This window comes from Carex rostrata, chromosome 15 (genome assembly GCF_964058835.1).
Source record: "Carex rostrata chromosome 15, lpCarRost1.2, whole genome shotgun sequence".
Taxonomy (NCBI): Eukaryota; Viridiplantae; Streptophyta; class Magnoliopsida; order Poales; family Cyperaceae; genus Carex; species Carex rostrata.
In genome coordinates this window covers 559,190-615,988 of record NC_135932.1, presented here as the reverse complement: position 1 = coordinate 615,988, position 56,799 = coordinate 559,190, and the positions used below count along the sequence as shown (strand labels likewise).

General features: G+C 33.2%; 5 protein-coding genes, 2 long non-coding RNA genes and 1 other non-coding gene across 8 annotated transcripts; 3 read left to right on the top strand and 5 right to left on the bottom strand.

The window, feature by feature from the left end:
• Window positions 1-2,669: 2,669 nt before the first annotated feature.
• EMB2453 (Tetratricopeptide repeat (TPR)-like superfamily protein) lies at window positions 2,670-4,839 on the bottom strand. The gene is made up of 2 exons (XM_078316355.1): window positions 4,480-4,839; window positions 2,670-4,061 (listed from the first exon to the last, which is right to left on the bottom strand). Exons 1-2 carry the CDS (start codon window positions 4,789-4,791, stop codon window positions 2,895-2,897), a joined length of 1,479 nt encoding a protein of 492 aa, XP_078172481.1. The 5' UTR covers window positions 4,792-4,839; the 3' UTR covers window positions 2,670-2,894.
• Window positions 4,840-5,082: 243 nt separating this feature from the next.
• TRNAW-CCA (transfer RNA tryptophan (anticodon CCA)) lies at window positions 5,083-5,154 on the bottom strand. The gene has a single exon. It is a non-coding gene; the product is annotated as a tRNA-Trp (tRNA).
• Window positions 5,155-6,200: 1,046 nt separating this feature from the next.
• Window positions 6,201-8,429, bottom strand: ATPD (F-type H+-transporting ATPase subunit delta). The gene is made up of 3 exons (XM_078316074.1): window positions 7,767-8,429; window positions 6,782-7,049; window positions 6,201-6,344 (listed from the first exon to the last, which is right to left on the bottom strand). The coding sequence occupies exons 1-2, from the start codon at window positions 8,229-8,231 to the stop codon at window positions 6,795-6,797; spliced, it is 720 nt and encodes a 239-aa protein (XP_078172200.1). The 5' UTR covers window positions 8,232-8,429; the 3' UTR covers window positions 6,201-6,344; window positions 6,782-6,794.
• Window positions 8,430-11,709: 3,280 nt separating this feature from the next.
• Window positions 11,710-13,874, top strand: LOC144566750 (uncharacterized). Its single transcript, XM_078316770.1, has 2 exons — window positions 11,710-13,363; window positions 13,400-13,874. The coding sequence occupies exon 1, from the start codon at window positions 11,762-11,764 to the stop codon at window positions 13,337-13,339; it is 1,578 nt and encodes a 525-aa protein (XP_078172896.1). The 5' UTR covers window positions 11,710-11,761; the 3' UTR covers window positions 13,340-13,363; window positions 13,400-13,874.
• Window positions 13,875-14,773: 899 nt separating this feature from the next.
• Window positions 14,774-15,819, bottom strand: LOC144566531 (uncharacterized). The gene is made up of 3 exons (XR_013515214.1): window positions 15,798-15,819; window positions 15,426-15,765; window positions 14,774-15,090 (listed from the first exon to the last, which is right to left on the bottom strand). It is a non-coding gene; the product is annotated as an uncharacterized LOC144566531 (long non-coding RNA).
• Window positions 15,820-19,628: 3,809 nt separating this feature from the next.
• On the top strand, window positions 19,629-28,347 carry SEC6. The gene is made up of 25 exons (XM_078316772.1): window positions 19,629-19,892; window positions 20,792-20,830; window positions 21,113-21,201; window positions 21,312-21,402; window positions 21,487-21,576; window positions 22,113-22,192; window positions 22,446-22,538; window positions 22,665-22,691; window positions 22,800-22,907; window positions 23,186-23,321; window positions 23,412-23,456; window positions 23,543-23,598; window positions 23,960-24,068; window positions 24,146-24,286; window positions 24,471-24,650; window positions 24,736-24,819; window positions 24,910-24,996; window positions 25,480-25,524; window positions 25,665-25,743; window positions 26,820-26,889; window positions 27,125-27,212; window positions 27,329-27,418; window positions 27,530-27,646; window positions 27,765-27,827; window positions 27,948-28,347. The coding sequence occupies exons 1-25, from the start codon at window positions 19,767-19,769 to the stop codon at window positions 28,074-28,076; spliced, it is 2,262 nt and encodes a 753-aa protein (XP_078172898.1). The 5' UTR covers window positions 19,629-19,766; the 3' UTR covers window positions 28,077-28,347.
• Window positions 28,348-29,831: 1,484 nt separating this feature from the next.
• On the top strand, window positions 29,832-30,493 carry LOC144566079 (uncharacterized). The gene is made up of 2 exons (XR_013515111.1): window positions 29,832-29,986; window positions 30,234-30,493. It is a non-coding gene; the product is annotated as an uncharacterized LOC144566079 (long non-coding RNA).
• A 10,107-nt stretch (window positions 30,494-40,600) lies between these two features.
• On the bottom strand, window positions 40,601-43,296 carry LOC144566502 (putative laccase-9). Its single transcript, XM_078316535.1, has 4 exons — window positions 43,104-43,296; window positions 42,261-42,412; window positions 41,802-42,175; window positions 40,601-41,697 (listed from the first exon to the last, which is right to left on the bottom strand). Exons 1-4 carry the CDS (start codon window positions 43,206-43,208, stop codon window positions 40,601-40,603), a joined length of 1,728 nt encoding a protein of 575 aa, XP_078172661.1. The 5' UTR covers window positions 43,209-43,296.
• Between the last annotated feature and the right edge of the window lie 13,503 nt (window positions 43,297-56,799).

Genomic DNA, 56,799 nt, shown 5'->3' with positions numbered 1-56,799 from the left:
ATTATGTAGAAAATATTTAAATAAGTGTGAATCATGTTTAAATAAGAGTTTTTCATTTATTTGAATATTTTGTACATAATTTATATGTGTGACAAAATTATCAGTGGGTGTGGAATGAAAGGTTCTGAATGATTGTTAATTTTCAGATCAAATGAATCTGACTATAATTTTTTAGTATAACAGCAGAAAACTTGAAAGTGTATTAATTGTTGATTAATTCTACTTAGGGACTTGGGGTCCAGCAAAAATTGGTTTTTCATTTGGGGCCGGAATATTACTGGGCTTAACTAATTCACAGGTGATTTCAGCACAAACGATATTATATTGTGTGGACTTGGTCAAAACTCAAAAACAAAAACAAAAACATCCAGAGAGTACTTAGTTAACTTCTTCATTTTTGAGAAATTGGTTCAAGTAGAGTTACCGAGTGAGTTAACTTTTGTCGCTGTAAACATGATAAGGACCTATTGGAAAAGATATCTAATTTTTTTTCTAAGGGTGTGTTTCAAAATATCCAAAGTTTTTTCCTCCTTTTTTTCGGATAGTTTTGTCTATTAATTTAAGGTAAATTTCGCTGGAGGTCACTAAACTTTGTTATTTGTCACGAATTGGTCACTCAATTTTGATTTGTCCCTTTTGAGTCACTCAACTTTGTTATTTGTCCCAATCAAGTCACTCAACGTTTTCCATCCAAATTTTTAACGGAATATTCCTATTCCGTCCAAAAAATTAACGGAATATACCCATTCCTTCCAAAATTTTAACGGAATTAGCATATTCCATTCAAAAAACTAACGGAATTAGCATATTCCGTTAAAAATTTGGATGGAAAACGTTGAGTGACTTGATTGGAACAAATAACAAAGTTGAGTGACTCAAAAGGGACAAATCAAAGTTGAGTGACCAATTCGTGACAAATAACAAAGTTTAGTGACCTCCAGCGAAATTTACCCATTAATTTATTTTTATTTTTATTTCAAATTCATTTATCCAAAGATTTCATTCCACTTACATGGATTGGTCAAAGAAGTCTGAATTTAATTTCATGGAGGTGGCTTAATTTCCAAGACTCTTTGAACTGGTCACATCATGACCTGCGTACGTAATAACGAACGACAATCGACATCATGCGTTGTTAATTAGATTACTCTCCAGATGCACTAAATGGATACTTCCATTTATTCCTCTTGGTCTATTGCACCCGGAATTTTTTATTTATAGAAATTATATAAAAATAATGGATATATATTAGATGCATTGTATTGATATTTCGATTTCATCAAAAGAACTAAAATATTCGGTTCTTTTTAAAATCCTAAATGAACCGGAAAAAGAATTCAACTTAGGGGTGTAAACGGATAGGATATTATCCGATCCGTCCGGGTCCGAATCTGAAAAGTTATCTAAATTATCCCGATCCGTATTCATATCTGTATCCAAAAAATTATAACGGATAAAGATACGGTAAAACTTTTAACTATCTGTATCCAACCATTTACACTTTTAAATCACAATAAGTGTGCTATATGTTCTTAAATTGATTTATTAAATTGCATATTGTACTAATAATTTATTAAATTACAAATAATATATATTTTGATGAATAATATAACACTATGACATAATTAATGACTAATATTTTAATAATATAATAGATGTTTTATAATCAACAAGCTAATTATGAAAAATATATGTATCCGTCCAATATCTGATCTGTATCCGTAACGTGTAATATCTGATCCGTATCCGACACTATCCGTATCCGAAAAATTATAACGGATACAGATATGGTAAGACCACTATCCGATCCGTATCTGACCGTTTACACCCCTAATTCAACTCCTTTTAGAACACTTTTTTGGCGTTTACACAATAGGCCGTATGGGCGTATGAGCCGCGGTGAAAATAGAGCGGATACGGAGCAGATAGTGGTAAATCATATCCATTTTTTTTTATTTTTTTGGATACGGATAAGGATTTGGATCAAATTGAATATTTATTAAAATAATATAAAAATATGAATGCAATTCATGTAAAACCCTAAATTATTTTTATATAATTTCTAAACATAAAGATTCTGCATTGCGACCACAAATCCCGTCAGAACTTTTCCATTTCCTAGGGAAAATTGGATAAAATGCAAAAGAGTTGAAATATTGGAATGGAAAAAGAGAGCCATAGCACGTCCTCTGCGGTTTATATGGGATTTAAAAGCGGTTGTATAGGGAAAAAATATATTAACAAAAAAAATAAAAGGGACGAAGAATTCGGACGCATTCGTCTGTCTAATTTAACTATCCAAGAACCAACAAATTTGACCAAACAGGAATAAAAATGGATTACCAAAAAGAGGTAACTGAAGAAAAAGAAAATACTATTTAGAAGATATCCAAAAGAAGCTACTACTAACTCTTTCCAAGTTTAATAAGACCTTTCAAGTTTCAACATCTTCTAATAAAGTAACAATACCAGATGGAGTTTAAAAACCACATTATATACTACAGAAATATGACAGAAATAACTTCAACAGTTAATCAAAATGAGAGTTCACTAGTTCAGGACATAACGAAAAGATGTAAAACCTTGATTACTATATAAATTCAAGGGAAACAATGCTGGGACCTCAATACTGTTGCTCATCATTGTTATTCTCATAGCAATTTCCATGATTAAATCCTAGCTCAAAATAAAATTTATTTTTACACACGAAAGCAGCCCAAACATTCATATTACAAGCCAGGGGTAATACCGCAGAGAAACTCTATAAAACAAGTAATGAACTGATGGCAGATGTAAAAGGTTTCACATCAAAAGACTTGGAAACAAAATCTGAACCTAAATACCAAGTAAAAGCTACATTGAGCAACAAATTTTAATAGCCTCTTATAAGTTATTTAGCCCCAACCCCAATTAAGCCCACCAACCTTTCCACTACCTCGAGGTTTTCTTGAACTATCCTTTACATTGCTAGATTTTGGTACCACCTGAGACGAATCCGAACTTGAACCTCGAGCTGAACCATATGCTTCCAATGCATTCAAAAAGAACTTTTTATTTGGAACAATACCTTGTTCGTCCATCTGCTTCAACAAAGCATCAACCAGGTCCTTTCTTGCGGCCTTGGTAAATGCCTTGTAAAGTAATTTATACGTCGAAGAATTTGGTACAACTAACCCCTTTCTTATCACGTCATTTAAAAGTGTGTAGGCTTCAGATGGTACACCATTCGTGCAATACGCATCAAGCATGGCATTCAAGGAAGAAACATGGATATCCCTCTGGCCACTTGCCAAAATTTCATCGAACACATCTCGTGCTTTCGTAACGTTACCACAATAACCATACATCATTATGAGACACTCACGTGTTACATAACTCGGCTTCAACCCCAAATCAGCCATCTTTTTAACAACAAGTTCAGCTTTTTCTCTCAGCCGAGCCTTCCCATAATTAGTTATCATGCAATGGAAAGTCGGTAAGGTTGGCGATTCCTTTGACCGCAAGAGACTTTTAAAGACCTGCTCCATTTTATCAAAAGCTTGCTTCCTCCCATATGCATCAATAAGCGTGTTGAAGGTAATCACATCAGGTTTGACCCTGTTAATTTTCATACGCATCAACACGGATTCCATTTCTTTAAGCATGCCATTTTTACCATACGCATCAATGACACCATTATACGTGTAAACATCAGCATTGATAGTGCTCTCTTCTAGGTCCCTGAACAAAATTTCAACCTGTTCTATGTCACTGGCCTGAGAAAAGGCTCTTAAGAGAATGTTATATGTGACTACAGTTGGTTGACATCGCTCTATGGTTTTCATTTTATCAAAATAGCCACGAGCTTTTGCCAGTGCCTTGATTTTGTCACGCGAGTGGAGATGCGCAGTGATTAGAGAGTTGTAAACTGATGTGTCAGGCCGGCAACCGCTGTTTCGCATCTGAGAAAAGAGCCACATGGCCATGCGTACCTGGCCTTTCTTCCCCATAACTGAAATAAGCTTTGAGAAAATGCCGTTGTCTGCCACGTACCATCGCTGCATCTGCATCCATCTGAATACCTGAAAAATTAGAGAGAATATATTAAAAAAAAAACTATCAGGAATTAGTATGATATTCAAACTGGGGAACCATTCAATTATTTGAAATTTCAACGTCAGTGTATAGAATGAAGTTACAATTTTAATTTAGCAAATTACATATGGAAGATGTCCATCATTGGATAAGTCAGCAAATACTCCCTCGATTTTGTGACCATTTCTGATTACTTGTTCTCTAGTTTAATTGAATATAGGTTTGTAATTGTAGTTAATCAGCCAATTCAAACCACAGGCATTGCAATTCCATCCCAAAAAAGAAAGATATGATTAGGTGTAGACCATTAAAATCGCCCTTGTCCTCCTCTAAAATCGAAATCCAATGCAACACTAAAACACCGTAAAATTTACAGAATTAAATAGGGAGAAAAGGAATAAGCACCTCTAGGCATTGAAGCCAATTCTCTTTCTTGCCAAGCTCTTCGAACAGAAGGAAACAGTGATCCTGCCGTACAACCTTCACATTCTTGTTCAAAACCGAGACAATCGTCTCCTTCCCACCTCCTGTTCTTCTCAGAAGCTGTCGCACTACCGCCGCCGCCTCTGCCTCCGACGCCGAATCTCCGCCTTTTACCGCGGATCTCCGCTTCTTCTTTTGAGGAGGCGCAGGTATTCCCTGGGCTATGATTGGAAGAGCCTTGGAGCGGTGAAAGGGAAAGGGAGACGAGAGGCGAAGATGAGAAGATGAAAGCATTGGATATACTATTAAGAGTGAGGGAATCAGGAATACAAGAAGTTAGTCTGAGCAGCTCAGAAGCTTAGTGGGTAAGAAGTATTGGACGGTCGAGATTGATTGATAGATTTTCCGGATTGCAAATTTATGGGTTGGATGGTTACCGAGGAGGTTAAACAAACACACTCGCGAGAGTAATTATGGGAAAATATAAGAAGTTTGATTGTAAATTTATAATTGTAGCAGGAATTCCCTGGGAATCAGACTCGCCACCGGTACAAAAAAAATTGATCCGGGATGAGATCGGGGTTTTGAACCCGACGTGAATCGAACACGCAACCTTCTGATCTGGAGTCAGACGCGCTACCATTGCGCCACGGATCCCTTTAGGTATTAACTTATAATTTATATTATAAGATAAGTACCAGTAACTGGGCTGAAAAAAAAAGGGGATAATCAAATTGGGCGATAAACTCTTTCCGAATGATTGTTAAAATATCATCGTGGAACGGCCCGTTGGAATTTCTAGAGTCTGCTCGTACCGTGTTACACTGTTACCTAGCTTGCGGTTGGAAAGGTAACGTTTCTTTCAATCGAATATTGTTTACGATTTAGGATCGTGATTATTTCTGTCTCAACAATTACTTTAAAACCAATTCCATTTTACCAGTCTTTCCAACTAGCGTTAAAATAAAGAGGACGTTCTCTTTATATTATTTGTATATTGAGACAGTTTAATAGTAGTACCTTTTCATTTAATGAGTCCAACACTCCAACTCAGGGCTGTTCGTTTGCCAGCTAGTATAATGCTATTCATATTTAGTTATTTACTAAATTTTCTAAACTTCTAATTAGTATTTAATATTTGCACTGGCTTAGAAAATTAGAATAATCCCCCAATTGATGGACAAATTTACAAGTAATTTTCTGCTGCTCCCATATCATGAGTAATATTCTTGCAAGAAGTCAATTCACAGGTTTTGGCTAATATGCTACGGGTAGCTAAGAGGCCTCCGTGCTACGGCTCGGATTTCGAGTTTTCAAAATCCTAACGGTCGATCCGAACCGTTCATCTTGTTCTCCATATTAATATGTGCTTGGAGACCAAATTTTATATTTTTATGAATTTTTTTTACTATTTATTAAGCCACTTTGAAAACCGCTGATCCAACGGTAGTTTCTGGTTTTACTGTTGGGTTAAGCCACCGTTGGATCAGGGGTTTTCAAAGTGGCTTAATAAATAGTAAAAAAATTCATAAAAATGTAAAATTTGGTCTCCAAGCACATATTAATATGGAGAACAAGATGAACGGTTCGGATCGACCGTTAGGATTTTGAAAACTCAAAATCCGAGCCGTAGCACGGAGGTCTCTTAGCTAACCATAGCACCGTAGCCACGTCCCAATTCACATTCAAATGATGAAACTTGATGTCTCAAAATAATCATCAATTATAACGCAGGAAAAAAAAAGGATACATATAACATCAATAGTTATACAGAATTTATGAACATCATTCTACATATTTTAATTGCATGCAATCTTTCTGTACCCGTATGGTCTCTCCATCTGTACCTGCAATTTTTAAACAAAATCACACTTGTTCTGTTACAGACGAAAAGCACTCATGTAACAAGTAATAAAGAACTGAATCAATGTTGTGTAATTGAGAAATTATATGGGCGAAATTACAAATCCTTTCCTTTAGTCAAACTCAGACCTGGTACAGTTCATTTGTTTAATTATTGAACAAAACACCAAATTCTTATACATTCCTGCTGCTGCAACAACAACAACAACAACAACAATCAAGCCTTTAGTCCCAAACAAAACAAGTTGTGAAATTTCTGCTGCAATTTGTGAAATTTCATTGAACTCAACAAAGAGTTTATATATGTACCTCAAAAGCTAAAAAGAACAAAGCTTCATCAAAAACTAATCTATATATCTACGCGAGATTATATTTTTCTTTGTCAAATCAACCGGGAGACAGTGTTGTAACCAAATCTTACCGAGGGAAGAAATTTAGATAGGTTCCATAGGGAGAGAGACTGTTGGTAACTCAAGGTTAGAAGCAATCTCCTCCAACTGCTTCTTGATGCTCATGTCAATCACTTTCGACCCGCCCTCGCCGTACCGAATCGTGAAACCGGCCACCAGCGAAGGATCGATCAATGTCTTGATGCGCACATTCTTTGCGCCTGTTAGCCCTTGCACTGCCTGTGCAATCTGTGCCAGGTCTTGTGATTCAAGCCTCACCACTGATGACACCACTGCCACCTGTCAGTCACATCCTCTAGTTTAGGTAATTTATTCCATGGTTTAACTGTACTGATCAATTAATAAGGCGCGCTTGACAAATTTCTTAAGCTCAAATAATAGTCAGTTATTTTATTAACCAGTTTCTTCAACTGAATACCTTGATTTTATCAGTGTAATACCAGTAAAATGGTTGAATAGTGTGCTTCAGCTTAAATCCACTAAACTTTATTGTATAATACACCTGAGTGAGGCTATGGTGCAAAGCACAGATTGACCCGTACTATGGATTCATATTTTTTGTTTAAAGTTCAAATAGTCGATGTGAACCGCTCAACTTGATCTCCATATAAAATATTAGTTGGAGACTGGATTTTACATTTTTAAGAATTTTTTTAGCTATATTTTTAGATAGGTTGAAAATCATACTTTGTGGTCCAAATTTTTTAAATTATTTGATTTTGTACTTAATTTAAAAAATAGTAAAAAAAATTCTAAAAAATGCAAAATTTAATCTCCAAGTAAATGTCATATAAATATCATGTTAAATGGTTCGAATTGACTGTTTGGACTTTGGACTTCGAAAACAAAAGTATGAATTCATAGTATGGATAAATGTGCGCTTTGCAAAGTACCATAGCCGCAATCTGATTCACCTTGATATATCACCTTAAATTGAGAAATCTAAAGGCAATAACTTAACAAATAAAAAAATTCCTAATTATTAACAAAACAAACCTCAGTGTTAGTCAAACGATTGTAGTATCTCTCATACTCCATAACAATCTCAGGTATGATATCGATGCGGTCGGAATCGAGCAAAACTCCGAGGAAGCTGGCGGTTTGCGGTTGCAACTCAGACGACTTCGCTATTTCTTCTACCACCTCCTTCTTCTTCTCCGGTAGGATAGTGGGGTTAGTGAAAAAGTAAACCACGGCGGGATCAGAAAACACCTTCTCGATCTTCTCTATGTCGGACATGGTGGTTTCTAGAGTTCCCGTAGACTGCGCCAAGTCAGAAAGAGCATACGCGTAGCTGTCGGCGGCGATTGCTGACATCCTCACGGTAAAGATGCCGCCGGTACGACGGCCGGAGCTGCCGCGGCCAAAGGAGATCCGCACAGCGGAGGATCGGCGGCGGAGAAAAGAGGATGGAGAGGTTTTTGGGCTGACTGTCACCGGAGATAGGCGGAGCGTTGTCATCTCTTACAATTTTTTTAAAAAATATATTTTATTTTCAGTGAGTGGTGAATGGTGAAGCCGTGAAGGGTTGTTTTGTTGGTCGGAACTGGGAAGTGAGAAAAAGTGGAAGAGACGGGTGGGAAGATATGGTGCTGATTTGGAGGGATGAGATTATGCGATCAAGAACATCCGACGGTCAAGGAGACCTCTCTTATCTTCAGTTGGGTTTGATGCAGTGGGGGACGAATGAATGGTGGCCTCATGTCATGTGTAGTTGGAGGCTTGGAGCAGGATATGATCATATGAGAGAAAAAGTAACAGATGAGAGGCCGAGATTTAATCTTCTAGTATTGGACGAAATTCAAACGGGCTAGTATTATGGGCTTACTGTTCTCGCCTAATACGGCTGATTAATTTATTACGCATTTTCTACTCACTACTCACAACACAAGGCATAGCACAACTCAAATACTCAAATTCAAACTTCTTAACTTTCACTAATATATTTACAATTTGCTCTATGCATTCTAATATTTTTTTTATCAACAGTTAACTCATTTTAAGTGACTAAATAAATAAAACTAACCGTACTTTTAAATATAACTTTATATGTGTGTACTAACATGTATCAAAACAACATTACAAGTATAATGTATTTTTACAGCTTGTATACATACTAGGTATTCTTTATTTCTGAACTTGTTTTAAGAGATTTTATCAACCAAACCGGCAGTTTTACTTTAGATATAGTCTGATACATGTACAAATATTTGTTATATCAATTAATGAAACGAGATATACAACTTTTTATCAAAAAAAAAAAAAAAGTGTAATGCTAGATTGCTTAAAGCACGTTACGTGCATCCGGTGATGTTTTTTCATCAATTCAGCTCAATTTCACGTCGTAGAATAAAATGTATAAACCGTGATATTACGACTTGGTTCGACAAACTAATCTGTCCAAACCGCGATATTTCGTGTAATGTTTCTGCTCATTTCAACTCGTGATTTTATGGTATTCATTTTCGTTACACATGTTCCGGTGTTAATTGGTTGTAAATTGGTTGAAATTGCAAAACCGGGCAAGGCAGGATGTGGGGTTAGCTTTGGGAGAGTAGTGTCTTTCTTTCTTGTGATTTCTGATTTGTTTGGATCAAGGAAAAGCATATAATTTAATGTCAAATTTTATAATCGAAGATTCATAATCTATAAGGGCCTGTTCGATTGTTAAGTAGGAACGAAAATGGACTTGAATTTGAATCCATTTTGAATGACTGAAACAATGTGTCTGTGGGAAAAAAAAATTCACTCTAAGCAATTTTTTTTTCCACGAACACAATGGCAGCTGAATAGATCATGAATACAGTTGACTTTTTATCTTATTAATTAATGTCATACCACATTTCTTTTATCTGAATAATTCAATTTTTTTTCTCTGTTAAGTTGTACAATTTAATGATTTTTTATTTTGAAAAATGATGGGATTAATATTTTTGCGCTCTTCCATCAATCTTGATTGTCTAATGTGAGTTCCACGCAATTAATACTGTTAGATCTTGATTGAGGATTGAATTTTAAATAAATTAACTTAATTACAAAAGAGAAAAAAATTGTAACAAAACATAATTAGTTATGTTAGAACACGACATCTGTAATTATAACTAATATATTGTAACCATCTCTTTAAATTTAATCACGACACTCCGTAATTCAAATTACGTTACATCACAAATTTATATTCTATCCGCCGAATGTCAATCCAACTTGAGTTCAGATCAAGTAAGCTAACCTTATAGATTAAATTTGACATGTTAATTTGAATTTTGCACGAATAATAAAGCAAATTTCTGTATTTCAAATAAGTTCGATAAACCTTTTAATTCATTTTGACTAAGTTGACGCCGTCAGATACCGTCGGATATTCTTCCATCAAACTCTCCCCTCCCCGCTCCTAGCGTCCGGATCCCCTTAATTTTTGGGTTTTGCGTCCGGAACTTCCGGTACGAATCTATCGTTCGGAATTGCTTTAGAATTTGAATTCGTTGCTTGAGATGTATGTGTTTCATTTCGGAATGGATTATTGCCAATTTGAATCAGACAGCCCCGATCTAAAACCCAAAAATTGAGTTACTTCACTGGATCTGAATTCTCGCTTCTAGAGGTGTCATTAACATTCTTTTAATGGTTTATTTAATCCATACATTTTCAATAAGTGGGTATGGATAAGATTTTTTTTAATTTATCAGATATGATATAGATAAGAAGAAAATTCTGTTAACATATTGAATATGAATATAAGTAAGAACTATTTCGTATCTGTTACACTATAAGTTAATTAATATATATGATAATGATTTTTTTATTTAAACATATAACTATATATTTGTTATTATAAATAGATTGATTTATATTATATTTCATATATTTTTTTATTTAGTAATTTATGTTAAAATTAATTTATTAAGTGTTTAAATAGTTTTTGAATTAGTAATTATGACAATTATATTTTATCATTTCATTTAATCGATAGTTTGTATTTTTAAAATAATAGAATACAAAATTATAATGAGATAAAAATATTATATCTTGTGATATTAAGTATATTATGTATTTAATATATTTATTTATGTGTTCTATTTTAGATGAAATTATATGTACTATCAATTTATTCATTAATTACTTACTGTTATTTGTTTTGTTACATATTGGTTTAGTAAATAATAATAAAATATTAATAAACTAAGAGTAGAATTAGGTTTTCTTAAGTTCACCAAGTTCTTTATGAACTCAACTTTAAAACTTATAGAATTTGTTTCAAATGACGAATTCAAACTATAGAAATCCATCTACCTTACGAGTGATGCATCAAATGCGAAAGTTTTAAACTTTCAAATTAATTTAGTATAAAGTCAAGTTACCAAAACTAGAAAATATATAAATTAATTTTAATGCATTCATTTTTTGAACTTTTTTTTTACCACTTAACTCTATAAAAAAATAGTTTAAAATTTTAAATTTTTTGAATGTTGGCTCATCACTCGTAAGATAGATGAATTTCAATAATTCGAATTTTGCATCTGAAGCTAATCTAATAAATTTTAAAGTTAATTTTACATAATTACTTGGTGAACTTAAAAATAAAAATACTTTTACTCATAAATTAATAATTAATGAACAAGGATAAGATACCTTGGTGAACATAAAAGCATCCTAATTTAACTCATAAACTAATATTTAATAAAGAAGAATAAGATACTAGCAAGATTAATTTATATCAGTGTTGTAAATAATAGTTTGTGGTCGTCAGACGGACAAAATACAGTCAAGCGATTAATAAAAAATAATTGGTTAGAAAAATCTATAAGTGTTTGATCACTGATTAATGGGCCAATTAATAGATCTAATCGGACGTTTGTCACAAAACTGGTTTATATATCTTATCCGTACCGTTACTACCGTACCTGTTGAGACTGTTGAGACGGTGACACCCTATCCGCTCCGTCGAGAAAAAAAAGAAAGGAGCGCAAGCAGTGTAGGCCTGTAGGGTACTGATGCCGCAGCTTCTTCGCAGTAAACTCTTTTGTGCTTACCACAGCGCTGTTCCCCTACAATGCACATTTGTATCCCCAATCGTTCGTCTCCTCTCAACTCTCAACCTTCGCTTCCCTTCGCCTCTTTCAAAGCGCGCGGTTCTGGAGCAATACCTGGTGAAATCTTGCGAATTTTCCCTGGCGGAGGCGACCAGAGCGGCCAAACAGATCCCTTGCCACACTACCGTGTCCAAGCCCAAATCTGTCGTTGCATTTCTCAAACAAAACGGCCTGGATGTTGCACACATCAGAACCGCTGTGTTGCGGGACCCACGGCTCCTTGTGCTTGATGTGGAGAGAACATTAAAGCCGACAGTGAATTCGCTCGAGCGATTAGGTTTCTCTCTTTCTGACATAGCTCGTCTCTTCTATGTCTACCCTTTGGCCTTTAGATGCAGCTCTTTAGAACAAAAGATCAAATTGTGGATGCCCATAGTCGGATCCGTTGAGAAACTATTCGAGCTCTTCAAGAAGAACCGGTTTGTTCTCACTACCGATCCAGATAAGGTGGTTGCTCCTAACTTAGATTTCTTGCAAAATAAATGTGGCCTCTCCGGTTCACAGATTGTGAAAATGTCACAGTCAAGGCTACTCACAGGAAATACGGAAAATGTGAAGGAAATCATCAAGAGGGCAATGAAATTCGGTATACCGAGCTGTTCGCCTCTTTTCAAAGATATCCTATTAGCTTCTGCTCAGGAACCACAGAAAATTAAATCCAAAATCAAAACTTTAATGAGTTTGGGGTGGTTGGAATCAGAGGTTTTATCAATGATTAGAAAGAAACCGAGCTTGCTTCGAAATTCCGGGAAAATTCTAAAGATCAAAGCAAATTTTCTGATAAAAGATGTCGGCATGGATCTGGTTTCTGTTGCACGCAACCCGATCCTTCTGATGCTGAGCATGAATAAGCGGCTTGTACCAAGGCACCATGTTCTGATGAAACTTAAGGCGGCTCATTTGCCTGATGGAAAGAGAAGCTTTTATTGCATTTCAACTCTTTCAGAGCAAAAATTTCTGGACAAGTTTGTTTTCCCAAATTTAGGTAGTATTCCCGATCTCTATAGTACCTACACTGCTAATGCTGTTGTGAAAGTGCCGGCAAAAAGAGGTTTGAATGATCAGGCTGAGGTTTTGAGAGCACTTAAATTCTCTGAATCTCAGGTTTTAGATATAATAACAAAGGAGTCAAAGTTAGGCACAAAATCCGAGGAGCAGATGCGGGCCACAGTTGACTTTCTAATTACACATGTTGGTTTTGATCGGTCGTATATAGCGAATCACCCACAAATTCTTACTTACAGCCTGAAGCGGCGGCTTATCCCTCGGTATTATGTCACACAATGCCTTGAGTTAAAAGGTTTGGGGCGAAAATATAGTTTTCTGAATGTTATGAATATAAACGATACAGATTTTGTGGAGCAGTTTATCAGTTCGTATGAAGGTATTATTCCTTGTTTGGCTGAGAATTATGATTCAGCTCGTGCAGGAAGGCCTTTAAAATCTCTACCTGAAGACGTGCTGCAAGAAGCTCAATGAATTGCTCGCTTAAATAAGTGTATGGTACCTTTTCTGTGCTTTGATTTGGTCATTCAAAAGGAATAGAGTGTGTTCCAAAGCACTTTTGGTAACCTTTTATATCTTTAGCTGTCTTTTTTTTTTATCTCTCTACTGAAAAGAACATTCGGCTAACTGTTAGTTTTTTTATGAAGGAATTTGGTTTCGATCTCCAGGTTATTGCACGGGAACCATACCTGATCAAATTGAGCGTGGATAAGAGGTTGTCCCATAGGTCTAAAATTGTTAAATCTCTCTAGAAAAAGCGTCTATTAAAGGCAAGCCTTGAGATGTAAGGAGGGAGACCCAAATCTAGTAAGATCTCAATTTCAAAAGAAGGAATGAAAAGTGTATTGTATTAGACATGTAAGTAGAAAAAAAAAATCTAGATTTCAGTTGTTAGTAACTGGAAATAATTTTTTTAAGTGCCACTGAAGGATAAAAGAATTCTATATTGCAGCTTTTTAGTGTCTGGAATAATGTAGAAAAGTATGTTAGTAACCTTAATAAATCTGTGTTATGGTACTATGCATAGCGCAAATTGGTCTGTACTATGGATCAGTATCTTTATCTTCAAAGTTTAAATGTCGATATGAACCGTTTAAGATAATTTTCATATGATAAAACTAATCAACCTCAAATTACACTATCCTTTGTGATAAAACTATTGTTTCTGACTAATCAACCTCAATCACAATGAATTCAGATCCAGTGCAATACCTGACCATGAAGAATGAGATCCAAATCGTCCAAAAACGAATCTTAAAACCAGATCCCCTCTAGGCTCTATATTTTAAATAAACACCGAATTGATTTACGACACTGCTTCAGCGACACAAAAAGATAGAGAGCTGTACATTGCCTCTTTTTGAAGCAGGTTCTGACTAGGATCACGTACGATTGATCTGTATAACAACTCTATTTTATATTATTGCGCGGGTCCGACCCATTTCAGATTATAAATATAAATATAATACCCTCTCTCTCGCGACTCGTAAAAGTGCTGTGTAGTGGTTAATAAGTGATCCTAATCAGTGACTTGAGTCCTTGGTTTGAGGGATACTTTTGAAGTTTATTAATCAACTTATGTTTGACTACAAGATATATATGCATGTAATTCTGCCGTGTCAATCTTTTAAAATTGCTTTCAGATCTATCTAGTTACCAGTGTCAACTTAATTAATTATGTTCCACTCTTGCATGCCTTGAAGAAATGTACGTAGTATCTCTTCCGCCTTCAAGCATGCTAGCTATATGAAGTAGCTAGAGTCCAGACCTTTTGAGGTAACTCAATTTTGAGTTTAGATTCCAACCTTCTGATCGAAATTCGGACAAATCCGGCCCGAGGTGGAATAAACATAACCTTTTAATATTCATGTCAAAACAAATCCAACGATCCAAATCTAAAACTCAAAATTTGAGTTAACGTGATGTGAATTCATATCCAGTATACACTATTAAATATTTAACTATTAACAGACAAGAAGGGCTGGAGGGGTAAAAATATCATACAACATCATTCTGATATATTGCCTGCTATAACCAAAAGCAAGCTAATCATGTAATTAATGCACACAAGATTACACACAAATTAAAACCGTGGTTGTCCCTTTCTATGTATCATACGTAACACGTCCCTAGTTGATCTGGCCTCCGCGCCCTTCACTCGGCGGTGGCGGTACCTGTCGCTGCCTTCGTCTGACAGCAGCCTGTGTAGCTGCTGGATCATCCTCCTGCCAATAAAAAAAAAGTTACATAAAACATTTGAACAGCATAAGACTAAAATAATTGACCATAACAAAATATCGAAGTTAAAAAAAATTAATTGAACAAAACACAAGTAATTTTCATATGTTCATCAACCATCTATATCTTGATTATTTTTTTTTTCATTTGTTAAAAAATCTTAAAAGTTTACAAATTAATACTCTCATCTCATACTTAAAATTTTTGATTGCCGAACGAGCTCTAAGTGAAGGTACCATCACACTCAGTGTAATATACACAAATATTGTAAGAGAGATTTTGGCCAATGCGAAATTTTTCACGAGAGAGGATATATATATACCGTAGGTTGGTCTGTTGACTCTGTTCCATCAGCTCCTTGTTCTTGATAAGGTTCTCTGGGCTGGCATAAGGAGGTGCACATACTCCAGAAGCAAGCAATTGCATTTTGTAATTGCTCAATCAAAGAGTCACATGGATTCCCAGTAGATACCCGAGAGGGGGAACCTTCCTCCGCCATTTCTCTTCTATATATCTCTCTCTCTACCTCTACCTCTACCTATCTATATTTATCCTGGGAAGTGGTAAGCGATCAATGTGAGTTTTCCTTTGACGTACAATCAGGTCACCTGTTAACCTTTCTTTTCTTTCTTTTTCCTCTCTGTTATGCAAATTAGGTTCACCTTCTGGATAAAAGAGAAAAAAAAAGGTTCACCTTCTATTTGTTCTGTTGCTAAATGTCAATGGAAGAAAGTGGAAATAAATCTGCTGCGATTCTAAGGAATCACAGGACCCTGTGATTCCACATCCAAACCCTTCAGCTGTTTTGAGATCTGTGCAGAGAAAACAATTATTGTTGAGATTAGTGTATTCTAAAATATTAAGGGTGAGATCTGGAATTTCAGGGAGCCTGCGACAGATTTATTTCCGAAGAAAGTGGCATGTACTATGTTTTGGTGCAGGGTGATTTCAACAAGGTTCATAATTAAGTAGTTTACTGGGGGCTGATATGTAAAAGAAAGTTTCGTTTGCAATAAAGAGGTACCTGCTCCCTGCTCCCGAGGTAAAGACTTTCGAATTGAATGGTTTCAGTCGGTCAAAACAAAAAAACAAGGGAAAGACAAACACTAATTATAAATACGCCTCTGCAACCTCAACTGCCGCATTCAAATTTCAAACCAAACAAATAGAAATAGAAAGGAATTGCAATCAGCGGTCCAGTCGGAGACACTTCCGATTCCGAATCCATATCTTCTGCATTAACGCAACTTTTGAGTTTAAGGAAGTTAATTTTTTTTATAAATCATAAATAATTAAATGAATTTTACGGAACTAACATGATTTTTTTTTTTTTTTTGAAAAATCATAAGCACCGAACGGACCGTTTGGTCTCAATTTTTTTTTTTTTAATAAAACAGAAAAATTTTAATTTTTTTTTATTTTTTGTATTGAAATATTAGAAATGTTGAATATATTTCTTTACAAATAGATGGAATACAATATAATTTGATTTATTAGAAAGACTGTAACAAATAACCCGGATCAATATTTTTCAGGCCGGATTTTTCGCGGCTGTAAGAAAAATTAATATATTTCTTTATGTGTTATTGGAAAAAAAATAAAAATGCTTAGATTCTGAGTTATTGATCCCGGTTCAAAAGTCACTTCTAGGTAATCCAGAAAATATTGTGATCCTTCTAGGACATTAAATCACTTCCATCTATTTTTAAAGAAATATATTCAACATTTCTAATATTTCAATACAAAAAATTAAAAAAATTAAAAATTTTCTGTTTAAAAAACAAAAACACAACTTTAAAAAAAAAAAAAAAAAGTGGACTGCCCACCCCTGGGACGGTTTGGTAATGGCATGAAGCGCCCCCATACTGGGTGGTTTGCTAAAATTTCGGCCCGCCCCGTATCCAGGCGGCCAGGGCATATATATAAAAAAAAACGAAGGTTATTTATATTTATATATATATTTTGGGTATTAAAAAAATGGCCGCGTCTAGTTCCAGTCTTTTAATGAGAAGGAAAAAAAGGTTAACAATCTTTACCACTAAATAATCGAGCACGAGTAACTAGATTTCTGTAGCTTGTGTCGTCCATCAATTATATATATTTGTCATTGTTTTGTTGATTCGATCGGTAGTTCATATATGAAAATATCCTCTTAATCCAATTTATTAACATTTTGTAACAAGGTCTGCATAATTAAACCACAAATTAAATACAGCAAGGAGGATCACTTAATAATTATTTATCTTAACCATCTTGACAATATTCAAATATAAAGTTTAAAATTTGAAATTCGGTATTGCATGTATGAACTGTATATATCATGAAAATAAAAATAATAAAATTTGATGTCTATTTATTAACCTTTTATCATGTGATTCGAAATTAACGGTTTTTGATATATTATCAAACAATACTCAAGTTACACAAAACTTAATTATTATGCTAACTGTATGTCAAATTAATAATGTAATATATATAATGTTTTAATTTTCAACGTTATTTATATTTACTTAGAATTTGTTAATATTATTATAAAAGGAGGGATCTACTTACATCCTATATTTTCAAAGTTCAAATAGTCAATCCAAACCGTTCAATATAATGGATATATTAAAACGTGCTTACATATCAAATTTTATATTTTTTGAATTTCTTTACTATTTATTAAGATTGATTTGGATCGACTGTTTGGACTTCAAATTTTAAAAAAAATATAGAATGTAATTTGATGTCACCCAAAAATGATGTAATTGCATCCCTCCTCTTATTAAAATTACTATTATCAAGTAATTACTGTGCATTAAAAATTTGGCAATGAAGTTGAATTTGTGACCAAACCCAGGCTTGAATTAATTTATTTAGGAAAAAGGCCGTAGGCAACCCAGGCTTGACTTTGTCCAAGGCGAACAGTATGGGCCTCCAGCTACTTCAACATCGAAAATAAAAACGATTTTTTACAGCGTTGAACTTGTTGGACCAAAAAAATAATTTTATAACCTGAAATTTAATTATTTCTTGGTCTTCTATCAATTTCTGGTGCAATACTCTTAATGATAATTATATTCTTTCTTTATTTTTAATCTTGCCTTTGCATATTAATAATTTTGATCATTTAGGAATTACAACCTTTAATGTAGGTGAGTAGGTAGAGGAAGAGAAAGGGGAAACCACCCTGCTCGTACAAAGAGATTTAACCCTTATGCTTGGTATAACTCTGGTATATATTCTGCTGATGCTTAGTAGTTAATGGTGCTTCATCTAGATTAACGTTTTTAGTTTGATATTTTGTGATGTATTTTGGTTATTCTCATTTACTAGTATATATACCAGTTCTTTTGTATATGCTTTTTACTCTAGCTATTTGAAACTTCAAAGTATTTCTCTAATCAAATCGGTGGATTTCACCCACTTTATAAAAAAAAAAAACTCTGAAATTTAATGTAAATATTAATAAAAAGTGAAATTATTGTTATTTAAAATGGCAACATGCAACTTAAGATGAGTCTTAGCCGTCCTGTATAAAAATAAGGAAAATCAGAATTACTAGCGTTGGTATTCGTCAAGTGCACCAAAAATGATACTCTATACAATTTAAATTTGTACAAGGATTTGTTATTTTTTTTTGACGCATTAAAATTTTCGGCACATCAAGAAGCATATTACACTTTTTAACTATTTTTTTAATCAAGATAAGTATACACAGAAGCAGAGTCAAACTTTTAAATTATAGAAATCAAATACATATAAGAATCAAGCAAGAATTAATTTTACAATACTGTATTAATTTATTCTAAATTATATAAAAAAAAAATAGAAGTCATGGATTCTCTTTGAACCTTCTTCAATCCGCCCCCTGAGTGTACACTTTATACAAAACTTGATTATACTAAAAATAGTAAATCATGTACTAAATATTCACGCGCACAAACACTCAATTTTTATACACACATTAGACATTCGCTTCTTGAACAGTACTAAGCAATCCTCTAAAAATAATAAATGAGATAAATAATCACAAATACTTCGGAATTAATCTGTTTGAAATTACGATAATTGCAGATGGAGGCATGCAGCGCATCATTGCAGAATTTGATGCTCTTTCAGCAGTCAAAAGCAAAATAGTAAATCTCAACACGCCACTGAATGAAGAGTTCATAATTCCTAATAGGTAACAAAATATTTCTGTTTAGATCTGGACCGTCCAATCAAAATCTGAATCAATTCGATTTTAGATGGAATGAATGGAGCCCTTTAATATTTGTGCTGATTCTGATCGGACGGTCCTGATCTAATCAGAATATGTTATGTTCTGGTACCTTTTATTGATCTGAATTCAATTCACTGAATTACAATCCACGGCCTAGTCAACAAGTAATTTTGACCGATCTCTCTTCAATCTTCATCGCTCATCAGCAAATCTAGAAAAACACAAGTAATTTGTATTTCAAAAAAAAAAAAAAAAACACAAGTAACAAACAATAATTGTCCCGTTACCTGACATTAAAGCATAACTATACTTCTTTCTTAAATACAATCAAATAAATAAAAAAAACTTCTTATTTTTATTTATTTTTAACTGCTTCAATTCCCTCGCTCTCCTTCGTCTCTCCGTTCGTTCTCCCTCGACAAGTTCCATCTCCAGATTCGCGATTTGGAGAAAAAAATGATGGAAGATCTGGGCATCGAAGCAAAAGAGTCGGCGGTGCGGGAGGTGGCAAAGCTGCTGCCTTTACCGGAGATGCTTGCCTCCATTGCATCCGTCAAGGCTGACTATCTCTCCCGTCAACAGGTTTCTAATTAACCCCTTATTCCTTGTAGATTTCGTTTTGGAACCCTCATATTGTCTATGTAGTTTGGGTTTAGGGATCTGGAGTAGAGCGTGATCTGCTCTTGATGATGCCTTGCATCGGGGGCAGCTCCGTGTTTAAAGTTAGTTAAGAGGTTGAATTGAGATTATTTTGGATGAAGTGCGGTTTTGAGACTAGAGTAAACCCTTGGTACATGTCTGAATTGGAGTCCGGTTATGTGTAATAGTGATTTCTTAACCAGTTGCAAATGTTTTTGGACAGGAATGGTTGTGGTATCTCTAAAATATGATTGCAGGAAGATTTGAGATAGGGATGATCAAGTAGATTATGTTTTTGTATCTCATTTTCTCATTTTCTGGTTTTTATTGAAAAATCTGATATTTTAAGCAATTTCGTTGATTTCTTTTGGATTTCCGGATCTCAAATTCTTCATACAATTTGTCTCTGTCATCTAGATGCATACTGGACTCTAGGAACCGCAAAGAACCAGTAGAAGTGAAAGAAAACAGATATAAGGACTTTTAGGGGTAAAATTGGCAAAAACACAATAAAACCCTAATAAATAAATGGCATAGAATCTTAATTTGAGATTTCTACAGCTGATAAAGGAAAATTAAATATACTTAATCATGAAATTTGCACAAATTTTGGATCAACAGATTGAGGGGAAAAGACAAATCAATCTGAATCTGGAAAATAAAAGGAAAAGACAAATCATCACTATGTTTCCTCACTTGAAAGGAGAGATTTGTTCGGTGCTAATTGTTTAGATAGTATAAGAGTTTTGCCATTTTCTGGGTATATCTTCCCTATTTATAAAATGTCAGACTATTTCCTGATAATACTGAGAATTGACTATGTTTTTGTTGGTTGTCTCCAGACTAATGATGCACAACTGAGCACCATGGTTGCTGAGCAGGTATTTTATTTTTCAAGTGTTGATTGTTAAATTACAATTTCTTTGTCTTGCATGTAAATAGTTTCTAACTTTGGATACCCTTTAGAAGAGAAAAATAACTCATAAATGAAAAATACGCTAAGCACCCTTCATGTTATAGTAAAATACAACAAATCTGTAAAAAGTATTTTAAATAAGTACAACAATAAAATTATTGACAAACTACTAAGCATTTCAAAATTATTCTTTTTCCCAAATAACCATTAGCACTGATTTTTTTTTATAATATTATCTTTATTACAGGTTGAGCAGGCTCATGCTGGTATAAATGCCTTGGCATTGTCACAGAAAACAATAAATATGCTACGTGAAAATTTTGTAGCTATTGAAAAGTATGCCCTTATTTTTTTTCTTTCTGTGTATACAATTTAGTGCTACTTAATAGTCATTTGTGCCCTCGTTCTCTTGTTATTATTAGAAAATTTTCATATTTTTGAAACAGGCTGTGCAATGAGTGCCAAACTTTAATTGAGAATCATGACAAGATAAAGCTTCTTAGCAATGCTAGGAACAACTTGAACACCACTTTAAAGGTCTGATGATCCTTCTTTATTAAACTCGTTTAGATAAAGTTTATAATTCTTATGGCAATTTTTTTTTTCTGATTTACTTAACAGGATATAGGAGGCATGATGTCTATTTCTGTAGAAGCAGTCGCAGCACATGATTCCTTGAGTGATGATAAGGAACTGATCCACACTTATGAGGTTTTTTGTTTCTTCATTTCTTATGATTAGGATCTTGAGTGAGGCTATGGTACTATGCATAGCGCGTCTTGGTCTGTACTATGGATCAATATCGCAGTTTTCAAAGTCCAAGCAGTCGATCCGAATCGTTCAACATGATAACCATATGAAAATGTACTTGTAAATCAAATTTTACATTTTTTAGAATTTTTTTACTATTTTTTCAGATAGGTAGAGATCACTTGATTTAAAGATTCTAGATCAGTCAAAAGTAATGATTTTCTACATATCTAAAAATATAGCAAAAACAAAATGCTAAAAAATATAAAATTTAAGCTGCAAGTATGTTTTCCTATGGAGATCATGTTGAACAGTTTAGATCGACTGTTTGGACTTTAAAAACGAAGATATTGATCCATATTACAGACCAATCCGCGTTATGCATAGTACCATAGCCTCAGTCTTAGGATCTTTAATATTTTCCCCATCATTATCCGTGTTTCTTTATGCCATGTTTTGATTTATTTCATACTTGTGTTAACCATGCTTGGAAATAGAGGCTAACAGCGTTGGATGGCAAGAGAAGATTTGCTCTGGCAGCTGCTGGTTCTCACAAGGAAGAGGTTGGCCGGCTCAGGTGGTTCACATATTTTAATATTTTTTTTTTCTAATTTGCCTGGCACACAGTTAAGTGTCTTATTTTTTTTTTTTCTTTTGAACTGTATAATGAAGCACCATATTTTTGGTTTTCTTTTCTTATTTACTGTTGAGTTGGTCTTTTGTAATATGAAAAACGTAGGAAAAATTTGGTCTATTGTAATAGCAAATTTTAAATATTTGGACATGAGATCCTTTAGAAAACTATATTAACATCTCATTTTTGTTTGTAGAGAATATTTTGAAGATGTCGACAGAACTTGGGAGACATTTGAGAAAAAGTTGTGGGATCACATTTACAACTTCTATAAGCTCTCCAAAGAGAGGTAGGTTTGCTTCCCTCAAATAATACTTGTAATTTGTAAAGAAACAGATTAATATTTTCCTTTTCTGAATTTTTTTTGTTGTGCACTGTTTCTAACCTCTTTCACTTTCTTTGCTCCAACATGTAGCCCACAGACGCTAGTGCGAGCTATTAAGTAAGATTTTTTTTTTGGGTCATGCTTTCATTTGCTCAATGTTTTAAGCCAAAAATACTCTTTTGTGGCAGCAATGACATGCATCGTTTTTTTTTTCGCTTCTTATAGGGTAATAGAAATGCAAGAGATCTTAGATCAGCAGCTTGCTGAGGAGGCAGCTGAAGCTGAAGGTGGCGGTGCCATGGCAACAATTACAAATCCACGTAGATCTGCCAAGTAAACAATTATATTTTCTTTGTTTTTGTTAGTTCATGCAAGGTCTGCTAAAGTACGGTACCATGCTTCATGTAAGGGGAACAAGATTGGTTCAAAATCAGGGAGAGCATTTGTTTTGTATTGATTTCATGATTTGGTTACAATTCCAAATCTTGTGTCAATTTTTGGAAGAATTGTGCATATTTCAAGACTAGGCCAAAATGATTTCAAGTGCATGATGAATTGCTGTTTTGCAAGGTAAAGTGCTGACATGTATTTTACGTTTGCTCTAAATTTAGCAAAAAAGGTGTTGGAGCAACACCTTCACCCAAAGCTGGGACCCAAGATAAATCAAAGGGAAAAGCCTACAAGGACAAGTGTTACGAATGCATCAGAAAATCTGTTGAAGCCCGATTTGATAAGTTGCTTAGTCAGGTGCTTGAAATTTGCTTATTGACTAAATTTATTTTCTCTCTCCAAAGTATTATTCTTATGTCCTCTCTCTTGTATTTTTTTATCTTTTAGTTTGTGTTTGAGGATTTAAAAGCAGCTTTAGAGGAAGCGAAAGCGGTATGTACAGTATAATTATCAAGCTTTTATCTGTCTATCCATGCTCTGTATTATTTGTTTTTATGATTTTTTAACTAATGGTGTAGATTGGTGATGAGCTGGCTGACATATATGACTACGTGGCTCCTTGTTTCCCACCTAGGTATGTAAAATAATAATTCAAATTTTCCATTCTCTGATTTATTTTATGAAGAAGAATTATTGAGGTTTGTAAACACATTTTCTGTTCTCGTCAGATTTACTACTTGTTTATGTCTACTCTACAAAGATCAAAATTCGATAATTTTTGTCATTTTTGGGTTGCATGCATGTCGTTCCTGCAAAGCAAAGGTAGTTCAACTAAAAAGTACTACCAGGTTCTGTGCTTTTGCAAACTAGAGCATTAGACATGTAATAAATTAAACCTTATAGAGAGTACCAACCAGATTAGAAATGCATCTCTTATAGTTGAGAATCTGTACATTGTACTAACTCAAGTTACTAATTTGGTGATTATTCTACAGATATGAGATTTTCCAGCTTATGGTGAATCTCTACACCGAGAGATTTATCCAAATGCTCAGATTGCTCAGCGACAGAGCAACTGCTTTGACCAATATAGAAATTCTGAAGGTAAATAAAGCTCATAATGAAAACTTAAAAATTAGTGTGCTAATTTTGTAAATTTATGAAGTTGTTGCTCACTGTAGGTAACTGGTTGGGTAGTGGAATATCAAGAGAATCTTATTGGACTAGGTGTTGATGAGTCATTAGCCCAAGTTTGCTCTGAGAGTGGCGCAATGGACCCCCTCATGAATGCATATGTTGAGAGAATGCAAGCAACAACCAAGGTTTGTGTTTAATGTGCACCATGGATTGCAATCTTATGCGGAATTCTGAAATTTTAGCAGTTAAAGACCTGACCATACATTCTAATAAAAAGTCACTTTTTTGTTGAAATCATGGAGTTTGACAAAGGGACGACATTCTTAACCTTCCATTAAAGGAAATAATAAATGATTGTTGCTTATGTAGAAATGGTACATGAATATTCTGGAGGCTGATAAAACACAACCTCCGAAAAAGACCGAAGATGGAAGGCTATATACACCTGCTCCCGTGGAAGTATTCAGGATCTTGACTGAGCAAGTGCAGATTGTCAGGGAAAACAGCACTGAAGTCATGTTGTACCGAATTGCACTCGCAATCATTCAGGCAAGCATCTCACTCTTATATTTTGGAGTCAATACAAAGAGCATTTTACCCCCCTTCATTATTTATAATGGATTTGCCTATATAGGTGATGATTGAATTCCAATCAGCCGAAAGGAAGAGGCTTGAGGAACCAGCGTCTGAAGTTGGTTTGGAGCCCCTTTGTGCGATGGTCAGTAATACCTTACAAGCATCAAACATTGATGATATATTTTTATCGTTTGTTACTTCAATTACATTCAGCATTGTTTGATTTGGCCAGATAAACAACAACCTCCGTTGCTATGAGCTTTCTACAGAGCTCAGTAATAGTACAATGGAATCTCTCCCACCAAACTACGCTGAACAGGTTTTTTTTTCTAATTTTTTTAGTTGCTTCACTTATTGTTTATTAGCTATGATTAATGATGCTTGTTGTAAGTATATCATCTAACATATTGTCCCTCCTTTTTTTTGTATTGCACCCAGAGGCGGAGGGACTAAGAGGAAATGGGGGTCAATTGACCCCCATATTTTTTTTTTTTTTTTTTTTTTTTTTTTTGTATTTAGATATGATTTTCTATATAATTTAGAGTGAAATGGCTTGATATTATAGAATTGGCCCCCATTCTCCATAGAATAATTGTATATGATTGACCCCCATAGTTCTTAAGTCTGGCTCCGCCTCTGATTGCACCTACCACTTCTCTTGCATCTAATCTTTGTTTTTTCTTTTTTATTGAACCTGTCACTTCTCTTGTTTCATGTATATTTTTGTAGTTGGTACTATACACCTTTTTTTTTTTTTTTTTTGCCAAACTGTATCTTCTGATTTATTTTTGTAATATTTCAGGTTAACTTTGAAGACACGTGCAAAGGCTTTCTTGAAATTGCCAAGGTTTGGCCTCTAATACTAACATCCACAAAATCAGTTTCTTTTCTATATACCAACAAGATATCTTGTACTTGCTTGACAACTGACTTGAGGAATAAATTTGATTAACATTTTGTTAAATTTATTTCAATTTTTTACTGCAGGAGGCGGTTATTCAAACTGTCACAGTTATCTTTGAAGACCCTGGTGTGCTGGAACTTATTGCCAAAATTTACCAAAAAGGTACTGTCCCCTCCTCCAAACCTTACAAAAAATGTACTCTCTTTTCTTTTAACTTTTTGGTGTCTCGTAATATTGACTTTTAACTCAGGAATTAATAATCTATTTGCAGTTGCCAAAGGAAGGTTGTGTAATTAATAATTGGTAGTGTCATATTAATGGGCTTCTCTCTTGTTGCATCTTCTGTTACGTCTATGTTGCATGGCTACATATATTGCAAATGTCATATCTGATAAGATTCGTATGTGGAGAATTGGAAACTTTCCAAATTCAAAGATACATGCACAGAGTATATATCTTACAACAAAACAATGATAGTATTTTTCTTTTGAAAGATAAGAATAGAAATGTTTAATAATTATGCAATGTGGAATTTTTATTTTCAGAAAAGTGGGATGTCATATGTAGATCTGTAATACCCCAAACCTAAAATATCATGGGTGGCCGGGCAAACTTACCAAAATGTCCTGTATGTTCTTAAGGCTGGTAAAATAACATCAATGCTGTTATCATTTGCTGCCAGGCTTTGCTAGTTTAATCAATGTCAGTGTTACTTTTGCATGAAATTTTTTTAAATACTCAGTTATTTCTGCATAACAGAGAGAGATATGTAATGCAATTTTGGAATTATAATAACTTCAACGCATGCTGATTGGAATGATGCTGCTATGGGCATATATAATATTTTGATTGTTCTGCTGGGATATCTATGATATTTGACATTTTGTGGGGTGTATATATTGTTTGACGTTTTGTTGTGGCACGTATGAAGTTCCACCTTTGTAAAATGCGTCATAAAATTCAAAGGGATAGATGTGAGAGAGTAATAGGAAATATATGGTAACATAAGAAAACTGTAGAAGTTCTTGGATTTTAAGGTAGTAACTCCCAACATTCTTATTTATAGTGTCAGGTGGCATATCTACATATGTGATGCATGCTTATTACATAAAGATATGGTACAGATATAATACTGCAGTTGCAGTATCGATGCATCATTTGGACTGTTTTGATACACCGTATATTTTTAGATTCTATACTGATAACTAATCCTCTTCTACTTTCTTTCATCATCCCAGATTGGAATGATGGTGGCGTTACTGAATATCTTGTTGCTACATATGCGGATTATTTTGCAGATATAAAAGTGTAAGTTATCCTTTCCACTATATTTTGAGCTAGGCTATTCAATGTTTTAAATTACATAAAAATTCTTGGAAGTATATTATTTTCTTTCCAAACTTCTCTTTGTTATTTTAAATTACATAAAAATTCTTGGAAGTATATTATTTGCTTTCCAAACTTCTCTTTGTTATTTTCTTATTAGTTTCACTCGAGCTATATAGAGGAGAGAGTGATTGCTTTATTGTTGATTTTGCTTTAGCTATATTGAGGAGAGGTCGTTTAGAAGATTTGTGGAAGCTTGTCTTGAGGAAACAATTGTTAATTATGTGGAGCACCTCCTTACACAGGTGAGTACCAACTCTAGTTGCAACAATTACCATCTCATAAATCACAATACAGTTGCTTATTTTTATTTTTTATATTTATGCAAGTGCATTTTAATGCTGAGCTCTCATATTTGCAGAAAAACTACATCAGAGAGGAAACAATTGAGCGAATGAGGCTTGACGAAGAAGTGCTTATGGATTTCTTTAGAGAGCATATAAATGTGACAGTAAGTACTCTAGTGTAAACTTTTTATTTCCAATAATATTATTTTTTCTCGAGTTCAGACAACTGCATCTGATTCTCTCTGTTTTTTTTTTTTGAATTATTTTCATTGCAGAAAGTAGAAAATAGAATGAGGATATTGGCAGATCTAAGGGAGCTTGCGTCAGCAGAGAGCCTTGACAGCTTCACTCTTGTTTACACAAACATTCTTGAACACCAACCTGATTGCCCCGTAATATATTTATATATTTGTTTTGAAGTCTTTGCTAATCTTTTTTTCATGCATAATTTTCTGTTCTTATAAAGGATTTACGGGTACAAGAGTATTGACACTGTTTTATTCTCTTTAGCCTGAGGTTGTTGAGAAACTCGTAGCTCTGCGTGAGGGTATACCACGAAAGGAAGCAAAAGAGGTAATGATTATTCTGTTCTTAGTCTTTAACAAATAAGAGAATTATTAACTCAAAATCAATTTGTAATTAGAATTCACAGAGTTATAATTAGTAATGAACCTTTTATTTTTTCTGGGTTAGGTGGTACATGAATGCAAAGATATCTATGAGAATTCTCTTGTGGATGGCAACCCTGCAAAGGCTGGATTCCTGTTTGGAAGAGTAAAGTGCCTTGCTGCGCCGAAAGGACTTTGGAGAAAGCTGGGTTAATTTACATAGTCATTTAAAATTCGAGATATAAACCTTGGAATTTTGCTTGCTTCGAATGCATTCTTTTGTTAATTTCTTTACTTGTCTAGCGTTACATATTTGTTTTGTTGCATGGAGAGAAAAAAGAGAGCTCTTAACAGTTCTCTATAACAGTAGATGTAAAGCGAAGACTCGCAGAGGGATTTTTAGAAATTTGTGTGAAAAGCACTTTGTAAGTAACTGGTGTCATGTCCTGTAATAGTTTTATGACCATCTTGGTGCTTGTATAAAACCTTATTTTTCTCAACATATTCCATATATCGAAATTCTTTTGCTAATTGTTGGACGCGTTTTTGAAATAATCGATTTTCCTCACTAAAATTCTTAAATTCACCGAAATACAAATATCTAATCCAATACTCATTAATGTTGATTAGTCCATAAGGAAATGGACTATGAATTCAAAGAGATGGGCAAATAGCCTAATATACATTACGAATTAAAATTCCTCTTTTAATTCGCGTTAATATTTCCTATTTTAAAGTGTCCTTTAAGACCAAATTTTATATTAATCGTTGTTTTTCATAATCTGAACCATAAAAAAATAATGATTTTGTACTATCTAAAATATTTAGATAGTAAAAAGTAATTAGTTTTTAAAAAAATATAAAATATAGTTTTCAGGTATATTTTAATATGGAGATCATGTGAGCAGTTTGAATTAGTTGTTTGAATCTTGTAATCACAAATCGCAAAATATGAGCCCATCTCTGAATTCAAATGTATTGAACTTGGATACAGTGAATAACGAGTAAAAAAAAAGAAAAAAAAAAGAAGAAGATTATTCTGGTATGGGCTATGGTTTTGAAGGATCTCGTGAGCATTGAACAAACGAACTCTCTGGATACGATACGACATGTCGCAGCATGTTTTCACCTGTTTGAATAATAGAGTTTGCACCATGCATGAGCAGATGAGCTCATACATCCCTCCTTAATTGCTCTGACATCATCCTGTCTGTTCCTTCCCAATATAATTAAGTATATAATTCACCGTGTCTCAGTCAGAGAGTCTTTGGGTAGATTTTCAGGAGATCATTAAAATACTTAGTACAACAAAGTAAAATACTGCTATCAACGTTGAAAAAATGCTAACATTCACGCTTTGTAAATTTTTTTGGGCACAAATTTACTAAATGACATTATAAAAAATACTAAAAATAAGAGAAAAATAATGAATAAGTGATCTATGATCAAATATGTCCAAAGATGATTATTTATTCCACACAAGTACTTGCCATTACCTAACATTTTATTTGTGTTTTGTTTTCCGTATTACGGTATTACCTCACCAAAGTTCCATTACGTCAAATCTACTTTTTTAGCAACCAACGACCCCACTTTATGAGGGAACTATTCATGGACCAAAAATCAAAAGACAATAAATAACACGCCTTAACAATTAATGATAATAAAGAAAAAAACTGTACCAAATTAAAGGACAAGAACACCCCTTGAATAGTTGAATATCTTCTTCCCTATCTGGTAGTCTGCTACTCTGTATCGCTTTTATAAAGGCACCGTACCTCTTGATTATTCTTTGATAGAACTAGTTCCGTTTAATTACTTTCTTTCTTTCCCAGTTGCCAGACAGAGAGAGAGAGAGAGAGTTTTTAAATTGGTTAAAATTCCTCAAATTCAGTGCACTGTTATATGGAACCCCATACCATTACCAGATATATTGATTTCAAGAGGAAAAATTAATGGCTCTTAAAGAAAAGAAGAAGTCATGGTCCGTACTCAGCCACACAATTCTAGTTGATCTATTATATATAAAACCTAACATAAAACCCTTCCAAAGAGCAACGCTCCTCCTATCACCAAAAAGAGATATATACTATGCAAATAGATTTAGGTTGCTGCCAAGCCAAGGTAACGGTCGGCTAGCTGCTCATCTCTCTCTTTTTCTTTCTCTAAACTATTTTGAACTTTAAAGACTAATTAATTTGTCAGACTCCCATTATTTGGATCTTTTTCTTAGATGAAGGTAAGGTATATATATATATATATATATGTTCATGCAGCTGGCCTGGTGTTCATTTACCACACTGATATATACTATTTGATTTCATGCATGTGAAACTAACTAAAGGTCTGCGTGCAAATTTCTTTTATTCAGGAATCAGCATATGGAGAAAGAAGCCGAGTACCAGTCCGGCTAAACCGCCTGATATGTCGTCCTCGACATAACTAAAGAAGATCGGATTAAAAACCGATCATAGGTCATGTTGCTAGCAGCTTCTTCAATTTCTTCTCTCTTATCTTAATTAATTTCTCCTTGTCATGCTTTTCTTTTCTGTTACGTTATATATGGATCATATATGGATGCTTGGGAAATGATGGTCTCTTATTATTAATTAACAAACTAGTTTAATTTTATTGGACTTCTTTATTAAAGCCTAAAAAAATTTATTAGACTTCTATCTTTCCTTCTTTTTCCCCTTAATGGTTAGTGTTGCTATGATTTCTACCTCAGAAAAATTACCATCATTTTAGGTTAACTCTTCAATGATGCTATAAGGTTAACTCTAATCATAAACACTACAAATTTAACTGGAACCTCATTTTTTTGCTGTTTCGCAAGCATTATCTCTTTTTGTTGTCGATTACAAGTTTTTGGCTAAAACTCATGAGTTAAATCCGATGATCATCGTTATTATTATAATAGTCATTATAATAACATTAAAACTGATGTCCTTGTGATTTTAATCAACATGATGTGCAATGAATACCGAGTAGAACTAAGGTGTTCTTTAAGTTTACCAAGAAATCAAACTTGGTGAACTCAAGTCTAAAACCCGTTAAATTGACTTCAAATTACAAATCCGAATTGTTGAGATCCGTCTATCTTACGAGTGATGCATTCATTTTTATTTGGTATAAAGTCAAGCAGTCAAAATTAGAAGCTTAATAAATTAGTTTTGATGCATTCATTTTTTGAATGTTTTTTAACCGCTTGACTTTATACTAAATTAATTTGAATGTTTAAAATTTTCACATGTAGATGCATCACTCGTAAGGTAGATGAATTTCAACGGTTTGGATTTATCATTTGAAGCCGATTTGATGAGTTTTAGATTTAAGTTCATCAAACCTGTTGGTGAACTTAAGAACACCCTAGTTCTACTCATGAATACCCACAATTTTCTCAAATTTCATTGGATTGAATTCGGATAATATTTTATTTTAATTTACATACGAATTTATTAAAATTTTACAATATTCATAAGCAAATTCATATTCAATAAAATTTAAAGGATTCAAATACAAATCCATAGTCCTTGTTGTAGCGGATTTCGGATCATATTGAATATTTTAATTAGAATGCCTATAATATTAAAATTCATACATAACAGGCATAAAGATAACTATTTTAATTATATTATGAATGCATAGATGTCAGATGAAGAGGAGTAATAACTTAACGAAATGATTAAACATGGAGGATGCATGATATATGTCAATGAAAGGCAATGTGATAGGATCATAGGATAGAGAATAGGTACATGCATATAAAATTCTTTCTATATCATATTCTACTTTAAAATAAAAGTGCTCGTGTCATGTCTGAGTACGCCAGTTCGGTAAGATTTTGTGATACGCCTACAGTGCAATGTAATATACATGTGGTACAAGACAAGACATGATGTAAAAAAGGAAGGCGTACCCTATAATTTTTTTCTGAGCCTTGACGGCAATCGATCTTCAAAATCAAATTCGGTTATTATTTTCATGAATGAATATATTTCTCAGATAAATTATTCTGAGATTGCACCTTTATCATTGAATAAGTAAAAAACATAATAACTTCGAAGATTTTAGTTCTAATATTGTACGGTGTAAATACTTGTCATTGGTCTAAACCGTGAAATAAAAGGTTTATACCTCACATAAGCTAATGCAAGTCTAATTTTAGGCTGGCTTAACTTAAGCCACCCTAGTTGGCTAACTTTATTTTGTATGTCGCACTCTGTCAGTGACTATTTTTTTTTTCTTCTCTGTCATGTTTAACTTTTTTTTTTTAAAGAATTTTTAAAATCAGAAAGCTAGTTTAAAAGTGGGATCCCCTGATTACCTAGCAAAAAAACATATTTTGAACGTATAACTTAAAATTTTTAATCCATTTATTTGTCAGTGACATAATTGTTTTTATTAGTTGCAACGAAAACTTGTCAATAATTACTTGATTACATTAGCGACAAAACATTATCCTTTTAGTAAAAGGAATTTAGTTTGAACCATAAACTTTTAATGTGGTAATTTTCTTTCCTGAAAGTAATTAGTAGGTATATATTAACAGTGCTAAAGTCAAATTAAAAAGAAACGTATAAACTGAAATGACATTAATAAAGTGCGAAAAGTACAACCAAAATTAAAGTTATTATATATTTTCGACTGAATTTTTTAATTAAAAATATAATTATTTTTCTTCTCCAATATCATACTCTATAGCTCCATTCTCAAAAGCTAAACTCTTTTCTTAAAAACAATTTTTTTTTTAAAAAGTTAAAAGAGATTAATTAATTCAGTTCAACACATATTTTTTAATCACAATATTAAAAGTTGAGCCTATTACAAGAAGAAAACGGTCTTAATTTATGAAGTTAGACGCATGCACATGCAGCTCACAATTAATTATCATCATCATCGTTAGAATGCTGTGGTTTCAAATATATAACGAGTTTATAACATTTCGACCCTTTGAGTAATTAAATCAATTTGGACATCATTTGATTTGATTAGTTGATTAAAAAATGAAAGAAGTTGTAGTGTCTTTACTGGGGACTATAATTGGGTGCTAACTGCTAATTGAAGCAAAAAATAATAATTATAATTGGATGCTATTTTTTTTTTAATTAAATCGATGACATGATAAATTAAATTATGTACAAAGTTTTTATTTACGAAATAGGTAACATGTAGGATGAATATGATAGTATATAGTAGTGTTTTGAAATATGGTCTCATGAACTGTATATGCAGTTACAAATGCGTATGCGGTGGTTTTCTGCATACAATAATTTCATACAATCAAGTTCATGCATTTTTGAATATGCGGACCACATATGTGGTCCACATGGATTCGAAAAAAACTCAAAAATTATTTTGCATTGAAGAAGATTAGAACCTATGACCTTTAAAATATGATAAAGAGCACAAACTACTAAATTAGAAAACTCTTATGATATAAATTAATTTAATTTAATTTATATTACTTTATCAATGTGTAATAAAACAACATATATATTTCTACATACAAATCTATATATAGCCGGTATTCAATAAACTTATAAATGTGCGAACAAAATTGCATTTTAAACACTGATATATAGAATAGGAGGAGGGTTCCAATGCCTTATGTTTTCATACCTTATCATATCTCATATTTTATATCTTCGTTTACAAAGTCCAAATTATCGATCCGAACCGTTCAACATTATATATATATACTAAGATATGGTTAGGGATGAAATTTTTTTACTATTTTTTAAGATGGGTAGAAAATTACTGTTTTTTGAATGGTTAAAAAACAGTGATTTTGTACCTATCTTAAAAAATAGTAATTTTTTTTTCAAAAATATAAAATTTTATCTCTAACCATATTTTAGTATAAATATTATGTTGAACGGTTCGAACCGATAATTTGAATTTCGAAAATGAAAATATAAAATATGAGATATGATGAAATATGAAAAAGACGAGGCATTTGAAGTATCCGCATATAATAGATATATGCATATAAATAAAAGAGTTAGGCTGGGGTGGTATGGATAGCATAGTGGCCTCTATGCTACGGCTCAATATTCGAGTTTTCAAAATCCAAACGGTCGATCCGAACCGTTCATCTTATTCTCCATATTAATATCTGCTTGGAGACCAAATTTTATAATTTTCTGAATTTTTTTACTATTTATTAAGCCACTTTGAAAATCGCTAATCCAACGGTTTTACTGTTTTGTGCAGCCACCGTTGGATCAACAATTTTGTAAAATACTTAATAAATAGTAAAAAAATTAAAAAAAATGTAAAATTTGATCTCCAAGCAGATATTAATATGGAGAATAAGATGAACGGTTCGAATCGACCGTTTAAATTTTGAAAACTCGAATATTAAGCCGTAGCATGAAGGCCACTATGCTATCCATAGCACCCAGCCTAACTCTAAATAAAATTCTTTGTATACCATATTCTACATGGAAATAAAAGTGCTGGCGTCATGCCCGTCATGTGTGAGGTCGCCAATTCGGTAAATCCAGAGTAGGATTTTTGTGATACGCCTGCAGTGCATTGTAATATATGTGTGGTACAAAAAGAGACAAGATGGGAAAAGGTGTACCATGTTCTGAGCCTTGAATCTTGATGGCAATCTTCAACAAACTCAATCATTATTTTATTTTTATTTAGATAAACGAATAGATGACCTAATGGCTAATGAACATATAAAATAACTTCTTCAGTACCTATCTTTTTCTGATAAATTAGTTTAGTACCTGCCTATTTTTTTATTTAAAATTAAAATATTATTTTCAGTTGGAAATGAAATGAAAGGTTTTGGAAAAACAGATAAGTATAAATATTTTGTTATTAAGTATTACTATTTAAAAAAAAGTATATAAATATGGCTTCTTCACTGCTTTTCTTTTTGCTCTTCTACTTTTTTTTTTTTCCTATGGGGCTGGCTCTCTATTGATTAGGTTCCGAATTCTCGTCAGACAAATCGGAATTAAAGACGGACATATAGTTCAATCAATTTTTTAAAAAATGAATAATTATATGAAACCCCCCACTCCCATCCCCCCATTTTTTCCGCACTCTCTCTCTTCCTTAACTGCCATATATCCCCCCACTAATTTCGTTAAAAGTTTGCTTTTATCCCCGCATTAAATTAGACTGTCATTTAATACCAATCCCCGCATTAATTATGCCTTCATCTAATAACAATTCCTGCATTAATTATTCCTTTAAAAACAATTTTCGCATTAATTATACTGTTATCTAATAACAATCCCCGTTAATAAATGCTTATTTGTTAATTGATATTCAAAAAAATATTTATCATTATTTCTGAGAAGTATTTATCCTTATAACATAGAGTATTTATCCATGTAGCATAGAGTATTTATCATTATGTCTGAGAGTATTTATCATTGATGTTTTACTGAAAGTTGCAAGTATGCCTGAAAAGTATTTATCCATGTAACATAAAGTATTTATCCATATAATGTAAAATATTTACCTATGTAACATAAAATATTTATCATTATATCTCAGAGTATTTATCATGTGAGATGATTGTTTATTTAATGGTCTCCAGTTGTGCGGGGACGATTAAAAAAAAAAAAAATTTTGTGCGGGGACAATTAATGGATTGATTTATTCTTTCATAAATAGAGATCATTGCATAGGGTTTAATACCTGACAAATTCAAGTTAAATACTTTGATGCTTCAAGTTAAATACCCGCAGTTTTTTAAACGCTCATTAATGATTGAGCGGTCTCCCCATGTTTAATGGTCCCCAGTTGTGCGGGAACGATTAAAAAAAAAAAATTGTGCGGGGACAATTAATGGATTGATTTATTCTTACATAAATAGAGATCATTGCAGAGGGTTTAATACCTGACAAATTCAAGGTAAATACTTTGATGCTTCAAGTTAAATACCCGCAGTTTTTTAAACGCTCATTAATGATTGAGCGGTCCCCCCATGTTTTTTTTGGCAGTATCTGCGGGGATAAATGCAGGGTGGAGGCTGTGGGGATTGTTATCAGCGACCTAAAAAAATATGATATGACAATTAGTATGGTTAACTCTCTTTATTGCTTTTCTATGATAAAACAATTTTATTAATAGTTCATTAGTGAATGCAATGCAACATCATAATATTTGTTTGGAAGAACATGGTGATTTTCAATTTAAAAGGGACATTCGGTTTTGAAATGGATATCATACATAATTTTTCAGTTATATATTTCATCGGCAGCAGTCCTAAATTTTGGATCCGAGTAAACTACTTAACGAGATTGACGAATAATTTACTAATTAGTTGTAAATTAGTTGTTTTCAGTATCTCTTTAAAGAATAGATGAATTAAACAAAATCTGGAATTATTTGTGAAATTTACAAATTATTCAAGAATTATTCCAGATTTATTTCCAAATCATCCACTCAATTTAGTTTTCTTAAATTATTCGTTTTCAATATCCTCAAGAGATTAGATGATTAAATGAATTTTTAAATTATTAGCAAATTTTATGAATTATTTATATTTTGATATATATTAGAATAATTATTTCAATCCCCACACTCCAGTACCCGCATTATACCCCCATCTCTTAAACAGATTTTAACTTTTCATAAACTAACTTAACTAACTAGTTTAATTAAATTTATTCAAAACACTACTATAAATACTGGGAAGATAATAAATTAATACTTATAAATTAAGATATTAATACTTGCATGTCTAACTTGATATAACTATATGGAGGGACCACTCAAACTACATGGGGAGAAGAATCATACATGTTTTTAGAGGTGAGTTTTTTTTTTCTTTTTTTCAATACCTTCCACATTTCTCACGTTCTATGAGGAATTTTGCGAATCTAAAACCACGAATGTATTCTACGCAATTTTATCTTTCAAATGAGATCCATGATGACGTACTTTCGGATTCATCGTCACACAAGTATTTATACCTCATTTTGCAAGTATTTATACCTCCTCGAGCAAGTATTTATACCTATAATTGTAAGTATTTATCCCCAATCGTGGCTCCTGCATCTCCGCATCACATTTCCCTAATCGTCCCCGCGTCAATCTTTCTCTAACAAAAATAGTTGACCACATAGGTATAAATATTTCAGTACATAGGTATAAATACTTGTAATACTTGATATTAATACTTGTAAATGTCAGCAGTGTCATATGTGAAAAATACTAGGTATAAATACTTGTGTGATGACAAGCTCGAAAGTATGTCATCATGGATCTCATTTGAAAGATAAAATTGCGTAGAAGACGTTCGTGGTTTTAGATTCGCAAAATTCCTTATAGATCATGAGAAATGTGAATGAGATTGAACAAATAAAATTGAGGAGATAATGGAGGTATGAGAGTGCGGATACTCATATCACATCCCTATATATTAATAGGAAAATAATTTATTTGTAAATTATATCCGCATTGTTTCCAAATGAAACATATAGATCTTGTGAAATTATTTCCGAATCGCGCATAGTTCTTTTTAATTTTGCTTATATTTCTCTAATATTGCACATAAATATTGGTCCTTAAACTTCACAAAAACAATTACAAAAATTATGCTAGTTCCTCAATTATTCAATTTATGAAGGTCAACACTATCCCATCCTAGATTCAAATCTGCTCATTTTCTTAAGAAAAGGAGCACCCTCCTATTCTTTCATCTGAATCGTTCAAAATCGATCAAACGGCTTCAATTTCTTTTTTCTTTTATATCAATATAATGTATTAAAACAAATCAGATGTAATTGAAGCCATGTGATCGATTTTGAACGGTTCAGATGAAAGAATAGGAGGGTGCTCCTTTTCTTAAGAAAATGAGCAGATTTGATTTCATCCGACCCCCTATACTCTATTTGTATGTAAATCAGACGGTCTCGATCATCCAATCCAAGGCATGAGGATTCATTACCAATACCATAGATGACATATATTATCGTCCGTACAGGTACAAAGATTTGGACTAGCAGGAGCATAGTACCACTGCACTTTACATACCCCGGTACATCCGGTAATACCCTTTTTGTATGAACAGTCGACAATGGGACCACGAGTTGGTTTCTGTCACGGGCAATTTTGAATTCTTTTGGGTTTTCATCATGGATACCTCCCTTTTTGTGTAATTTTGAATCTTAGGTAACAATTATATATCTAGCACATACCTCATATTACTTATACAAGTTAAAATCAAAATTATTTAGACAAACGCGTATTGAGTCAATTTAAAATTTAATTATTTTTTATGATAAAACCATTAAATCTAATTTTTCAAAATTATTTGATGAAAAACTAAATGTCTATTGAATTGTCACACTCCCGATCCGGAGGTGCAACGAACCTACCGCGTCTATTTACCATTCAATATATGTAATATAAGACATGGATCTTTTTATGCATTGCCAATAACATCTATTATATTTTTGCCACATTCCAAATTATTAACAAGAATTATCTGACATTTATAGTGGATGATGCTAGAAAAATATTCTCTGCACCCTGTCAGATAAAATAACCTCAAATTCCATATCTTTATGTGACCCTGCTGTCAATTATAACCCGGAAGCGTTTCTCTGACTTCGCATAATGAACCTGTAACCCACAAGGGGAAACGAGTGAAAAATAATAAATTATTTCTTAGTGCTGATTGCCACTCAGATTATTGGATTCGAAGGAAAACCATATTCAGAATGAAATCATCGCACGAGAAATAAACATTTCATTTCAGAACTCTAAGAATCTTATCAGAATAAATGGTTTGGCTCAAAATATTTTAATCTTTTAAGTCGGGTAACGTTTGGGACCTAATCTTTACGACCACTAAGTCTGGTAACGTTTGGTTTCTTAACTTTACAATTTCTAATCTGGTAACACTCATAGATACAATAACATGTATCTATCATGTCAGAGCTTATACTATTCTAACTATTTGTTAATAGAAACAATACGAAATAAATATAACAATACTGTCATTATCGGAAATAAAATCAATGATAAGATAGTAACCACAGTTCATTAGTCTCATAGTCACAATTCACAATTTATTCAATATCCCATATCCAACCGGTACTGGATTCAGTTGGGGCCATTCACCATATGCGCTTAAGGGTCTTGGAGTAAAGTCTAGTAGCTAACTAGACTTTACGATATATTAATCCTTTTTCTCCACTATATGGAGATTCAAGGATTACAGTATTTCATATTGAATCAATTCAATCACTGTGGTCTCAATCAATCATTTACAATAAGAATCAACCAATCGATAAACAATATCAACATGACAATCAACAGACTTACCTGTAATTCAGTTTCAATTATATTGAGCTATGCACATGATGCAACAGTTCAATCAATGCAGTCAATCAAATATTCAAAATGCACAGCGAGTTATGAATCTCAGACTAATCCAACAACCTTGCACCTGATATCATAGGACAAATAGAGCTATCAATCATTGCATATTAATTGTTCCTGACAATCCATCAAGTCTTGCTTCACATTATCAATGCCTATAGCAAGATAACAATTTCTTACTATTACTTGCACAATTATCATTTTAAAACAATTTACATATAACATTAATTAATCCAAGTGCGTTTTTGTTATTCATTATTAGTCAATACCATAACTTGTCATATATTTTATGGTTCCTTAATCATTAAACTGAACTACTTTATAATTTTAGTTCAATTCAGATTTAGCAGACTCATCTACATTGTTAACCTTTCACTCCAATCATTAAGTAGAAATAATTAAGATTCTAATCTATCAGTCCGAATCAAGTTCATATGTCAAACCAATTAAGGGCTAAACTCATTAATTTTCGGGCAGTCCATTGTATATACTATTTTTCAATTTTACATTTTCCTGTACCTAACCCGAAGATCAAGTCCAATTATTCAAAGATTTACTTCTTTTATTCCTATTTTATTTCTCCTTATTCATTCAAAAACCTAAAAGCCTAAAACTTATTTAGATTTCATTCTTCAAACTTTGAGCTGAGGTTTATAAAATTATAAGTTCCTCTTTTGTAATTTAACACCTCTAAAAAGGAGAAATTTCCCAATTGGAAAATTTATAGATTACCCACCTTCCTTTCTTTTAATATGCACAAATTGATCCTTATAACTAAAACAGAGACTTGATCGGTACTAGGGTCAGAATTACGTCCTCCATATCATAAGAACAACAGAACACTTGTAGTTGGTGTCTATATTAGATTTTTGATACAAACTCACTAAGAAAAATAGTGGTATCTAGCAAATCTTTTAGCACAACCAAAATTTACGGTTTCCAGTTCAGTTACCACAAGATTGACTTGTATACTTAAAAATATTTAGTACTTCTCTAAAAAGAAAAAAAATCTGCTCACATTTGCTCTACTGATATTTTTTGTGTCCTTGTGTATGTATATTAAGCTTCCAAATTTTGACCTCTTACTTTATACTAAATTAATTTGAATGTTTAAAATTTTCACACGTAGACACATTACTCGTAAGATAAGCGGCTCTCAATAGTTCGAATTCGTAATTTAAAATCGATTTGACGGATTTTAGACTTGAGTTCACCAAGAAACTTGGTGAACTTAAGAACACCCTAGTTCTACTCTAAACAAAAATCAATAGATTACACATCATAAAAGATTTTATTCTGAGTCAACGTAGATTTTATTCTAATTTAATTTTTAAGTACATTAATAAAATTTGAAATATGAAGCCATTTGGTATTTTAGCAGTGTGGCATGTCATAAGGCCGAGGTAACATTTTAGCGTCCTCAAAGTCACCGTCCTTCGTTATGAAAACCATGTCCATTCCAAAGACTTGGTGGGAGTCAAAATGGCAGTGCATGAGCCAAACACCAGGATTCTTTGCCGTAAAACGAATCGCAGCCCAACCATTCTTCGGCACACCAATTGTGTTCTCATAAGGTGGATCGACCAAGTTGTAAGACAATGGATCTTTCTTGTTAAAAACACCAAATCCTTTGCCAACAACATAGAAGCTGTGACCATGCAAATGCATCGGATGGTTCTCAGCAGACCCGAGAACATTAGTCCCCTGAAACACAATCTCCACTGTTGTATTGTATTCTAAAACCTTCACTTTTGTCGACTTTTGTGTATACCAAAGCTTTGTTGGAATATTGTTATCAGTAAAGTTAAAGAAAACTGGCGGTTTGTTCGGAAAATTTGGTGTGTAGACATTAGGAATAGAGTAATAGTATGCATCCAACACGTCAATTGGAGGGTTTTGGAAACTAGCATTGTTTAGGCTAGCAGCAGTAATCCCGCCTAATGGTCCGGAGCAGTTTGATTTCCCAGTGCAAGGAACAACATTCAGTGCTACTGTGATATAGATGTGTTCGTCAATTATTTTTGGTACATCAACTGGGTGGTCCCAGCTTGCCAGTGAGCGTAGCCCATCAGTAAATGCAGTTGCCGCATTTGTGTCATTGAATTTTGGTAAAGTGGGAAAAAGCGGAACAGTTGCAGAAGTGTTTTCATAAGTTTTGTACTCTACAATGGCAGTGGAGATATTTCCGTCGAATCGGAGCTCTAGGTTACTATTGTAAGGCCTGGTTGCCATGTAATACCGAGAAGGTGAAGAGAAGTTCTTTAGTTGATCGGCCATTAAGAGAAGATCCATTGTTTGGCCTGGGGTGATCATAATATAATCGGTTGAGTACGGCTTGGTGTAACTACCGTCCGTCCCAACAACAGTGACTTGGTGATTGGCAATGGCAAAGAATAACTCGTTGCTCATGGCAGCGTTGATCACACGGAGCAAGTAGGTCTTGCCTTGCTGCACTTGAACCTTGAAGGTGTCTGCAACAAATTGATATTTTGTATTAGCAGTTGAAGTCAAACTCAATTAATGGGTCCTATTGAAGTGCAATTACAGGATCTTTAGAACTAGAAAACTAACATACCATTCTGTGAGCATGGAAGGAAGTCTCCAGGCTGGCCATTGATGGTGTTGGCATCAGATGGATCAACGTTGCCGTCATTCAATATGGCGTTTTGTAGCACTTCATTTAAGTCAGTCTTCCACCACTCTCCCAAAATGAGGGTGACCTCCTTGTCAGGCTTGGGGAACGGGAAGGTGCTTCCTTTCCTCGGGTGAATGACCATTGCGCCATGAACAGTGGCACGATTGAAGTCGGAGTGCGCATGCCACCAGAGCGTGCCTTCTTCTTGTGTGAACTGAATCCGTTGTGTGAAGTTAGCACCTGGTTGGATCGGGCATTGTGTGATGTACTCTGGCCCGTCTGACCATGGATTCCTTGGCTGGTCAACGCCATGCCTGATACAAAAATGTACAAGGAACTCAATCGATTTTTCCATTTTATTTTTTATTTTTAAATTTGTGCTGATAAATGTATGTCTACCAGTGAATGGTGATGTTCTTGTTTCCTTGGTTGATGACCTTGAAGACAACTGTATCACCCTTGCGAGCATAGATGGTGGGGCCGGGGTACTGGCCGTTGACAGTAAGGATGTTCTTGGTGCTGCAGAGCCGGGTGCATGGAGTTTCTTGTATCTGCAATAAATTGCAAATTAGGGTGTAATTAGTATTGTTTAGAAATAATTGAATTAGTCCTCGGCTGGTTCATGTAATGCTGGTACTCAAATATAAAGTTATATACCCCTCTATGCAAAGAAAATAACTTAGATATCTAATTAATTAATTACAAGCTGTTCACCCGATTCCTTTCATGTGATGCAAAGATATAAAAATGATGCATGCTTGGATGAAATTAGCACAGTTAATTAAAGTTTTACTTTCATTAAAGGTTAGTTGGCTTTTCAACATAAGACCATATAATTAATGCATCAAATCTGGAACTCAAGCTGTGTGCCTTAGGGGGTGTCAATGGCACCCTTTTATCCGTTTACCCGACGCGTATTGTATTCGATAAGATGGGTATGGGTAAGATATTTTTTTCGTAAAGTTATCGGGTATGGGTAAATTTTTTTTTTCCGTTATCAAAACGGGATACAGATAAGGACAATTTGGGATGGGTACGGATATGAAAATGTTTCCGCCCAACCCTAACCGTACCCGTTGACACCCCTAACTGTGCCTATGCTCCTATATATGAATTAATTAGGTTAATTATTTCATGCATCCATACTACGTGGAATATGCCACCCGCTTGTATCACTTCAATATGTTTCCATAAGAAATTAACAATGCACATGACAAAATCAAAATAAAAAAGGATACATACAATGAAAGTGCGATGATGGGTCTTGGCCAAGGCAGGAGAAGCAAAGACACAGCATAGCATAAGAATACACGTGACCTTTAGCAGGTAAACACTACCAAATGCCATCTTATTTTAGCTATAGTGATTACACTCGTAGAATAATGAAGGGAAAATGAAACAAGTGTATATAGCAATGCAAAACTGATTCTTATATTTCAGTTGTGTAGATCAAAGAGCACATATGCTAAGGTACTTATAGGAGAGACCATGCGGGGTCAATGCGTGCAACTAGTCTATTTACCTATTCTCTCACGCTTCTTTAATAACGCGGTGCAAATACTGTTAGAAATATATTTTGAAAACACAAAATTTATTTAAATAAATATTTATGTTAATATTAACGTTTTAATTTTATGAATTATGGAGCTAATGGTGAATTATTTGATTAATCCAATTTATACATGAAACTCACTATCCACCGCTACAGAAAATCAAATCAAATAGATATGGTAGAGAGTAAGCTGTCTCGTTGAATTAATTGATAATAACTTGGAGGCTTGGAGCACCTTGCGCAGGAAATAAATCTTTCCATTTGTGTTTTGTTCATGTCTTTGATACAATTTATAAATCTTGCCATACAATCAATTGAATTAATTTGCTAGCTTGCTTCAGCTGCGCAAGCAATGAAATAAGCAATGAAATCAAATATCCGTTTGAGTTAATTTGCCAGCTGCGCAAGCAATGAAATCAATTGAATTAATTTGCCAGCATGACTACCATTTATTACCGTTTCATTTCCATTGATCAATTTTTAATAATGAAAGAAACGGTAATATATTAAATATTATTTTTAATAGTCATGAATGCACAAATTGATTGATATCTATGTTATTTGTCTATAAATAGTACATATCATCCGGAGAGCAATCATCTAAGAATTTACATACTCTGTCTTCCTCCTATTAGCTCCATATTTCATAAATTCAATTTCTATTCTCCTACAAATAAATATATTATTTATAGAAAACATATTATTATGCTATCATTGTTGAAAGAAGCTACATCAACCTCTACCACGGTTGCACCCGCAGGCAGAGGAATACCGGCGTAACTTGGGGCAGTCTTAACTGATTATTCCTGTGCTTAGGACGGAAAGTTGCCTTAGGTCCGCATTTTGCAGCTCCGGGTAACAAAGTTTTAATTACCATATTCTTGATTAAATTTTAAATATATTTTTATTTATTTTATTGATCAAATTTCAGATTTAAATTCGTTGGTTAATTATTATTTTTCCAACAATCTAAGGCAATAACTCGTAATTTGAATTTGATCAAATTAAAATTCTGATTTTAATTAGTTTATTAATTGTAGAGTTTACTGAAAAAAAATATAGTTAATTAATTTCGAATTTTTCGAATTATTTAATTAGTTGCTGCAATTGAATAATTAAATTAGTGGTTTTATTGAATTTGTTTTGCAGCATATATCTCTCAACTTTTCTCTTCTAATTTTCATCAGTAGATTAAATATATATATAAAAAAATGGGTTATTATGATGCATCTAGTCTCAAACCAGAAAAGTTTAGTGGTTCATATTTTGCTAGGTGGCAAGAACAATTAAAAGCTTGGCTTGTTACATTGGGTCTTATAACAGCTGTTGGTTTACCTATACCATATCAAATTGTTACAAATTCTGAAACCACAGTTAATTATACTGCCAATGATACTAGCAAATCTAAAACTGAATCAAAAACTAAATCTGAGAATCTTCCGAAGAAATAGAATATCATTGTAGGTTTAGAATTTTAAGTTGTTTAACATATGATTTATATGAAACATTTAGCAAATACAAAACTACTAAAGAAATTTGGGATGCATTAGAAGATACATATAAAAGGGATAATGAAGGAGCCATGCGTTTTACTATGTCTGACTTTCACAATTTTAAAATGGTTGATAATTTGTCTCTAAATGACCAAATTCATCATTTTCTAAATGTAATTCAAGAGATTCACAGAGGAGGTTCTAAGTTAGATGACACATATCAAGTTGCATGTTTTTATAGATAAGTTACCACCATCTTGATCTAATTTTGCATGTGATCTTAAAAAAACACAAGAAAAATTAAATTTAAAAACTACTCTAGAATATATGAGAATTGAACATCAACATCGTCTTAGAGAGTTAAAAAATGAAATGAAAACAAAAGTTAATTTGATCGAAATGCAAGATAATAATCAAAATAGAAATAATGAAAATTTTTTTAACAAAAACTTTAGGTCTAAAAATAATAATGTCAAATCTAGGGGTAAAAGTTTTAAGGGGAAATATAATAATAATAATAATAATAATAATAATAATAATAATAATAATAATAATAATAATAATAATAATAATAATAATAATAATAATAATAATAATAATAATAATAATTCAAAATATAAGTCAAATAATCAATCTAATGAGAATAAGAAGAGAAATGATGGGAGATTTTGTCAAATATGTGGAAGAGACAACCATCTTGCTCCAAAATGCTTTTATAGGAAAAAAACAGAAGGTTGAATACAAGAATGATCAAAAGAAGAACAAATCTGAAGTGAACGTAATTGACGGAGACAAATCAAATCTAGAAAAAGCTGAAACATCATTTAGGTCAGTATCTTTTAATCCTTCAGTAAATCTTACACATCATGATTCCGAATGGTGGTTAGATTCAGGTGCTAATATACAAATATGTACTAATCGTGCCTGGTTTAATTCTTACCAGATCACAAGTGGAGGATGTGTAACTGTAGGAAACGACACTGCTGTCGAAGTGCTCGGAAAAGGAACAATAAATTTGAAGCTTACTTCAGAAAAAATAATTAAATCATATGAAGTTCAACATGTACTTGATATTAGAAGAAATTTAATTAGTGGATCTTTGTTAGTGCAATTAGGTTATAAAGTTGTTTTAGAATCCAATAAAGTTGTAATTTCCAGAGGAGAAATTTTTATAGGAAAAAGGTTTTGTTCAAGATAGAATGTTTAAAATTAATGTAGAACCTTTACAGTTGAATAAAATTTCAAGTTCATCTCAAGCTATTGTTTATAATTCAGAATCTTGTGACGTTTGGCATGGCAGACTTGGACATGTTAATTTATAATCAATTAAGAAAATGACATCATTAGATCTTATACCTCAATTTCAAATTAATCCTAATAATAAATGTGAAATATGTGTCCAAGCTAAACAATCTAGAAAACAATTCAAATCTATAGAATTTAGAAATTCACAAATATTAGAACTTATTCACAGTGATGTGTGTGATTCAAATCGAGGTCCAACTAGAGCCGGAAGTCGGTATTTTGTGACATTTATAGATGATTACTCCAGATATTGCTATGTTTGTCTTTTGAAAACCAAAGATGAAGTATTCAATAAATTTAAAATATACAAGGCAGAAGCCGAGAATCAATTAGAAAGAAAAATTAAAATTTTAAGATCAGATAGAGGTGGTGAGTATACTTCAAATGAAATGAATCAATTTTGTCAAGACAATGGAATGATTCATAAAATAACTGCTCCTTACTCACCACAATCTAATGGTGTAGCTGAAAGAAAAAATAGAACATTATTAGACATGGTTAATTCTATGATTTTAAGTTCTGGAATACCTCAAAATTTGTGGGGGGAAGCACTTTTATCAGCATGTTTTATTTTAAATCAAATTCCATTTAAAGATAAAAGCAAACACCTTACGAACTTTGGAAAGGTCATATACCAAAATTAAATTACTTTAAAGTGTGGGGGTGTTTAGCTAAAGTAGAAATACCTAAACCGAAAAGAAAGAAAATAGGCCCTAAAACAGTTGATGCTGTTTTTATAGGATATTCATTAGATAGTAATACATATAGGTTTCTCGTCATTAATTTTGAAATTAGTGAAATTTCAAATAATACATTAATAGAATCTAGAGATGGTACATTGTTTGAAAATATATTTCCATTTAAAAACCAAACCAATCATGCAGTATCAAACTATAACCAATCTGTAGATACATCCAAATTAATAGATACCATTCCAGCCACTTCATCAATAAATTAGAAGAAATTAGAAGAAGCAAAAGAATGAGATTTCAAAAGAACATAGGAAATGACTTCATAACATATATAGTAGAAGATACACCTAAAACTTATAAAGAAGCTATAAATTCACCTAATTATCCATATTGGAAAGAAGCTATTAATAGTGAAATAGAATCAATTATAACAAATAATACTTTGATTCTTACTGATTTACCACAAGGTACTAAACCTTTAGGTTGTCATTGGATATTTAAAAAGAAACTTAGAACAGATGGTTCAATTGAAAAATATAAAACAAGATTAGTAGTTCAAGGTTTTGGCCAAAAAGAAGGATTTGATTTCTTTGATACTTATGCACCAGTAGCACGTATAACTACAATTAGAACTCTGTTAGCTTTAGCTTCTATTCACAAACTTTTAGTACATCAAATGGATGTAAAAATATCATTTTTGCATGGTGATTTAGAAGAAGAAATTTATATGAAACAACCCGAGGGTTATATTGTACATGGACAAGAACACAAGGTGTGTAAGCTTGTTAGATCACTTTATGGTTTGAAACAGGCACCCAAACAATGGCATGAAATGTTTGATAGTGTTATTCTTTCATATGATTTTAAAATTAGTGAGTCTGATAATTGTCTTTACTACAAGCTAGAAAAAGATAAATATATAATTCTTTGTCTCACTACTAGAATCTGAGTTTTTTGCAAGCGTAGTACTAGTTTTTTTCAAGGTAAGGACGGCCCTTGCAAAAGAAATGACATTTCTGGAATCCTCAAACTTTTTGCAAGGCTAGTCCCTAGTAAATTGTATCGCAGGTAAATGTGTGATCTGCAACCTTGTAAATATTTTCGTCCTGCCCTTGTAAAAATATTTTGAAAGTCAGATATTATAATTAATTGAACGTCCTTGCAAATACTCAACCCCATTCACTTGCAAATACTTTACCACATTTTAGATGTTATATTTTATTAAAAGTACTTGCAAATACTCAACACCATTTGCTTGCAAATACTACACCACCTGTTTATATAATATTTTATTGAAGGTCCGTGTAAATACTCCACTAGCTTCATTAATTGAAGTTTTGGCTTTCGGTTTGGTACTGGAAGCCTATCTCATCATATGAAACTTTGATTTTTGTCAAATTAGAACATAGAGGAGCATCAACGATATTGTTTCAATCATTTAGATTGATTTTGGAGTGCATATTTACCTTATGTTTTATTAGATTTTCAATTTGAGTATTTAGCAATTTTCACTGTGTAGTTCATATGCTGGTGGTTCATGATTTGATCCTGAAACTTATTATTTTTGAATATGGTTATGTATTTTTATTACATAATCACATCCCTGGCCATGTTAGGCACTTCTGGATCCAATTTCACATTTTTACATATTTTATTTATATTTTTAATTCATGAATTTGGCATGCAAGGGCATCAGTTTGTCATTTTCTGTCATTTAATTGTTAAATTTATTCTAGGAAATTGGCTACATGAAATTTGGATTTATTTTCATGAAAATATCCATTTAGACTTAATGTACTCATGTGATTTATTTCAAAAAATTTCTGGCTTCCTTAGCGTACTGGTAAGGGGTTCAGTACCATGGCCATTGTATACCAGCAACAGAAAAGAAGAAGAAAAGGAAAAAAATAAGAATTTTCAGAAAGTTGAATTTCAAAAATTTATTAAAAATAGTACAAAATTCATTTTTAATCAAAATTTGGGTCCAAACTGCATGGAATTGAGTCCTCTATCTACCTGTCATGTTTATTTTGACATAATCAGAATCTTTGTCCTCTGATTTGCCAGTTTTCAGCAGAAGGGTATTTTGAGCCTTTTTTATGATAGTAGAGGTGCACAAGGGTCTTGCCACTGATTTCAACTGTGTAATGTAACTTGAAAAGCATGTCTATCATGGCAGCACATGTAATCTGGTAGTGATACAGAGAATACCTCAAACAAAAAAATCAGACCAGAAACCAGTGAAGAAAGTTATAAATTAACCAAATCCTTGGATAGATGGATATAGGACATTAACAGGAACTCACAGAAACAAACCTCACATTTTTGTGATTTTTATACAATTAATTAAGGACTTTCAAAGATCAGATTTCAAAAATTCCAGCAACTGGTACAATGGGTGATTGGTACCAAAACTTAACAGTACAAAATTACTAGTTTGACCCAGTTAGAAAATTCAAAAAACTTTGAGATTAATCTAGGTGATAGTACATGATGTTCTGAGAATTTTGGTACCAAGAACTCCTAATTTGGACCTGTAGTTTGCTCTGTGCAAAAATCAGAAGGCAGTATGTCAGAGAAAGATAACTGCCCTTCGTACCCTGAAATTTGAAGAAATAAACCACTTTAACCAACTATTTACAATTTATCTTTTAATTCATTACGGTAGTGGTACTAGAGCAATATAATTCTTAAAAACATTTACCTTGTAATAGCTTTTCATGACTTCAGGTATTAGAGCATTACATGCATATTGAAGAAATAATTTATGTTGTATTGCTAAATTAAATTATATAGCATTACATGCATATTGCATATGTGACTCACATCTCTTATGCATGAACATGAAACATAAACTCTTGTTTCGCGAGTTTATGAAGACTAATGAAAATATGTCGTCTGTTGATCGATCGGGACCGCTTAAATTAAAGAGAACTATACTTATTGTCACTCACCCAAGTTTGATAAAAATATGTTTTTATTTACCAATCCATCTAGTTGACCGAAAATTGAAGCATCGTATGGCCATAAACACTTCGTATTGGATCGAAGCTTATACATAATAAAACTTCCAAAAATTTATGTTGATTATGTTCAATGTTCTCTCTTGATCATTTTAAAATAGATTTGGAATGATTTCATTGCAGATCGACCGTTGATTTTTCGCTTGAAAATGAACGGTCCGAAAATATTTTCTAAATTTGAAGGAGCATATAATAATGAATGTATATAAAAATGACAATAATAAGTATTATTTGACTATATAAGATGTAAAGAATTAAATTTTATATTTTTTGAAACTTTTTAATATTATTTGTTGTACATACATTATCTAATTAGTAAATATTAAACTCTGAGCCGTTCGATAGATAGTGAAGGGTCTTGATGTCTTCATTTTAGAGACTGTGGGTAAGAAATCCCTATTCTCTGAGGTAATATATTATTTCTTTTTAGATCCGGTTTTAGATGATACACAAGATGTTTTAATATTCGTGAACAAAGATGATAGACGACCTTGATTTAAACAAAAATATTATGTTACCTCAGAGTTTATGAATTTGTTTGTATTTAGGTCTTCTCAGTACATAGGATACAGAGCGCCTTCTATCTTATCTCTTTGTTGTGAACTTAGGGGAATTAGGGTTTATTTTCATTTCTCTCCAAACATTCATTTCGGCGCCTTCCTAAATTTTCATTTCCCTCTTAAAAATTCAGATTCTCCTTATTACGGTAAAACCTAACTTTTGCTCTCCGCCTTCCTAAATTCGGACTCTCTGCCATCTTTCTCTCTCTCGCTTCTTTGTTGTTAACTGCCTCCCCCCGCACACACATAATCCAACCACAAAACCCTCGTGCGAGGTTGGAGACGGCTCAGGTGGTGCGATCGCTAGCCTGGTGCAGACGTGCAGCATGTGCTCAGGCGAGGCGAAATTTGGGCGTGCGGGGCTGGTCGGCTGACGAGCACATTGAGGTATGCTTTGACATTTTTTTCTCTTTTCAAATCAAAATTGTGTGATTGTTTGAGTTGAGAATCGACTCATAGCATCTCTTCACAGTAAAAAGAGCTAGAGGTAATTTGTCAGCCATAATCGATCTGAACCATTGATGAGTTTTTTTTGGCACTAGAGGTTATAATTCTGGCACAGAAGATTTGCATTTGGTAAAGTTTTTTTGGATGAATAATGTCTTAATCTTAAGTTTTCTTTTCTTTTGGCACTTCAAATTTTATCAATCTAGGAACTAATAATGTGTTGCACATAAGGTATTTGTGGAAATGCCTAAATTGGAAGAACAACACGACCAACACTTAACCTGTAATGTGATACTTACCATCTTTCGCAAGATGCAGTTATTGTAGAGCATGTAACTGTCCGAAGGGGAGGGTTGCTGGAAGGAAGAGGCTGGCAACACAGTATAATTTGAAGGGCAAAATAGTCCAATTACTTAAGGTTTAGGGGTTTATATATAGTTGATTCATATTATTTGTTTAGGGGTTTGCAGTATAATTTTATAATTTGCATCGCACATCTAACTGTTTGCTGAAATGTTCCTGAGAGGATTGGTTCCTAATACGACAACTTTGATTGCATAGATTGATGGGCAAAGCAAACAAGGGGAGATCAAAGTTTCGTCAAGAGATGATGAGAAGAAACATAAAGCCGAATTTGATCACATTTAATACATTGATCAATGGTTTTTTGCAAGACTCGGAGTTGATTTCTTAGCTCAGATAACCGCGCTGCCGCAGCTAGCTGGTCATACGGTAGTTAAGAATCTTGTATTAATTTTCTTCTTGTATAAAGTTTATCAATGTCAGTTTTTGTTGCGTACCAACTGATAAACCATGATTTGCAAAGTCACAGCAGAGGTTTTCCAAGCAAGAGATATTTAGGAGATACTTTAATTTTGGGCTTAAGTTTTGCCATAATTATTTCAATTGAAGTCCATTTAAGGCACCAGTTTATGCAAGTAACAATCAATACTTTATCATGTTCAGTAGTAATTTCTGATGAAAGTTTCAATGTTTGCTCTGACCCCCCTTCAATTTTGAGATACTTATTATTGATAACTTAGTGGGGGCAGTGATGTTATTGAGACTGTTACCAAGCAACAATTGTTAGCTTAGTGGGGGCAGTAATGGTATTATTAGCACGATTTTGTACCTAACGTGGCACCCCTTCCATTTTCCTACAAATTAAACTAATCAACCAAACCAATCTAGATGCTGGATTAAGTTCAAATGAAATTAGTAGATTGGCTGCATTACATTAGAATATATTTTGTTCCTTTATAGTCTCTCATGTGGTTTCTTAATATACCAGTATTCGAATTAGTCATCTATTTTTACAATAGTGAAATGGAGGTGAAAGAAGAAACATCATCTAAAGTTCTAAACATGCTTTCTTCAATTTTTATTATTCTTTCTTATTTATATATTTTTTTTTCTTCTTTTACAGTGCAATTAAATGTGGTTTGTTTTATTATAGGGCACTTTACCATGTCCAACTAGTCAAAGCAGAGACTGCACGAGCTTTTATTCCTAAAGAGTTCAGACTAGTTGAAGCCTTTGGGTACTAATAATTTCCTCTTCCATTTATACTCTTGCTGTGACTTTGCCAAAATGACAATTCCGAAGTTGCTTGTAGTAGTGTGTTAAGATGTGTATTACTTGAGGTCATTGAATTTGAGATTTCAGAGTTCTTGCCCATCATGTTATTTAGGTTGTAAAATATTTGGTAAATAGAAGCCTTAGACAATGCTTTGTGAGTGTAATGATATCTCATAGTGCCCATGAAAATCATATACAAGGCTAATTCTCCAGACCTGATGAACTGGTATCAAAATGTCATAGTATAACATTGCAACTATGGCCATGTCCCTGTATACATGACAATTAATCACATGTGGCTATCAATCTATATTCTTCTGAAATTCCAAATTTGGTGTTCTGGACTGATTTGTATAACATAATTTTATAGTTTGTCTCAGTAATTTATGTTTTATTTTGCTTCGCTTTTAGTGTGTTGAAGTCTGAATGTAGTGAGGACAACATAGAAAGAGAGGAGAAGAGAAATAGTGACTGCATAATTCCCATAAAGCATTTTCACATGTACACACTTGAGATGAATGCTTCAATAACAACAGCCAATACTAACCTTGGTTTTTTCACATGTTAAACTTAGGTACCATATAGCAGCCCTGAAATACCCCAAGATGGTATACTAGGGAATATGGAATTCAATCAGGTAAGTACTTCTAGTCTACGTATGTTGAATAATTAAATTCTTATGAAAAGAACATATAATTACTCAAGTGTACAATTGTTATAATCAGATGTTCAACACAATTGGGTTCAACATTAATGGGTAATAATACTGTATGACAACAATGGGTAGTAATACTGTATGATCAATAATAACAAATTTCTGACATGCTTCAACTACATAATTATTGTTTTTAACGGTATTATTTGGTCTACATAGGATGTTGCTGGTCCTTTACAACCAAATATGGAAGGGCCTTTCCAAGCACTGCTGAGTTCTCAAAATGGAGTGGAGTTTGCAGTGCATGATGCCGCAATGAACACTTGGATGGCCAATCAAACAAGGACATGAACAAGCAGGTTCTAGTTGGGTTGTCTGTATTTTGGTTAAAGTCTTTTGGTGATATTTTGGGTATACGTTGTTAACTCATGGGGATGATTTCTTTTTGTGAATGCTTGACAGGTGGGTACATTTTGGGTATACATTGTTAACTCATGGGGATGATTTTTTTTTGTGAATGCTTGATAGGTGGGTACATTTTGGGTATATTTAAAAGTATAAGTCTTTATTGGCTATGTTGTTTTATTACTTTTAAGATCTGGTATTATGTAAGATGATTATACTATGGTTCAATGCTTGTAAGTTACTTTCTACACATTTCTCATTGTGTTTTATGTAAATCTTGATGAATGGGACTGGGAATTGTAAAACAGCACTGGGCTGGTACCAGATTGGTACAGGGAGAGGGTGGTAGAATTGGAGCATAATAATTTACAGCTACTTCTTGTTAATATATCCATTGCTACTTCCACGCAAATAGTGTGAACTGAAGTGCATGCAAAAAATGTAAATCATATCCTTGAAAATAATCAACCATGTAAAAAGATAATCATCTCCCATGCTAATAGTCATGTGGGACCCACGTTACCTTGCCTTGCTAATAGTCAGGTGGGACCCACGTCCACTAGTCTTGCTAATAGTCAGGTGGGACCCACTTGTGTTAGCCTTGCATATAGTCAAGTAGGACCCACGTTTTCCAACCTTGCAAATAGTTAGGTGGGACCCACCTTCACTTCCCTGGCAAATACTCCAAACTGGGCCAACTCTGAAAGTATTTTCATGCGTAGTTGTTGCAAGGCAAATCTCTTGCTAAAGGTCAGAACAGTGTATTTTCAAGGGAGGCCTTGCAAATACTGAGTATTTGTGACGAATGCAGTTCCAAGGGTACATTTGCAAGCATATCTCCTTGAAAATAGCCTTTTTGGGCTTGTTGCAAGCGTATCTCCTTGCAAAAGGCCATTTTCCTTGTCATGTAAAAAAATCTGATTCTAGTAGTGTCTTTATGTGGATGACATTTTAATTTTAGTTCATGAATTAGAAACCATAAACCAAATCAGAGAATTTTTATTTCAAAAATTTGACATGAAAGATTTAGGAGAAGCAGATGTGATTTTAGGAATGAAAATTATTAGGTCATCAAATTCAATAAAACTATCACAATCACACTATACAAATATAGTTTTGGATAAGTTTGGTTATTCAAACTGCACACCAGTTTCTACCCCTTATGACTCGACTGTAGCTTTAGTTAAAAATAATGGCCAATCAATTAGTCAAGAAAAATATGCTCAAATAATTAGTTCTCTTATGTATCTTACAACTAGAACTAGACCAGACATTTCATATGCCATATCTAGACTAAGTAGGTACACAAATAATCCAAGTACTTCTCACTGAATTGCATTAGAAAGGGTATTTAAATATTTAAAAGGTACAATTGAATATGGACTTAATTATGTCGGATATCCAGCTGTACTCGAGGGATACACAGATGCTAATTGGATTTCTGATTAAATTGACACTAAATCAACATCGGGTTATGTTTTTATTTTGGGTGGTGCAGCTATTTCTTGGCAGTCCACCAAACAAACCATACTTGCTAAAAGCACCATGGAAGCTGAATTAATTGCCCTTGATACCACTTTTACAGAAGCCGAATGGCTAAAAGAACTTTTGTCTGATATTCCTTTAATTACATCACCTATACCTGCTGTATCTATTCATTGTGATTCTAGAGCCGCCATTGACTTTTGTAAAAAGAAATTGGTGAATTCAAAATTAAATAGACACATTAAAAGAAGACAAAAGTCAGTGAAGCAACAAAGTGTTCGACAAATTATTTCATTAAATTTTGTAAAGTCTGAACAAAATCTTGCCAATTGTTTTACAAAAGGCTTAAATAAGACGAAAGTCCTAGAGTCATCGAGGGGGATGAGACTTAGCCTAATGGGCCAATCTGGTGTGAGAACCCAACCTCTGTGATAGGCGATCCATTGAAGGAGGTTCAATGGGTAAGAACAAGCAGATAGGTTAGCCAAGGAGCACAAGAATATTTTTAAATATGGAACTTCCGTTCCAAACCTATCCCTATGGTGATCAGTGCTCTTGTGTAGTGTAATAAGATGAGTGTCCCAAGTCGGTAATTTGCGAGATGTGACTCTACACACATCCCCGAGAGAACTCTTCTATATGAGAATGACCGTATATAAAAGGCTGCGGTACTGAGTTTAGGCAACCAGTAGAATATTCTCATGAAAAATCAAGTTAATGTGCATGGCCTCAAACGCCCAACCCGCGATGTAGTTTTCTGTACTGTGTGTGTAATAATGTAAGTTTCGGTTAAAGGAATCGTTGTTCAAGACCTGGTTCACTCCGATCTCCTCAGACTGAAATTATTGACACTAAGCGAAATCAAAACATTTTGCCCAATGCACAATATAAACAATGGTAGCAGAAATATTTTTTTATATATATGTTTTTAGTTTATTTTATTTTTAATTAAATTTTGAGTTTTGTGGGGGATTGTTAGAAATATATTTTGAAAACACAAAATTTATTTAAATAAATATTTATGTTAATATTAATGTTTTAATTTTATGAATTATGGAGCTAATGGTGAATTATTTGATTAATTCAATTTATACATGAAACTCACTATCCACGGCCACAGAAAATCAAATCAAATAGATATAGAGAGCAAGCTGTCTCATTGAATTAATTGATAATAACTTGAAGGCTTGGAGCACCTTGCGCAGGAAATAAATCTTTCCATTTGTGTTTTGTTCATGTCTTTGATACAATTTATAAATCTTGCCATACAATCAATTGAATTAATTTGCTAGCTTGCTTCAGATGCGTAAGCAATGAAATCAAATATCCGTTTGAGTTAATTTGCCAGCTGTGCAAGCAATGAAATCAATTGAATTAATTTGCCAGCATGACTACCATTTATTACTGTTTCATTTCAATTGATCCATTCCTGTTGAAATTTTAATAATGAAAGAAACGGTAATATATTAAATATTATTTTTAATAGTCATAAATGCACAAATTGATTGATATCTATGTTATTTGCCTATAAATAGTACATATCATCTAGAGAGCAATCATCTAAGAATTTACATACTCTGTCTTCCTCCTATTAGCTTCATATTTCATAAATTCAATTTCTATTCTCCTACAAATAAATATATCATTTATAGAAAACATATTATTCTGCTATCATTGTTGAAAGAAGCTACATCAACCTCTACCACGGTTGCGCCCGCAAGCAGAGGAATACCGGCGTAACTT

What these genes read in the sequence shown, in the direction of transcription:
- EMB2453 (XM_078316355.1), bottom strand. Translation starts at nt 4,791, where the DNA reads ATGCTTTCATCTTCTCATCTTCGCCTCTCGTCTCCCTTTCCCTTTCAC. An exon ending in ATTGGCTTCAATGCCTAGAG is followed by an intron (nt 4,062 to 4,479) that starts GTGCTTATTCCT and finishes CTAATTTTTCAG; the next exon opens with GTATTCAGATGGATGCAGAT.
- ATPD (XM_078316074.1), bottom strand. Translation starts at nt 8,231, where the DNA reads ATGACAACGCTCCGCCTATCTCCGGTGACAGTCAGCCCAAAAACCTCT. An exon ending in ATCGTTTGACTAACACTGAG is followed by an intron (nt 7,050 to 7,766) that starts GTTTGTTTTGTT and finishes TGTGACTGACAG; the next exon opens with GTGGCAGTGGTGTCATCAGT.
- LOC144566750 (XM_078316770.1), top strand. Translation starts at nt 11,762, where the DNA reads ATGCCGCAGCTTCTTCGCAGTAAACTCTTTTGTGCTTACCACAGCGCT.
- SEC6 (XM_078316772.1), top strand. Translation starts at nt 19,767, where the DNA reads ATGATGGAAGATCTGGGCATCGAAGCAAAAGAGTCGGCGGTGCGGGAG. An exon ending in CTTTAGAGGAAGCGAAAGCG is followed by an intron (nt 23,457 to 23,542) that starts GTATGTACAGTA and finishes CTAATGGTGTAG; the next exon opens with ATTGGTGATGAGCTGGCTGA. An exon ending in TTGCACTCGCAATCATTCAG is followed by an intron (nt 24,651 to 24,735) that starts GCAAGCATCTCA and finishes TTGCCTATATAG; the next exon opens with GTGATGATTGAATTCCAATC.
- LOC144566502 (XM_078316535.1), bottom strand. Translation starts at nt 43,208, where the DNA reads ATGGCATTTGGTAGTGTTTACCTGCTAAAGGTCACGTGTATTCTTATG. An exon ending in AAGAACATCACCATTCACTG is followed by an intron (nt 42,176 to 42,260) that starts GTAGACATACAT and finishes TTTTTGTATCAG; the next exon opens with GCATGGCGTTGACCAGCCAA. An exon ending in CCTTCCATGCTCACAGAATG is followed by an intron (nt 41,698 to 41,801) that starts GTATGTTAGTTT and finishes AATTTGTTGCAG; the next exon opens with ACACCTTCAAGGTTCAAGTG.